The sequence below is a fragment of the Nannobrachium achirus genome (assembly GCF_963921795.1).
Source record: "Nannobrachium achirus genome assembly, chromosome: 10".
NCBI classification, from domain to species: Eukaryota; Metazoa; Chordata; class Actinopteri; order Myctophiformes; family Myctophidae; genus Nannobrachium; species Nannobrachium achirus.
Genome location: NC_137819.1, coordinates 56,931,414 through 57,003,502, shown reverse-complemented (window position 1 = coordinate 57,003,502; position 72,089 = coordinate 56,931,414). Strand labels below are relative to the sequence as shown.

General features: G+C 41.2%; 3 protein-coding genes across 3 annotated transcripts in view; 2 read left to right on the top strand and 1 right to left on the bottom strand.

The window, feature by feature from the left end:
- The window catches only part of LOC308292530 (neurocalcin-delta B), an 18,426-nt gene extending 6,440 nt beyond the window's left edge, over positions 1–11,986 (top strand). Inside the window, exons 2-4 of the mRNA XM_080734887.1 lie at positions 5,940–6,376; positions 9,577–9,682; positions 10,485–11,986. Coding sequence (XP_080591013.1) covers positions 5,999–6,376; positions 9,577–9,682; positions 10,485–10,576 — 576 coding nt within the window. The 5' untranslated portion in view covers positions 5,940–5,998 and the 3' untranslated portion in view covers positions 10,577–11,986. The remainder of the gene's footprint in view (positions 1–5,939; positions 6,377–9,576; positions 9,683–10,484) is intronic.
- Positions 11,987–20,117: 8,131 nt separating this feature from the next.
- grhl2b (grainyhead-like transcription factor 2b) lies at positions 20,118–52,099 on the bottom strand (the record flags this gene model as incomplete). Its single annotated transcript, XM_080734715.1, has 16 exons — positions 20,118–20,232; positions 21,357–21,421; positions 22,345–22,430; positions 24,452–24,543; positions 24,789–24,826; positions 27,413–27,552; positions 29,516–29,573; positions 30,459–30,617; positions 35,900–35,994; positions 41,902–42,013; positions 43,171–43,327; positions 44,143–44,201; positions 45,278–45,647; positions 47,149–47,216; positions 48,057–48,246; positions 52,080–52,099. 16 exons carry the CDS (start codon positions 52,097–52,099, stop codon positions 20,118–20,120), a joined length of 1,824 nt encoding a protein of 607 aa, XP_080590841.1.
- A 14,271-nt stretch (positions 52,100–66,370) lies between these two features.
- On the top strand, positions 66,371–70,511 carry znf706 (zinc finger protein 706). The gene is made up of 3 exons (XM_080735045.1): positions 66,371–66,436; positions 68,102–68,250; positions 69,215–70,511. The coding sequence occupies exons 2-3, from the start codon at positions 68,116–68,118 to the stop codon at positions 69,308–69,310; spliced, it is 231 nt and encodes a 76-aa protein (XP_080591171.1). The 5' UTR covers positions 66,371–66,436; positions 68,102–68,115; the 3' UTR covers positions 69,311–70,511.
- Positions 70,512–72,089: the final 1,578 nt, after the last annotated feature.

Below are 72,089 nucleotides of genomic sequence, written 5' to 3'. Positions count from 1 at the left end.
GCGATATTGACAAAATCTAATATCCTGATATTTTTTACCATACATCATCGATATAATCAATATAATATTGACATATAGCCCAGCCCTATTGTTATGTCACTTTTGCCTCCACATCCTGGTTGATCCAGAACTCATCCACAGTACTGTCAGGTTTTTAATATGGCTAACAAATATGAAAACTCTGTTATTACTGACATAATTTTGATAACTGTCATGGTGTGAGCATGAAAATACGAAGGAAAAGTGACATTGAGGCGCAGCCACGTAAAGAATAAGGAGAAAAATAGACTACATAAACAATCGAAATATCAATATTATATGTGTTCGGCAACAAATATGTAAGAAAATGTATTTGGAAGAGTCCAAAATGTTTATAATATATTTTCCCAGGGTGACTGTGTGCCTTGTGAGATGAACATGTGTATTGTGAGAGGGACAGCCTGTTCCTGTCTGGCTAATACGCCTGCAGGTTGAGGTCAAAGACTGTCTCTTTCACAGCCTCTGACCTTCTCAGACACGATCAGAAAGTTCAACCAGAGCCCTGTGCTTTGCTCTCTTAGGAGTTCTGGCCTGCGTTTGACCACGCGGCCGGCCCTCCTGCCGGCCGTACCTACCGTTGGTTATGCAACAGTGCCGTCATTGGCTTTCTAGTAGCGTCAGGTATAAGAGCCTTAAAGGTTAATTTGTGGTTGGCTGTGGTCTCAGAGCCTTCAGGTCACCAGAAATAGCTGAGTCCTTAGGCTGCATTGTCCTAGAGATGTTAAGGTGCTCTTTGATCTCTCGTCCCTCCCTCCCATCACTTGTTCTCTTAAAATAAAACCAGAGGTAGCCTACAAGATGTGTTATCGTTGTACACTGGGGGAGAGCCTGGGGTTGTGTCGGTCCACGTGTCCCTTTGGGACAAGATGAACCTCCTTATAGATGGATCTGGAGGGTATGAGAAGTGATAGATGGCAGAGAAGGGAGAATATTTACCCCAAATGAAAGCCTGTGTAAAGTAATATTTTGGTATTACTCTACTATTAAGTAGACCCTCCAGAAAAATGTGATTATGTAATTATCAGTCAAATGCTGCAGAATATGCGGGGGGTCACATATTTTCAAAAAGGCAGCATAATCACTTATTTCAGCCCGCATATTTCGGAGCTACCGGCATATTTCACAGCATAAAATCACATAAACCCCCGAGTATTTCACATTTTTACGCATATTCCGTGTAATTTATAACTTTTCGCATATTTTGCAACTCATTGCATAAAATCACATAAAACCCTGCATATTTCATCGCAAGATCTATGATTTTTGCCTGCATCATCAATGTTTTTAGTCCGTATAATGAAGGATTTTTGCCTGCGTTTTTCTGGATGGTGTAACTAACCTTTTAATTAAAAGTGATGATAATAGATTCGATTTTTTTGTTTTTTTAATTTAACATCTTTTCCCATCTGCTACCATAAACAGGAGTGACTTTGTTTCCAGTATGGTGTGTCACCATGGTAACACAGCCTCAACTGTAATGCAATTGGCCAGGCAGTAAACATCCACGGTGCAGACAACACTGCAGTGCCTTCAGAGTTTATGAATGAAATAAACTGATGCCGTCATCAGACAGAGTTTATGAATGGAAAAAAAGAAACGATCGATGCACTCATCAGACAACTTATGAATGAAATAAAAATGTATGCACTGCCACTCATCAGACAGTTAATGGGGGGGAAAAACTGTTTATGAATTAAATAAACTGATGCCGTCATCAGACAGAGTTTATGAATGAAAAATAAATTGATGCACGCATCAGAGAGAATCTATGAATGAAAAAGAAATTGACTCATCAGAGTTTGTGAATGAAATAAAATGCATGCAGGTCAGGATGACAGTTGGATCTTAAGAGTCTGCAATTATGGTAAAAGGTAGTGTGGTCTGAGTCCACCCTGAACACTTGAGTACCCTGATTGTCCCCAAACTGCTAAGCAACATTTATTTTGGGATCCATAGAAAATCACTTATCTTGGGGCGTATGTGCATGTACTGTATGTGTGTGCATGACAATATATTTGTCATAATCATTTCACACTCATCTCATCATATTGACAACCAAACTTGGATCTACCATCCCCTGCTTGTATCTAGTCTGTGGCTCATTGCTGGCCTCGACTACTGCATCCTTTTTCATGCAAAGGCAGAGCTCTATTTAGCTTGTGGTTCAGCCACCCCTGAGCTAATCTGAGTCCCCAGAAATTCTTCTTTTTTTCCCGCGCCACTAGGGGGAGAGGGGCGAGAACAACAACCCCTGTATATACTTTCTGTTTGTTTAGACTTACTGTTTTCCTTTTTTGAGCAGTGGTCACAACGCTCCTATACGTGGCCGTGTGTGTGGGTCTGTCTGTCTCCGTCCGTCCGTGTCTGTATGTAGTCTACAGTACCTTTTTTGACCACACATGTTAAGGGAGGGGCGCTGTTGTTCAGGCCAGACCAGACACACCAGACACACACACACACACACACACACACACACACACAAGGATGGATACCAGTGGCGGCCTGAGTGACATGCATTTTATTATTAATATTTTGTTTAATATTGTTTTAATATTTTTTATAATATATATATACAGGTATATATATATATATATTTGTTTTGCTGTTGCGCAGCCTCCACGACCACCGCTCAGTTCACACGGGTGTGATTTTTGTTCTTTCATTTTACTTTCTTTACATATCTACTGCATAGTACTGTGTTCTATTCGTCTGTCATTCAATGTTATATGAGATACTTAAATGGTTTCCTGTGGAAATAAGCTTAGTCTTTTCATGGATCTCCTTTTAGTAGACCTTGTACCAGTGAACTGTACCGTCATGAAACTGTACCTTTTCCTATGCAAACTTCTAATAAAGTCTTCAATCAATCAATCAATCAATCAATCAATCAATCAATCGATGTGCAGCTTCTGATGCACATTGTTCCAAGACTGACATGTGTGCAAGCAGGTGTAATCTGCAGCTTGCAGAAGCAGCCAGAAACCTGCAGGGAGATGATTAGAATCTGTTGTCACCACTTTGCAAGAACCCTTTGGTTACTTTGGTTAATTATTAAATTAGCACAGCAGTTTGGAATGTGTGTGGTTACTTTTGGGGGTCATCATGTGAGTTTGACTGAGAAATCAGAGAGACACGATGATGTAAATAGAACAAGGTAGGCTACTGTGTTGCAACTCAACAACTGCCTGCCAAACGTTTTACTGATTTACCGTTTACCGTTTTACTCCTGATTATTATCAGTCACACAGCAGAAGGAGCATAAATAACACTGCTCCATGTGCACAATGTGGATGATTTAAAACCCCACGTTGAATAGATCACAATCTACAAACTGTTACAGAACAGTGCTTGGGTTGGGTTGTTCTCCTGATGCAATCCCAAGTAATATTTCTAAAATGATGGATTTTCTTTTTTCTTCTTTCAAGCTTTCAATTCGTGAAACTTATATACGGTAGGCCTTATTATTAGGGTTTGAAATCTAAATATAATGTAAGTCATACTCGTCATAATCGTTTCCATGTTGAGAAATGTTAAGATAGTTTCGAACACTTTCAAAAAGTAGTGGAAATGGCAGATCTACAAGCTCACAACGTGTCGCATCGGCTATTTCCACTATCAATGTTCTTTTTAAAGTGTAAAGTTTGGATATGTCCTTAATCTCTTTGTATATTTGGGTTATGTGTCATATCTGCCATGTGCAACTTCAAAGCCTAAAAGCCAAACAGAAATGTAATTGTCAACGCCAAAAACACAATTAAATCGTTAATCGCAATTATTTGAGTGACAATTAATCCTCATGTAAAATGTCATAATCATGACAGCCCTACTCCAGAGTCCTGATGCAATCCAAAGTAATATTTCTAAAATGATGAATGATTTTCTTTTCTTTTTTCTTCTTTCAAGCTTTCAATTTGTATAGGCCTAATTATTAGGGTTTGAAATCTAAATATAACGTATAATAAGAAAAGTCAAAAGTCACCAACGTGGCTGCAAGTAGACAGGTGACAGATCACATCAGATGTTCCGTTCTGGAGTGATCTGTCTGTCATGTACGTTGCAGCATGAAGCCTGAGCCGACATTGCTGATGCTATCTGTCATTATCCCCTGCTAAAGCTTAGAACAGGCTCTGCTCCTCTCATCCCTCTATCTGTGTGCAAGCGGGGATGAGGAGCACATTGAGCCACAGAGTCACCCCCCCCCCCCCCCCCCCCCCCCCGGCCCGGCCCAGGTTTAGGGTTGGGGTCTGTGCCAGTAGCCGTCAGGCTACACAACCAAGCCTGACCGCCACACGAGAACTTAACCGTTCCGTTCTCTGGGATTAATGACTCCTGCTCGACTCTGGCACACTTGCACATGTCATGGACTACCGGGATGTACACCACAGAACGGTGACAGATGCCATCAGTACTGAGGGTAACTGTTGTAAGGTTTATTTATATACACTTAAATTTACTGTTGATAGACTCTACAGTACATACTCATTATGTCGATACTGTTAAACAGTGTTTCTCAAACGTTCTCATTTCAAGGTCTCCCCTTAACTCTGACAGTGTACAAATGGATCCAAATGAACACTTACGGTTCATTTTTATTTCATTTGTACATTGTCAGAGTTACACCCTAAAGGAACCCACAGAGTCCCTGGAATCCACTTTGAGAACCACTGCTGTACATAATATCTAGATACTGCTGAAGGCCTGTTGACAGTCATATTCATAGTTGACCTGTACACGTATAATATCCATTCATATATCCACTGGCAATAGATGCATATTTATGCATATATTCACTGTTCAGACTGATTGTAGATATCCTCCAGATACTTCTGAATGCAGCATATTCGTACCACTCTGTTCTTACCTGGTCCTGTACTGTGTGTCGTGCTTTGTTGATATTACTGCGAACACTTGAATTTCTCTATGGGAATCTTATCTTAAATGATCTGTCTTTGGCCTGATGAGCTGGGTAGCCGTTAGTAGCAAGCTGTGGAGAGGCGCTGAGAGACATTAAGGTTAGGGTTTATAAACTCCATTTATGCTTTTATTCTGCTTTTTCTCCCGAGCCATTAATTTCAGAGGAGTGATTATCTTTTACATTGCACAACATCGACATATGGGAGGATTAGGCCTAGTTCCACTTTCTGTCAGACCCATTATGATAGGTTGAGCCAGTGTGTGTATGAATAGTAGGAATGTTTACATATTTTTTTTTACTCTTGAGAATTAGTTTCAAGAAATTATCATTATGTATTTTCTTTATCTTTTTTCTTTGTTGCTGTTTACAGCAATCATGCCGAGAACGCATAATCAAAATAAAAACAAACTAGGTCAGCAAACAGTGCGATTCAACAAACGCAGTGGTTGTGGGACTGTGCGTTAAAGCTTACATGCAAGTTGGGTTTGTTACAGGAAGTGGAAGTGGCATCTGCAAAGACATACACACACATACAGTATACAGTCACAGCGGGGTGCACATGTGACCGAGCTGAATGCCTGGAGCAGTTCTTTTTTTTTTTTTAGACATTTGAGTTATCAGAAGTGTCTCTTCAAAAAGGGTGTGGTTGCGCAGCTGTAGCGCTTGGTGGTCTTGTGCAGCAAGCATGCGTGTGTGTGTCTGTGTGTGTGTGTGTGTGTGTGTGTGTGTGTGGTGTGACTCATCCGGATTCTGAAACGGTGCGTCAGTATCAAACCGTGTATTTAGCTTGCCTCTGTTTGCTCCTCTGTTTATTGCAGTGAGTGAGAGTGGCTTTAATGACACTGAATGTTTTTCTGTGCCTTACCATCTCTCCATCCTCCTCTCCTCCTCCCTCACCTTCTCTTACACTCGCAAGTTCATTTAAATGCTTCCTAATGACTCTCTCTCTCTCTCTCTCTCTCTCCCCCCTTCCACTCTGCCACAGTTTAAGGCTCCATCAACCTCTCGTCAACACGCACAGCAGCCGCAGCATCGTCGGTCACAATGGGCAAGCAGAACAGCAAGCTCCGTCCCGAGATCATGAACGACCTGGTGGAGAACACGGACTTCACGGAGCATGAGATCACCGAGTGGTACAAGGGCTTCCTGCGGGACTGTCCCAGCGGCGCGCTCTCCATGGAGGAGTTCAAGAAGATCTACGGGAACTTCTTCCCCTACGGCGACGCCTCCAAGTTCGCCGAGCACGTCTTCCGCACGTTCGACGCCAACGGCGACGGCACCATCGACTTCAGGGAGTTCATCATCGCGCTGAGCGTGACGTCCCGCGGGCGCCTGGACCAGAAGCTGAAGTGGGCCTTCAGCATGTACGACCTGGACGGGAACGGATACATCAGCAAGGCTGAGATGCTGGAGATTGTAACGGTATGTGTGTGTTTGTGTGTGTGTTGTAGGGGTTAATGTCCTTTGTTTTTGTTAGTTTGTTTTTCTTTTAGTTTTTTGTAAGTTTCTCTTACTTCAATTTCTTTTTCTTTCTTTTCTTGTTTTGATTATTTGTTTTCTGCCTGTGCACTTGTCTGTCTGTCCCTTTGATTGCCTCTGCCTGTCAGCCCTGTCTGTCTGTCTGTCTGTCAGCCCTGTCTGTCTGTCTGTCTGTCCCTTTGTTTGCCTTTGTCTGTGTCTGTCTGCCTATGTGTCCTCTTACCTTGCTGATCGGCCGATAATACCTCTAACGGCTTTGATCGGTATTGGCTTTGCTGATCTACAAGCTAGATCAGCTATTTTCACAATATTTATCTGTGGGACTGAATGTAACCTCAGCTTCAACTCCTACAAGTTGAATTGGATACTAAAGGACCTCAGCCTGCAATCTCCTAATGTTTATACTTAATATACAATGTCAATGTTTTGTAAGAAGAATCATTAAATATATAAAAGCTGCTACAGTAACACAATAAATAGAAGAATTTATGGATTTGACGCTGTGATCGGGAATATCGGTATTGGCAGATAGTAGATACTGATTCCAGTTGATCGGTGCTCGGCCCCAAAAATCGCAATCGGAGCATCTCTATACAACAATGCATGTCAGTGAGTGTGCTCCTGCTGAAAAAGAGTCGGGATGGCTTGTACGCCTGTGACCCGACCAATGCAACACTGCTGCTGAGGAATCTTTTGCACTGTTTTGCTCATCTACCCACGTCAGCTGCTACACAGATATATATACACTGTATAATATCCATGCCCATCTGTTCTGCCCCATTTGAGTTCCCACAGCGGAGAAAAACGTCCACTGTGTAATTTGAGTGGAAATGGCAGTTTTTCTCTCAGGTCGTCTGCACTGCACTTATCCATGGTGTATTTGTAGAACAACTCCTCCTCGCGTCCTGGGATCTTCCTTTGACTCAGCATGACTACGAGCAACTATGCAATTCTAGGGAGCGTTTTCCCTCGTGTACTTAACAGCTTCATTGTTGCTTTAAGATGGAGAGACACCTATTCAGCACAACGTTAAGCCCTGAACATTGTTAAAAAGGCATGCTGCTTCTCTCTCTAGCCATTTAATATTGGCATGTAAATTAATTAAGGGAGCCATAAGTTATGTTTTTGGTTAAAACAAAAAAGGTAATCGTTAAAATGTTAAATACCTCTGTAATTGAATTAATGTAATGTCTCATCTCATCTATCCAGCAACTTTAGTGAACACAAAATACATTTCAAGTGGGTTACAAATTTCATACAGTCTGGAGATCGTGACAAAGATCATTTATCAGCTTGTGTTCCAACATCTAGTTTATCCTGTATTAGGGATGCCCAGATCGGGATTGGGATATCGGGGCCGATTTCAAAAGATCGGAATCGGGAGAAAAATATCGGGAAACACCTTGTCTTTATATATTTAGAAAATATATAAGCTGATGAGCTTTATTTTTAATTTGTTTTGATACAATGCTGCACTAAGTGAAAAAAGAAGCTTGGATAGAATGGATACTGTTATTTAAATAAAAAAAACAACATTAAAGGACAACATAAAAGCATTTTTCTTTTCTTTTTCCTTAATGCATTGCCGAAAGATCGGATCGGGAAGGATCGGGATCGAATCGGGAGCAAAAATATTTGATCGGGATCGGGAGCAAAAAAACGCGATCGGGGCATCCCTATCCTGTATGAGTTATCTCCTGTTGGAGATGAAATTGGTATACTGACCTGAACATGTATTTACTGAAGAGCAGGAGAGACGAGGAGACTGAACCAAACACCAGTCTAGCCTACAGCAATGACTGCTTTGGGAATATAGAGCTATTTAACACATATCATAAGTGCAAAAACATCGTTTTGCCTTTCTACATAGAATAGAATCACTAGTATGTGTGAGAGAGAGAGAGAGAGATGTTTGTGCAACTGCAAACGCCTGTACATTTGACAAGTATTGAAGCAGGGAGTGGTTCAAAGCAGAAAGGTGCGTGGACCTTGGACTTCAAAGCCCTGTACCGTTTTTCCGGCTGTGTTCTCTACACCAGTGGTTCTCAACCTGTGTGTCGGGACCAGCCTAAGCCAGACCCAGGGGGGGTCGCCAAATTATTTTTTGGGGGTCCCCATATGTTTAGCTAAATGTTAACATTGTTTTTTCCACTCAAAAGTAAACATCAGCATACAGTATACGTGTATATTCAGGGTCTAATGTGACGATTCACTTTTTCCCGATTCGATTCGATTTCGATTCATAGGGTGACCATTCGATTATATCACGATTATTGCGTTTTCCTGCAATTTGCGATTCAAATCACGATTATTGCGATTTTTTCCCCAAAAATTACAGCTTTTTTATATTGAAACATTTTAAAACAATTCTAAACAATATAAAACATTAAAAGTTGAATCATATACTTCAAATCAGTGCAGCCAAATAGATAGATAGATACCTTTATTATCCCAAGGGGGTAATTTAGTAAAATAAAGTCAGTCAATCTTTCTGACATTTATTTCAGCCAAAGTGCCAGTGGTACAACATTACAACAACATGTTCCTGGTCAAGATGCCAGAAAACACAGAACACAACAGTCATAATTATTTTTATTTTTTAATATCGCTGTGCTACAGGCCTACAGCACTGTGCTAGCTTTAGCCATAACATGACATCCTCATGACCTAAAACTGTTCCTTTAGGACCTGTACTTACTGACTGATTTTTTTTTTAATAAATAAATAAAATCATGAAAATCGATTCTGAACTTTGAAAATCGATTAATTGAATCGCCGGCATTAACATCACGATAATATAGAAAATCGAGGCCTAGACCACACATTATTATTATCGCAATATGCTGTATACAAAACGTTATGTCAGTACTTTGTGTGCACTCACCCATGTGTTAATATTCTATATGATGAATTGAATACATAAATGAGTTTGTGTTATCCTTTTAGCCTAAATGTTTTACTGTACCTTAAAATCCGATGAAAGAACATTTTTACTTGAAATACATTTGAAACATTTTAAGACATTTTTCACAAAATCTTTTCAGATGGGTGGTCCGTGACCAAATACATGGGGGTAATTAATTGACATGAAAAAGATTATGCTTTAAGCAATCCACTAAATGGAAATGTGTGTGTTTTTTCAGGCCATCTACAAGATGGTGTCATCAGTAATGAAGATGCCTGAGGATGAATCCACACCTGAGAAACGCACAGAGAAGATCTTCAGGCAGATGGACACAAACCGAGATGGTAAGACTCGACTCACTAAAACCCTGGCTTTTTGTTGTTGTTTTTCAGTCATTAAGTGGTTAGAGATCATTATTTTTATGATTTTAAACTGCCAAGTCAGTTTAGCCAAAAAAAGAAAAAGTCTCAATGCAATATCTTCACATTATGAGACACAGGTTGAGGAGAAAGATGATGATGATATTAACAATATGATAACAATTTAAATAAACTATTTCTTTCAATATTGAACTCTGCTATACTGTACAGTTTTCCCAGGAGATGTCTAATTATCTTGATTTTACATTTTAGTCAATGACAGGGGTCATCCCCAGGTGGTCCCCAGAGTTACAACAGGGGGTCCTCCAAATCTTTGAGTGATTTTATATATTGAGTGATTATATATTTCTTTTTTCACCACTTGAACCCTAGCGTCCATATTCTGAGAACTTTAGCCAATAATAGCAGATCTACAAGTTCACAATGCCTGCGAGGCGTTGTGAGCTTGTAGATCGGCTATTTTTGGCAAAGAGCTTTAGTGTAGAGGGGGAAAAGAGCAGACTAAGTACAGAGTGAAAGGTCAAGTTTATTTAGTATTGACGGTTCAAGTGGTTAAATATCTGAAAACACAAATTGACATGAATCCAAAATACACTGATGATTGTGCTGTCAAACAATGAAACTTTATGGAATCTATGAACAGGTTGTGGGGGTCCCTACGTCATCTCTCTCTCAACTAAGGGGTCCTTGGCCTGAAAACATTGAAGACCTCTGGTCAATGATATAATAAATAATCTTTCTATCTCTCTCTTTCTTTCTATCTCAGGCAAACTGTCCCTAGAGGAGTTTGTGGAGGGAGCTAAGAACGATCCGTCCATCGTGCGGCTGCTCCAGTGTGACCCCAGCAGTGCACAGTAGACACCAAATGAACCTTTTCCCACTTGTGGTTTGATTTAATTCAACACATTTCCAAGAGTCTCTCTCACTTGACGCGACGGTGATTCCTGACATCACATCACTTTGGCCTTGAGCTGACGAGGACATTTTGTGCAGAGTGAGGCACATGTATGGGACCCCGCACGCACACGCACACGCACACACACACACACACACACACACACACACACACACACACACACACACACACACACACACACACACACACACACACACACACACACTAGTAAAGAAAGGTAATGTCCGTACACAGTGTAATGCTGTCCCGTGCTTTATGAAACATAGGATATTCAGTCTTTCACAGACGCCCTCATACATGCGCATGCCTCTCTCTCTCTCCCCCGCTCGGTGAAACGCTCAAGTTCCAACAAGACGTGTCCCACAACACCTGGGATCGATGAGGACTCTGATACCATCAAAGACTTTGTTTTTTAGTTTTGAACACAGAATCCATACTGTCATGTGTGTGGTTGTTGTGAATCGTAGTTTAGATGGTCCCAACGGAGACATGGGGTATCTAAAAACGACCTCAGCTTTTTGAGCCCAGTCCAAGTTCTCTGTTATTTTATTACCTTTTATCCGTGGCATTTGTTTTTATTTTGTTTATATTTTTTAAATCATTGCTCTTGAGTTGTATATGACGGTCTCTGCAGGTCATCAGAAAGTATTGACTGAGCTTCGTTGTTCTACTGTCTGTCTCCATGTGAACACTGGACTACAAATGTTCATGACTTACAGTATAGATATGTACAAGGGATGTCTGGGAAATGTAGTTTTTTTTACACCTAGACGATTTCGTTTTTCCTGTTTCAAAATGTATTTAAAACATAATGTGACAACAAATCAAAATGGACTCATATTTGAACCCCAAAAGGGGGAACATCCTGAACATGGATTACTAGCACCTGTTTATTGCAAATAACATTTAATGGCAAGTTGAATGTCCGTACATGGTAGACCCATTTCTCAGAGCAGCAACCATAGCTGTGGCATCAAGCGGCACCGCTTCGCACAGCGACGCCGCAGCTATATTTGGCAGTGCTCTGGAAAGAGGTCCATAAGAATATAAACTGGCACAAATGCAAACCTTCGGCAAACATACAGCACATAAAATTTACAAACATCGTATAAAGGAGGTATAATCCTCTTTCTTCAAGGAATGTATAATCAAGAAGATATACAGTATAGACTAATAGAAATAATATATTCAGTACATTACATTCTGACAACTCGAATGTAATGTACTAATGTTATTAGTGTTGGAATTTGCCACAATGAAAGATTCACTTTTATGGGTTTGACATTTAAATTATTCAATTGTGATACATTTTATTTTCTCGATGAAGAGTTGAAATTGTACAGTATATTCATTCATATTTATGCTAGAAATTGTATGGGTGGGGCAGGGGTGGGAGGGACCACATATTTTGCTATGCATAAAGCTTTTGACATTCATTCATTGCTACATAATGGTGTATATAATTTAGTAGCAACTTTATATTTGGCAGTAAGAAAATAGGTTTAGTTATTGCAGTTGCACCACAAGCTACAGTACAACCCAGATCATGTATATCATTCACTGACAACATATCTGCAGGAAATAGTAGAAATATTTATTAGAGCCAGACCGACATTGCCCATTATTTGACACTTTGTGACAACATCTGCAATTATACAGCTGATGTTTCGCATTCAACAGATTTTAGACATTTTCAAAATGTTTTTTTTTTTTTTTTTTTTTTTTTAGAGATTACAGGCTCACAACCTGACGCAAGGCACAGTGTGAGCTTGTATTTTGACAGTCTTTAATAAAGACTACGTCGTTCAAATTGATTTGACTAGATTTTGCACAGATGTTTTGTACACGCCAGTCAAAACATCAGGAGGCTTTGGTTGGGCTCTAATATTTATACTACATTGCATTGCTAAGTGCTTCTATTTGTCTGCCCGTAGCAACGGTGTATGCGTTGTCAATATCAACGGATCTTTAAGCTCTAGAGCAAATGTCACTTGAAAGTTTAAGCTGATGTCGTCAACATCATGTGCACTTTTCTTTCCCAGTGTGAGTGAGCGCTGATGTTACAGATTACGTTTGTGTTTGCATGATCGCTCGGTTGCTACCCTTAATGGGATGATGGCAGGATTACAGATAAGAAATCTAAAGCATTTAGAAAACCACTTGAGTGAAAAATCTTAGCAGAAGGAAACTGCTAGCACAGAGTTCTCTAGAAATCCCTACATAAGTGTTTATTTTTAATCAAAATTTCAAGAGACTATTTTGGTGGGCCTTGGCGTTTTGAGAAAATCATAGACATATAAAGGTAGACGCCTCCTCCGGCTCTGGGCGTTGGTAAAAGAGGACTGGCAAGTTGGAACTGTGGAAGTCACTCTGTCCCTTGCAGTGGGGAAAGATCTGATTGGCCTACCGAGCATCCGTCCTTCAGAATTGCTCTAGTACATTGGGTGTGCTTCACAATGCATGACCTCAACAAAATTCAAGAAAAGGAATATACTGTAACTGGGAAGGAAAAGTGTGAGTCTCCTCTGCCATTTCAACTCGACGATGATAGTACTTAAGTCCCATATTTCATTCAGTAGCATCTTGTGGTCAAGTGCCAAATATAGACAAATACAATTAAAAACACAGTATTTTATCCAATTATACTGTACAATTATCTGTCGAACAAAACTGTACCATTTTGTAGATTTTGTATTGTTACTTGCAATTTGTGTTCAGTGTAGGAATGTCCATTTTGTTATCAAATAAAAACTAAATGGAAAACTTGTATATATTTGTATGTGTTTTTGTAATGCAGCCATACAGTAGATATTGGCAGGTATGCTGATGAGAGATGGTCTACTCTAGCTGTCTAAAGATCAGCCTCTCAGTGCTGAGGTTCCAGGTTCAAATCTCAGTCCTTTTATGTTGCTGTATTACTTGGACCTTTTTCAAGGCTAAAATACAAAAGAATTACTCAAAAGCACCAGGAGCTATCTATGGCGAGAGATGGTGTAGTGGTCTAAAGGTTAGACTCTCAGTGCAGAGCTTCTGTGTTCAAATCTCACTCCTCCTATGTTGCTGTTTTACTTTTAACATTTCTTTCAAGGTTAAAATATAAAAGGTCTAAAGAACAGACCCTCAGTTCAGAGGTCTCATTTTCAAATCCGAGTTCTCGTACAGATCATTGTTGTTACTTTTCAAGGTTAAAATACAAAAAAAGTATTCAAAAGCACCATATAAAGCCTGCTGTGGGAGATGGTGTAGTGGTTTAAACGTCAGACTCCAAATGCAGAGGTCACATGTTCAAATCCATTCCTGTAGTGCTTTGCCCTTTTCAAGGCTAAAATAGAAGAGAACAACTCAAAAGCACCCGGAGATACCTGTTGAGGGCCCAAAGGTGCCTTGGCTCAATGGTATGGTCACTTGATCGGTTGTCCCTGTTACAGGCAGGTTTCAGACAGGTTCAAGTCCCATGCCCAAGGTACACGGAGGACCATTGTGGAGGGGTGTCCCTCCCCCTGTTTCCTGAGAGCTAAAGGTGGGGGGTTATATCTGAAAGAACTCTGTCCAACTAAAATTTTACTGAAAAAAAATCTTACCTACATGCCTTGAGTTCACTGGAAGAATTTGAGAAAATTGAGACAATTTTAGCTTTAAAAAGGCCCATGTACTCCAGAGATGGACTGCAGGTTTAGCGGGATTTGAACATGGAACCTCTTAACTGAGACTCTGAGCATTAGGCCATCTCTAACTGTAACATCTTCTGGTGCTTTTGAGTACTTATCTGTATTTTAACCTTGAAAAGATCCAAGTAATAGAGCAGCAATTAGTAGGGTGACTGGGTTTTGAACACAGAACCTCTGCACCTAAAGTCCGATCTTTAGACCACTACACCATCTCCAATCTTAAAAACATCTGGTGCTTTTGAGTAATTATTTTGTACTTTACCCATGAAAATGTCAAAGTAAAACAGCAATGTAGGAGGGCTGAGATTTGTACATGGAACATCAGCAATGAGAATCTGATCTTCAGACCACTACTCCATCTCTCACTAACTTTTGAGTGCTCTTGAGTAATTCTTTTGTATTTGAACCTTGAAAAGGTCCAAGTAAAAGAACAGTGACCTATGGGAAAACTGGGATTTGAACACGGCTACTCTGAACTGAGAAACCAATCATCAGTCCACTAGACCATATGCAGGGTTGGCAACGTTGGAATGTCAGAACCAATACGATTTCTATTTCTATTTTCTTTTAAGGGGGTAGGGGGGAGATTCCCTAAACGGGGTCTGAGGGTCCTCCCCCAATAACTTAATCTTAACATATATATATATTTTCCTGTGTTTTATTGAATTTTACACTAATGATTCACCATGCAACTCCTTGCAATAAAACTGTTCCAAGGTCAACTGCACCAATGCAAGTCTTTGCAACTGCCATAATGGTTGCATGATGTTGCAAATCATTGGTGTCAAGGCATAATATTGAGAGTTGCCATGCAGTCCTGGACAACTAATACATATTTAAACGTAGCCTACTGGCTTCTGGTTTCATCTCTAAAGTGAGTCCCATCAAACACCCGGAGAAAAGTGGGTCCCATCAAGGCGAAACCTGGCGAAACACCCGGAGGGAAAAAAAAACTCATGCAAATGAGGTCCAAGTCAGACCTCTAGAAGGCCAATCTGTCTGTAATCGAGAGATTCTAGGCTGACTTGGACCTCATTTGCATGATTTTTTTTTTCCTCTGGGTGTTTCGTCTTGATGGGACTCACTTTTTTCAGGTGTTTCGCCTTGATTTTAGAGAGAGAGCAAGATCTCACACCTTTCAACAAAAAGAACAATCAAAGACCCCCCCCCCCCATATCAAAAAGCCAAGGAACTACAGTATAATGGCCGTGGCTGCATATCAGTGGATCTTTGACACATTAGCCTACTTATCACACAAAAAGTGTGAAATGAGAAATGGTAAAAGAAAAAGAAAAAACTACTACTAAGGCTACTTACAAATATGAAAAAGGGTGAAAATCTCCTGTTTTGGGGTACATTCTGGAACAGGAGACATGGTCAAATAACAGGAGACGTCTTGCTAAAACAGGAGGGTTGGCAGGTGTGGTGAGAGATGGTGTAGTTGTATAAAGTACAGACTCTCAGTGCAGAGGTCCCATGTTCTAATCTCAGTCCTCCCACATTGTTGTAATACATTTTCAACATTAAAATACAAAATATCTGTATTGGCATATGGTTTGGCTGACTGGTGATTGGACTCTCAGTTCAGAGGATCCATGTTCTAATCCGATTCCTACTAGGAATAAAGTTAATACCTCTGATGAGAGATGGTCTACTCTAGTGGTCTAAAGATCAGCCTCTCAGTGCTGAGGTCTCATTTTCAAATGCGAGTTCTCGTACAGATCATTGTTGTTACTTTTCAAGGTTAAAATACAAAAGAAGTATTCAAAAGCACCAGGTGAAGTCTGCTGTGGGAGATGGTGTAGTGGTTTAAACATTAGTCTCTGGAGTCAGAGGTCATATGTTCAAATCCATTCCTGTAGTGCTTTGACCTTTTCAAGGCTAAAATAGAAGAGAACAACTCAAAAGCACCAGGAGATACCTGTTGAGGGCCCAAAGGTGCCGTGGCTCAATGGTATGGTCGCTTGATCGGTTGTCCCTGCTTCAGGCAGGTTTCAGACAGGTTCAAGTCCCATGCCCACGGTACACGGAGGACCATCGTGGAGGGGTGTCCCTCCCCCTGTTTCCTGAGAGCTAAAGGAGGGGGGGTTATATCTGAAAGAACTCTGTCCAACTAAAATTTTAGAGAAAAAATATCCACATGCCTCTATACCATTGAGGAAAAAATGACAATTTTATCCTTAAAAAGGTCAATGTAGTCCAGTGCTGGACTGTAGGTTGAGTTGGATTTGAACATGGAACCTCTTGACTGAGAGTCTGAGCTTCAGACCATTGGGCCATCTCTCACTGTAAATGTGTTTTGGTGCTTTTGAGTAGTGAAGTTGTATTTTAACCTTGAAAAGATCCATGTAATAGAGCAGCAATTAGTAGGGTGACTGGGTTTTGAACACAGAACCTCTGCACCTGAAGTCTGATCTTTAGACCACTACACCATCTCCAACTGAAACATGTCAGGTGCTTTTGAGTAATTATTTTGTACTTTACCCATGAAAATGTCAAAGTAAAACAGCAATGTAGGAGGGCTGAGATTTGTACATGGAACATCAGCAATGAGAGTCTGATCTTCAGACCACTACTCCATCTCTCACTAACTTTTGAGTGCTCTTGAGTAATTCTTTTGTATTTGAACCTTGAAAAGGTCCAAGTAAAAGAATAGTGACCTATGGGAGAACTGGGATTTGAACCTGGCTGCACTGAACTGAAAGACCAATCATCAGTCCACTAGACCACATGCAGGGTTGGCAACATTGGAATGTCAGAATCAATAAGATTTCTATTTCTATTTTTTAAGGGAGTGGGGAGGGGGGAGATTCCCTAAACGGGGTCTGAGGGTCCTCCCCCAAGAACTTAATATTAACATATATATATATTTTCCTGTGTTTTATTGAATTTTACACTAATGATTCGCCATGCAACTCCTTGCAACAAAACTGTTCTAAGGTCAACCGCACCAAAGCAACTCTTTGCAACTGCCATAATGGTTTCATGATGTTGCAAATCATTGGTGTCAGTGAATAACATTAAAGTTGTACCATGTAACTTTTTTGCCAGACCCATGAAATGGGTAGGCCTACATAAGCAAATGTCGGTCTGTCTGTCCGGGTTTTCTATATAAAGGGTATATATGATGATGACATGATGATGACATGCCTACAAAAGGCATGATGTCATAAATGATGATGACAGACAGGGGGTCTGGCACAACCAGGTTGACCTGGTCTAGTTTATAAAACAAATCTTAAAATTGTCCTAACTGTTAAATCGCTAAAGTTTTAGAACACCCACTCCGTTATTTTCAGCTTCTGAAGCCTTCTCTTTATATGTTTTCTATGATCCTGGCCGTGGACCGGATTTCGCGCCAAAATGACGTAATCTGCATCATCTGTATACGTTGTGTATACGTTGCCCAATCACATCGCCGATCATGCACACATGGTACACTACCGGCCAATCACAGCGCATCTTGAAGTGGGGTCGCCATATTTGTAGTCGCCCGTGTGTCTCTTTACTCAAAAAGTAATCTCGCCTACCAGGCAGGGTGAAGTAGTCCGTTTCTCCGGAATGCCTGAACGCACAGGAACCAGGGACCCCTCTAAAGATAGCTCTCGGCGTTGTGGAGGCAGACGCGGGGGTGTGAAGGTACGAAAAACGGGCGAAAGACGCGAACGCGACCGCGGTTTGCTATAGGGCTACTGACCACTAGTTGAGCATCTTACACAGTATAGCTTTAAGATTTGGCCTGTTGTCTGGGACAACTAATACATATTTAAACGTAGCCTACTGGCTTGTGGTTTCATCTCTAAAGTGAGTCCCATCAAGGCGAAACACCCGGAGAAAAGTGAGTCCCATCAAGGCGAAAACTGGCGAAACACCCGGAGAAAAAACCCTCATGCAAATGAGGTCCAAGTCAGACCTCTAGAAGGCCAATCTGTCTGTAATCGAGAGATTCTAGGCTGACTTGGACCTCATTTGCATGAGTTTTTTTTCCTCCGGGTGTTTCGCCTTGATGGGACTCACTTTTTTCAGGTGTTTCGCCTTGATTTTAGTGAGAGAGCTAGATCTCACACCTTTCAACAAAAAGAACAATCAAATAACCCCCCCCCCCCCCCCATATCAAATAGCCAAGGAACTACAGTATAATGGCCGTGGCTGCATATCAGTGGGTCTTTGACACATTAGCCTACTTATCACACAAAAATTGTGAAATGAGAAATGGTAAAAGAAAAGGAAAAAACTACTACTAAGGCTACTTACAAATATGAAAAAGGGTGAAAATCTCCTGTTTTGGGGTACATTCTGGAACAGGAGACATGGTCAAATAACAGGAGACCTAAAACAGGAGGGTTGGCAGCTTGTAGGCCTATGAAATTTGGTATTATAGACGTGGATTTCCACCAAAGATGAAGAGGTCTCTGTATTCACATCTTTATTCACTTTTCAACATAAACATGCACATAAACGTCCACATAAACAAGGACATTTAATGAACCGGCTGACAAGTGCCCTGCATCACCCTCCAGAAGTTGTGTACATTATCTCTGAATTATATTTCTTGACAGGCCTTAAAAGTATTGTACCCTAGAATGTGTGGCATTTGTTGATATATACCTCAATGTTCCAACATGGCAGAGAATTGGAAACTGGGCACATCAAATCACAAGGCCTTTCAAAAAGTGACCTACTTTTGAACATAGTGGAGATAATCCACTGTACAGTAATACCAAGTACTTGAGGTTCCTGGATAAGATGCTATAGAAATTCAATCCATTGTCATCAAAAGCAATAATAAATAAGACCACTAACAAATATGACATTATGAACAAAGACTGGCATGCAAAAAGCTGCTAAGTTATTGAAAATAAGGACCACTTAATATACTCAAACTAAGTCAAAATGTGACTATTATGTACATCACATAGCATTTAATAAAGCTAATTATGACTTATTTGGACAAATCTGTACAAAAAACAAGTACTTTATACAATACAAATATAAATGCCTGGTACTGTAGGTGAACATACAATGAATCTGTTCTCCATTGTTTTGCTATATAATATAGAACCGTTCCAACCCAATACTACACCAGCTGATTTCCATTTCACTACTTATTTATTACACCAACCATCAGAGCATAATAAGTTAAATTAGTCGAGCAGTGTTTAGTTGCAATGGAAATCTGCATGCTCTCCGTCTCTTTAAATGACACATGATCAACTATATTGAAAAAAGGCATAGAACAATAGGCACTGAGTATTTTTAGGATCAGTTTATGAGGGTTTGACTGTTGATCCAACTCTGCAATTGCCATTTCCCCTTCCTATGTCTTATCATTTCTCTCTGCTACAGTCAAACTTTCAGTAATAACATACTGTATAGTATACGATGCTGGACCGAGCATGCCGATATATTGTAACAGTTTTTTTAGAACATATCCATAGATCTGTTATCGTAGGAGCAACACGGGAACACCAGAACAAAGATCAGCCCAACGCGGCCAATCGTTTGCAGTCTCCTCGATATCAGCCAGCTGGTGTCTCTTGAATCCGAGTCAATGAGATTTCACGGTCCTTTGGCCTCTCCTGTGGAGCTTATTTCAATTTAGCATGTTCATTTAATTTGTAGAAGCAAAGATGATTGAAATACAACCAAATGTTTGCAGGGAAACCGGCCATTTCCGCACACAGTCCAAAAGTGAAACAGAACAAGCAGACCAGACATACAGTAGTTCCCTTTGGAACTATACTATATGTCCATACGAGCGGATCATAACGGGGTAGGTTGAAAAATGGCAAAACTGTCCTTCACAATGAGCCAGTCAGATCTCAGTGAGTGTGACCTTGTAGGCGTCTGCGTAGCTCTCGATGTTGAGGATAAACGTGTCTTCGTTGGAGTAATGCTCGATGATGTTGTCATCCATGTTCACCAGGATCCTGACACAACCACAGAGATGGTGAATAGAACCGGAGACATAATACGATTTTGAAAAACAAACCACTTAAACCACTATGCTTAGTTGAAGAGTGTCCCCCAGGGCTCTCTAGTAGGCCCCCATCCTGTTTTCAGTCTGCATCTATGCCGAAAATAGATCTACAACTCACAACACATCGCGTTGCGACACACTGTAAGCTTGTAGATTTGATATTTTCCCCAAATGTTCATCCCAGAACAGGAATTCTAGGGTCAAGTGAAGTCACACACCATCCACACCAAGAATGATGACTACGATAACTATAGAACTTTAACAATAATGATGAGAGCAATGCATCCACACAGATAACCTTCTCGAACATTCTATGAACAAATTCAGATGGATTTTGATTGGCTGTCATGAAATGGCTCTAAATTGATGCCAACAATATCTTTTGACACTGACAGTTGTGATATAGACCCTGCCTTCTTAAAGCTAGAAAGATGCAATTGGAAATTGCAAGTGTGGTTACTGTGACGTGAAGTAATTCACTAATAAATTAATGGGCATATATGGAGATCTCTGTGTCAGTCCTTGTCCCCTTTATGCCCATATATAGAACTATTAATCCCATATCTTGGAAATACCGTGTCAACATTCTCACTTGCCTCAATAAAAAAAGGTGAGAACTATTAATATACTATAATATATGATGTCCTGAACACATGGTATTGGTCTCCTTTTTGGAAACACTGGTATGATTGTCTCTTGTTATAGCTGATATTTTTATGTGTTGGAGTGTTCTTTTTTTAATGTATTTTAGTGTTTTTATGTGTTTGTTTTTTAATGGACCTCTGAAGTCTACACAAATAAAGTTGATTGATTGATAGGGTCACAATGGATTTTGGTGTAATCCTTTTAGCCTAAATGGCTGACTGTACCTCGTGCTGTTTACATTTCTGACTAATAAAGTATTCAGTCAATCAATCAAAACACATGCAAATTCTATTTAGTGAAAACAAATGGCTAAATGCTGAGCTTTTGGAGTGTAAAAATGGACACACTCAGGTGTTATTTTAACCCTCAGAATGTTTCCGTGCACCAAAAATAAATTCTGAGGGGAAAAGCAAACTATTCTTCACTTACCCTTTTTTACTCTTCTTGTACACTTTGGCCATTCTCTCTGTGGGGACGCCATATTTCTCCGATATCTGTGGAAAACAAGTGAAATCGTTTTTTGAGAATACAATCACGAGGGCTTTATTTGTCACAAACTAGGCGAACACTTTTAGCAAGCGTAACGTTGCTTAAAAATCCCCATAGTATATCATCCTTGTCGGTTGGAAACTTTGCATGAGGCGGTCATAGCTCAATGGTTATAGAGCCTGCCTGGGGAACCAGAGACCTTGGTTGGCCCAGGTTCGATTCCAGGCCAGGCCAACAATGTTGATGTGTGTGCCCCTGAGCAAGACTCGTCTTAACTCCTAATTGCTCACACGTGTGGGCAGCGAATTAGCTAGGTTGGACTGAAATGAAAATACAGAATTTCAATCCTGGGAGATGTAGGTAACTATTATTATTGCATGTCTAAAACCTTCCTTTTTTTGTTATTATTTTAAAAACAATTTAAAACTGTGAAAATAGCCGATCTACAAGCAGCTATTTTCATTACTTTTGTGTAACACTCTTGTATGATGAAGTAGGACTTTAATTTACCAAAAAACATATACATTGGAAACTTGGAGATACGAGGTTTTGGCACGACAGTGACGATACGGATACTGTAGTACACTGGTTGTACACTTGTGAACTTGAATTCACCCCCAGACATTGCCTGGTTAATAAATCAGACCGAACACAACAACACCCCCTGGCGGTAGTGGTGTTGTAGTACGGTCTGGCACCGATCCATTGAGATTCTATTTCCTCAAACAGCTTCAAGGGTTGGCCAATCAGGGTTGTATGCTTGGGGCACGTGGTTTATGTAAGCTTGGGGCACGTGGTTTGGGGCAAACCCCAGAAATGAAAACTCTTCCTGAAATCCCAGACTCTCTTCCCAAAACGAAGTGTGTGATAGAGGCTGGCAACGCCAGGCAACCCCAGACACACAGGAATACTTGTGCTGACTACTCACTGCGTCGATCAGGCCTCTGAGTGTGGGGGACTTGAGCATCAGGGCGTCAAACACCTCGTCTGTCTCTTTCCTCACATACAGCAGCACTGGAGAGAGAGAGAGAGAGAGAGAGAGAGAGAGAGAGAGAGAGAGAGAGAGAGAGAGAGAGAGAGAAAGAGAGAGAATATTCAGTGGAATGTTTATACAAGTATCAGGTCAAAACTGAAGAGACATATGTCATGTGGTATTAAAATCGGCGGTCGGTTTGAGGGAGCTGAATTATTCTGTTCATATTTCAGCATATGCTTGTGCTCTGGAACATGAAATACGTGAGCAGCAACAAGAATTACTCTTGAGAAGTGGATTATTAGGCCTATGCCTGGATAGAAAAAAACATTAATAATTTCTGTCTGGCCCACGGTCCTTTGATTTGCTTTCCCCAGTTTGGCATGAATGAATACTTCTTACAGCTTGCATGACAAATTTTTCTCTTTGTTTTCCAATTGAATGTTAAATGTACATGTCATTTAATAGTATTGTTTTTGTGGTTGACATATTTTCAACTCATTGCTTTACATTTTTAGAACGTTCCGAATATTCACTTCTAATTTAATGTTTCTGAAGGACCTACAGCATCTTAGCACAAGGTGGCGCTAACAGGCAGCGGGATAGTAATTGACACGCTATCTTCCACCCAATTTTTACAACTCCATAGATCACCGTTTCCCAATCTTTTATTTTTCGTTTTGATCTACAATGCACTGCCGGCAAACTCTGACCGGTCTCTACCTGCTATTCCTAAACATAACCCCAGTAAACAATGCCTGAACAATCTAACCTTATTCCTAACCCTAACCTCAGTAAAATGCTGCTAAAACCTAATCCTACTCCTAAACTTAACTATGCCTCACCGTAAAGTTATTTCTAACCATATCCTCAGTAAAACTAATACAAGTACACAAGAATCGCCCCACCGAGTGGTCGGTGTGCGGTCGGTGAAAAAAAAAGCGGGGGCGAGCGTGATTCGAGACGAGCATTCAGATTATGCTTTGGGTCCCAGGGAGACATAAAATGTCTCTTTTGAGTCTAAAATGTTTGGAAACCCCTGGTCTAAATAACAAATGATCTTGCGCCTTTAAATGAGGTGTGTTGTGGCACAGTCAAGTCACACATTGTTTGTGCTCTGCCCTAACACCAGTTTCAAGGTGGTCTTATCATCCAGCCCAGTGATGGCACAGATATCACAGATATCTCTTGGAGACCAGAACACACCCGTGACTAATCCAGAGGCTTAATTCAGAGAGCCCTCAGCAATGTGAGCCGGGTTTTACGACCAGGTAATGCGCTGTCTAACTAGCTAAATGGGTGTAGAGACTGCATTTTAGACATCATCTAAAATTTAGATGACGCACGGTTTATTTACAGCAGATTCGAAATAATCCCCTGTGTCTTCAACAGGGGGTCTGGAACCCCTAGGGGTCCTCAGAGTTACTACAGGGGGTCCTCCAAATCTTCCAATCCTTTTTATATTAACGACTTGAACCCTAGTGTCCACGCGCATACCCTCTATTGTGCTGTCAAACAATGAAACTATAAGGAATCTATGAAAAGGTTGTGGTCCCTGCTTCATCTCTCTCTCAACTAAGGGGTCCTTGGCCTGAAAACGTAGAAGACCCCTGCCCTATACTATACTTTGTTGACCGTAGTCCCCTAGGTGTCTAGGCCCGCTCCTTTTCACTCAATTCTTTTTATCTTTGCCAAATATAGCCGATCTCCAACACGATGCGTATTTTCACAGAATGTTAGCCCCCAGAACAGGAACCGTGGGGTTCAAATGAACAGAGAGAGAACTGGTTGCCGCAGATAACAATGTGGCTCTCTGCTGTTGCAGAACTTGACATTCACAGTCCAAACCTGGTGGGGATGTGACTTATTTGGCACTCATTTGCTGGAGAGTGAGTCGGGCTTGTGATGAGAAAAATATTTATATAAGTAATGCAAAGTGAAGCCGACTTAGGTGATCACTGAAGAAGCTGGATTCCATGGAGGTGTGTGTGTGTGCGTGTGTGCGTGTGTGTGCGTGTGTGCGTGCGTGCGTGTGTGTGTGTGTGTGTGTGTGTGAAGCTACCTCGCTTATGGGTCTCCGCTTTGATTTGTTTATGAGGGGAGGGGCACAGATCTTCATCTGCCGGCCGGAACATTCTTTTAACCAGCACACTCCTGAGAACACACACACACACACACACACACACACACACACACACACACACACACACACACACACACACACACACACCGAAATGCTTTATTTGCATTCCACTCTCGTGATGAGGATGATGTCCGTGTGTCTGTTTCCATTAATTTCCATACTTCATGCGTCACATTTGCATGAATTGATGTAAATGCTTTTTTTGGGTTGTTTATTGTTTTGTTCATTTGCTTATTTGCAAGTAAGGTACACTCACCCTTCTCGCTCGATCTCTTCTGTGTTGAAGGCAAACACCTGAAACATACAGAATAGTACGGTAAGCATTACTGTATTATGTCCGTACCAAAATTCTAAAAAAGAAAACATACTGTGGCTTAACCTTAAAACTTGACGGCTTAATGCTGAAATTTAAACTAGCAGGGCACTTCAAGAAACCATTTTAAATTAGCACTCCAACAATTAGTAGAAATGAAATGTAGATACAGAGACTGCAGATACAGTAGCTCAACAGTGGGTTGGGACCCATTTGTGGGTCGTGGACACATTTCAATGGTCACAATTAAATAAACTAGCCCTTACCCATTCAAAGATATGAGCTCCGAAATGATGTGCAGTGTGTGGGTTATGGGATGTGTGCACTGTGCACACAGTATATGAGGGATGGAAAGTAACTTTAACTGGTGCTTGCATGATAATATGTAGGAGCATCAATGTAAGAAATACCCGTTTCGTTTAATGGCTACAGAGATACTGTGTGTCCCCACCCACCCACCCACACACACACACACACACACACACACACACACACACACACACACACACACACACACACACACACACACACACACACACACACACACACACACACACACCTGGTTAAACATGTTGCCTCATGCTAGATGCAGAATAGATATGCCTCATGCTAGATGCAGAATAGATAGTAGATACACCATAAAAATGCTAATATACAGCATATGATTTGTGAAAGTGACAAACGGGCTTCACAGTTATGTCAGGTGTGTTCATATGCTAATGGTGATGCGATTTCAGATCAATTGCTCCAGCCACTGAGACAGACAGACAGACAGACACTCACTCAGACATTCGGAAAATTATATGTTTGATATCCCTTTATTTTTGGATTTCCACAATTTGTTTTTAATAAACAAAAGAATGTCATAAATAAAAATGTAAATATCAAATAAATTCCATAAATTAGGAAACAAATGTTTAAGACGTAGTGAGAATAGCCCAGAATAGCTGACCTCATTTGGGTCTCGAGCTAAAAGGTTTTGGGAACCACTGCACTATTAGGACAGTACCATTTCTCTGCAGGGAATCACGTTCCAATGGCACCATTGTTGGTCATTTAAAACCTTTTTTATTTTATTTTAATTACTGCAACAATGTCAGGAAGAGAGAGGCTTTCGTTTCCATTAGCTTGGAATCTCTACATGCCATGTGTAGGCACTAGCAGGTTCCTGAGCTGTACACTCATCTCTAAGACAGTGTTTCTCAACCTTTGGGTCCCCAAATTATTTTGGGGGGTCCCCAGATATTTAGCTTTATGTGCAACATTGTTTTCTTTTCAGCACAACAGCAGTGTTGATTTTGTCGACTAAAACTATGACGAAATTTTTTTGTCGACTGCGTTTTTTTTCACTGACGAAAACTAAATAAAAACAAAATAAAAACTAAGCTGTGATGACTAAAACTAAGACTAAATATATTGACAATTTCGTCAACAAAATAAAATCACACCCGTGTGAAGTGGAGCTGTGTGTGTGTGTGTGTGTGTGTGTGTGTGTGTGTGTGTGTGTGTGTGTGTGTGTGTGTGTGTGTGTAGATCATGTGTACCGATTTTTGTGACATTTGAAGAAAATATGTAGGAAAAGGAGCAAAAAGTGTGTTTTGGAGAAAATTCAAGATGGCGGAAAATCTATCCTGGCGCAAATGGGCGTGGCCTATATGAGGAGATGCGTCATGACCCAAGGAATCCAGGGAAAAGGGAATTTTAATTTTCCGACCTACGGTTCAAGAGTTACAGGCCGAAACGTAAAGTGGACTGTTATAGCGCCACCATGAGGCCGAGTGACGAATTTTTTTTTAATTTAATCCTTGATATCATTATAAATCTCCTCTCCAAGTTTTGTAACTGTAGCCCCTATGGTTTGCGAGAAAAAAAATAATTGAATGTGAGTTTTTGCCATTCCCATTATAAGTCAATGGGGAAAATTAATTCACTAATAAATTAATATCAATTAAACGATACAACTTTTCTCTTAGAAAAGTAATAGCACACGATTCCCGATGAAGCCGGTCAATTTGACATATGGCGCGAGTGTGTGGTGCAAAAACTGTGGGACTAGTGGCGTGCCGAAGTTTAGGAAGTTCAGGCTACATACACACAGACAGACAGACACACAGACACACAGACAGACCCACACAGCCACGTATAGGGAGCCTGTGTTTCACACAGCTCCAAAAACTAGACTAAAACGTTAGGGAGGGACAAGTGGAGAAGAGAGTCATTTTATGTTTGGTTGCTCTCAGGTGTTGCGTGCTGAAAATAGCCGATCTACAAGCTCACAACGCGTCGCGCTGTGAGCTGTGAAAATGAGTCGTTACGATGCCATTGAGGCCTGCCAAAATACATTTCAGTTGACTAAATCAACTGTAGATTTAGTCGACTAAAATCTTATGATATTTAGTTGACTAAAATTAGACTAAAACTTTTCAGGTGACTAAATAATGACTAAAACTAAATAACATTTTATTGAAAAGACTATGACTAAAACTAAATCAAAATTTGCTGTCAAAAACAACACTGCACAACAGGTTGTGTGCTCCTACCTGTCCCACCAGGTTGTGTGCTCCTACCTGTCCCGCCCTCTGCAGGTTGCCAAAATGAACGTCAGGGATGAACAGGACGGGCTGTGCCTCCAGGTCGCTCATGGTCTTAAAGTAGGTCGTGTCGGGCTTCTTAGGACCTGTTATCACAGCCACACTGCCGTCCTTCCCTAGAAGACACCGGCAAAGAAGAGAATTTACATTGAGAATACAGAATTTATATATAATAATATAATACATATATCGTCGTTGTCAGATGGAAACCTCAAGTTTCAAATTTGTATGTTCTTTCGCAAAGCAAAGCCCTGCTTCATCATACAAGGCCGTCGCACAAAAGTAGTGAAAACAGCAGATCTACAAGCACACAACGCCTCGCGGTGCGAGGCGTTGTGAGCTTGTAGATCGGCTGTTTTCACCAGTTCAAATCAACAGGTTTGGACATACAAGGTTTTCACCCGACAATGACGATATCAATTCCCATTTGTACCAGAAGTGTACAAACCACACAGTAAATTTAACTCTGACAGTGCATGAAAGTAACCAAATTCTATTTCAGAGTTATAAATAAATAAATGAACTATATACTGCGTAGAATACAATAACATGTGGAAAACATGACATTTCTAGTATGAACAGCAGACGACACTCAGCTGTACCTCCCCTCCAAAACCATCGCTGCTACCACCCGCTCCACCCTCACCACCTGCCTGACTGATATTAAAACCTGGATGCAAAAAAAGCTCCTCTCACTTATAGAGATTGAGATATGTTTTTTTTTCCAAGCTATGGTATGCTATGGTAAATAACAACAAAGATGACAGGAGAGTAAACTATTATGGTCCACTGATATAACTCGTCATGATCAAGCAAGTGGATGAATAAACCATTGCATTTTGTATTGTGTTATTATTATCGAGTGTAGAAGAAAAGACTCAAATTATGGGACTTAGGGGTGCAACAGTTAATCAAAATAAACCTTAAAATATAACTGATTTTATTAACTCTCTTACTGCCAGATTATTTATTTATTTATTGGGTCTGGCGCCATCAAAAAGCGGCTTACCTTTGCAACGTTATAGTAGATTTAGAGATTTTCTTTTTTTTTATATCTTTGTGCCTTATATTGCCTGGTAGGCTGCGCTTTCGCAGGCCAGCCAGCAGAGGGGGGCGTAATGCCATTAATGTGAATGTGGCCGCTTCCTCTTCCCATACAATGGGAAGACACAAATGCACACACAGCCCCAGGGCCTGAGATAATCAACACGGAAGCAAAATGGTCTCCGTTGATGTCAACGCGTAATGGATTTTTAAGAACATCACTGCTCGCGATGTGATTACAGTACACGGCGGCACGACCCCTCATCAGCTTACAGTCATCAGACGAGGTAAACGAACGAGCGCCGTATTGGCCGTCCTCACTCGTTAAAATTGGGGCGAACAGGAACGTTCAAAGCAGAATAAGAGTTAATATAATTGATTCTCAAAAACACATCAACTATTTAAAAAAAATCGAAACATTGTGATAAAACGTGTATATGGAGGCTATAGGGTGTGCCAAATGTAGTTCTAAGAGCGGCCATTTCTTGGGTCAACACAGCCTTACACAGGTGTTCTGATTGGAGTAAAGCATTTAGTTCTATGCAATCAAACAATTGAAACACCTGTGTTTTGACCCAAGAAATGGCCGCTAAGGACTACAATTGCGTCACCGCTGGCACACACTATAAAGACTTCTCTGATGCACCTGGCAATATGTAGGTGTGGAAGAGTCTCTGGTTTATTATTGCCATGGGTAATAGCTAGCTATGCTCGAACACTCACCTGTCCCTGTAATACTATTATGGATGTCTTGAACACAAATATATCGTCGTTGTCGGGTGAAGACCTTGTATGTCCAAAACCGTTCATTTAGCATTTTTCATTTTAAAAATGATTTAAACTAGTGAAAACAGCCGATCAACAAGCACTGTGTGCTTGTAGATCTGCTGTTTTCACTACTTATGTGGGACGGCCTTGTACGATGATTTATTTATTTTGGGAAAGAACGTACAAATTTGAAAGTTGGAGATATGAGGTTTCCACCCGACAAGGATGATATCTTGTTTATTTGTCACACATGCAGTTTGCTCCAACCTTTCGTCTTCTTGCGGAACTGTTTCCTCTCCTCGTCTCTGATCTTCCTCTCTGCTCCCTGAGAAGAACATAAAGTGAAATAAGTCTGTTTATAAATAAACTGTGAGAAAGAACCAGGAACAGTCGGATTAGGTCTGTTAAGACAGAACGCAAAGAAGCAAGGCGGGTGGAAACCTTGTTTGTCCAAAACCGTTAGTTTTGCATTTATCATTTTCATTCATCAATATAAAAAAGACAACCAAAAATGCTTCTCAATTATTTTACTAATCAAAAAAGTAATTGTAATAAAACATAATTGCTAAGAAAATAATCGATAGTTAACTTGCAGCCCTAAACGGACTTTACAGTGAGCTCATCAGTACATGTAAAGAAATAGAAAGCGTGTGTGTGTGTGTGTGTGTGTGTGTGCGTGCGTGCGTGCGTGCGTGCGTGCGTGTGAGTGTGTGTGTGTGTGTGTGTGTGTGTGTGCACAAGTGTGTGTGTGGTGGTACATTGCACAGGTTAAACCACTAGAGGGGGAAAGACTGCAAGGAAAGACCTCAGCTGTGGCTGTAGTAATAATGTTTCCACAGAGAGTCCTTTACCATCCTGAATGGATGACTGAATGTACCATGTTTTATAAACGTTAACACATTCACTTCTGACAGTGGTTTATTTTTGTTATCATTTTTTTTTCTTTTTTTTCCCAGCTATAATAACATTTACATAATGTAAATTAGCTGCCTACACTACAGACAACTCAGAGCTCACTGAAAATAAGCTCATGGGCTAACTCTAATTGAAATCCATGTGCATTGTCCCTGGAAAGTAATTAAGTAAGGAAATAAATAAATACATTGTTCTCAAAGAAATCTGAGGGGACTAATACAGTTTCAATTATGTCAACCTGCTGTACCTGATATAAAAATGTAAAAAGGATCTTAATTTACAGCATTGTGCTCACCTTGTCACAGAAGACCTTGATCTGTGAGTAGGCCCTGTGCAGCGGCTTGTTGCTGCGGTTGTTGTAGCTGTAGGTGTCGATCTGAATCATCAGAGGAAGACCCTTCACTCCCTTCTGAGACGAGAAGTCCGTGCTCAGACAGTTCACCGTAATGAAGATCTGAGAGAGGGGGAGGGAACAAGGCAAAGGGTTGGGAAGACGTTTACCATACACTTGTTTACTATAGCAACACATCGCAGTAGCCATTCAGCAATGATCAATCCTGACTGTTAGTATAGAGCTGCAATATGGAACTTATTTTAATGAATAAAAAATGTATTTTAACCAATCAGTTTGGTAGAGTATCGTCACTGTCGGGCAGAAACCTCGTATCCCCAAGTTTCAAATTTGTACATTTTTTCTCTAAGTACAGCACTGCTTCATCGTACAAGGCCATCACACAAAAGTAGTGAAAACAGCTGATCTACAAGCACACAACACCTCGCACCACGAGGCGTTGTGTGCTTGTAGATCGGCTGTTTTCACTAGTTTAAATCATTTAAAAAAATGATAAATACAAAACAAACGGTTTTGGACATACAAGGTTTCCACCCGACAACTACTGTATGTTAACGCTTCCAGTGCCAGCCCCTAGAGGGCACCAAAGAATGCCAGGGTTTGTCCCATAGGCGAGCGCATTAGCATCCGGGGACTCACGTTGCAGTGACGCGCGTGCTCACGTTCGTGCACGTCATGGAAAGGTCCCGGATGAAAATGGCTACAGAATAGCTATTAGCATTTTGTCATTTAAAAGATAATTTTTAGGCGATTTCGCCGTAAATAAACCTCGCGCCACATCCCTAAAAACACAATCCAGAGATATGGGCCTCCAAAGATGTGGTTTTTCATTGGATTCGGCGGCGATTCGCGGCGCCGTTCGCGGCTAACGGCCGGCATGGCGGCCCCCGGATTTGGAACACTGGATTTTAAATTTAGGCTCAGGCTTCAGAAGGCCTCGGATCATTTTATTCATTTCATTAAAAAAGCCGAACATGTTCGGGATAGGCACACTGGACGTCGTTCCGGAAGCGGCGCTGAACATTTGGTGAACATTGGGGGGCTCAAAAATGTATTTTAAACCATTTTTAATGGAATATATCGTCGGACCATGTAAAATGGCTAGCTGGCTAGCGTAGGACGAGCCAGGACCACCCACGACTCTACAAGCAGCTCAGGGTAAGTCAATTAATAAAAACAAAATTGTATTGGATTGAAATAAAGCCGAACATGTTCGGGATAGGCACAGAATGAGTTGATACAATATAAGCTCTGCAGTGGTGGGAGGTTGGCTCCATAGGACACCTACTGGTTGACAAGAAGTACTGCCGCAAGCTCCTAAGCACAATATCGATAGATTGATCTATTGATTGAAAGGTTTATCTATTGATTGAAAGGTTTACACATCGTCTCTCATGTGGGGGCCAGGAGACCCGGAATAGAATCGCAGGTAGGAAATAAAGTTGAAATATGTCCATTTGACATTGGAAACAGTGTTGCCTGCCTGTTGCTACCTGGTTACATCAGCAAGGTACCGCCAAGACACAGGACACATTGCAACACTGCAACAAGAATAGTAGTGACTCATGTGATTACTAATATTATGTTAACCACCTGAACCTCACACGTTCTCGTACATGGTTGAGCAGAGTCCCTCAGGGCTCTACGCTAGTGTTTGTTTTTCTCAGCGGGAAAATACCGATCTACAAGAGCTGGGGTTCAAGTTGTTATTATTATTAATTTATTATTTTTATTAAATTGAAACATTATCCGGACACTGTGACAGTTTCACACAATACACTGGAGAATCTTAAGGGTTGATTTAACTCTGAGAGTATACAAATGTCAGCATTGTCAGAAAGCTCAAGAGTTACTGTATCTTCAGTCAGTCCATATTTAATTTTCAATTGCCTACATTTCAGGTACAAATGGATAAATTAACGATTTCTGAACCGCCTTCCTTTGTTGTGGAATATGAATGTATTCTTATTACGCAATCCATGACATTGCAGTAGTTGGTTGGTTGATCATTAACGTCAGCCATTAAAAAACATTCACTGTAGCAGCCATGGGGAAAACCTCATCCACGGGTATCCTATTCACAATACATATTCACCACATACTAACGTACTACATACATACTACACTACACGCTATGTCATTTTTGGGAGAGTGTCGATATTGCGACATAGCATCAGTTCGATGGTCCATTCTTTCGACGCGGGTGAATGTTAACCTGGTGAAAAGCTAACCAGCCGTGGGTGACTGTTAGTGTTAACCTCTATGCCTAAACCTAACCCAAACCCTAACCCTAACCTCAGTAACCGTGACGCGGGTGAGTAGCTAACCTGCCGAGGCTGGTTGTCGAAAGAATGACAAATCGAAAAAGCGAGATTTTCCTGCCATTTTTAGCCTACTATTCACAGTAGTATATACTAAGCAGTTGAGTGAGAGAAACAGGTCAAAACAGTGATGGTTTAAGCGTTGGTTATAAGTTCAATTGGTACTCTGGTAAATTAATATCCAGGGTGAGGATATATCAGCGTGTTACCCTGTTAAACAAGGTTAGTGTGTTTTTCACTCACTATTTCTACCATAACCAGCTGACATTAATAATTACACGTTGTTGGGCTGTGGCTAGTCAGCAAACCGTGTAACTATCACACTACTTGCCTGGAGGAGAGGAGAATGTGTCTATCTGAGAACTGTAACGACATGGACATTTATAGTTGAGCGGGATATTTAAGCTCACAATACCGTTCAATATGCTAACCATGCCTTTCTGCACCCTAGTCATAACTGATTGAATGATTTCAGCACCACTCAAGTCATCATATGCCACTCAAGCGCTCGTTGGGAAACTCTCCTGACTCCTCCTCATTTCTACTGACTCCTCATGGCTCCTAGTACTGACTCTCAGTAGACGTTTGCACATAACGTCCGGGTATGATGATGTCACGGTCTCACGGACATACCCTCTATAGGTTCTCAAACTTTCCCCTGGTACATTGGATTTCAAAAACACACCTTCAAGTTGAGGTGTCTTTAGAGGTGTCCTTAACAAACAGCCTATGCATCTTCAGTCAAGTGGTGAACAACACACAAAACAAGCACTTTCTGTTCAATTGAAAGTTTTCCCCGGGGCCAATATGAGAGGTTTCAGTTTGTCAGTCACACACACACACACACACACACACACACACACACACACACACACACACACACACACACACACACACACACACACACACACACACACACACACACACCCACACCCACACACCCACGCACACGCACGCACGCTGCACGCACACACGCACGCACACACACACACACACACAAGGGGATCACCATTTGACCTCGTTGTGAAGATGGATCGCAAATAAACTAAACAGCACCAAAACACTGGAATAGCATTTTCCTTCACATATGCACTTTAAGGAAGCCTCCTTAAGTGCTTACGTATAGGAAAATGCTATCTACCTGTAGTTCTGCATGGTATCTTTCATGGTGTTAAGTGTGGGTGTGGAGGGCCATAGATTGAGGCCTCAACAAAGCCTTCTCCTCAGGGCCTCAAAGTCATTAAATCTGCCCCTGCCCACTCAGCAGCATAACAGACCCCTTCATGAAGAACATGTCAGTACAGTGCTCAGCACACAGACCAGAGAGCTTATCATTATAAGTGCACTTGCCCGGGAAACCCCATGCATTGTACTAACGTTGGGCCGTCCCTGTTTACATTCACAGTATTACCTGACAACAAAAAACAATAATTTCATTTTAAAATGTGCCAGCTGCACTTCTGTTCGTTGTCCCTTGCTACAAATTGGAAAACTAATTATAAACAAACAGGACCTTTAAAGTCCACGGCTGCTTCTGAGGAAACAACGTCAGCTTGGCTTTTCAGACATAATTGCAGGGGCAGCGTGTGTTGCACCACAAGAGAACGCACAACCTCGGAGATACGCCTGCAGCTATATCACCATCATCTCAAATAAATCCATAGAGAACAACAGGTGTATTCACGCTCAATGGGCCATCTAGAATAGGCTGGCTTTATGACCCACTACAGAGAGAGAGAGGGGGGGTAGAGTCAATATTAGCCTGGAGAACTATGCTTGGGTTTTCTCCAGCAGCTTCTTTGTCTCCAGGACACTAATACAAATGAAAGAGTCAAATAAGGAACACACACACACACACACACACACACACACACACACACACACACACACACACACACACACACACACACACACGCACACGCACACAGAAATGAGGGCAAAACAAACAACAGAGGGTGTGGATGGGGATTGGTTTGTGTTGGCCCCTGGGGGGCCTCTATAGAGACTAAACAACGACAGGGGCTTCGTTTAAGGAGTGGCCACAAACAAAGGAGTGTGCTTCACGGTGGACATGAAGCCACAAGCGGTTTCAAAAGAGCGACTGTCAGCTCTGTGTAAAATGGACATTCAACTGCTAAACGACATATAACAGACATTTACAAGTTGTGCGTCTTTATTTTGAGTTTTTTTCAGTTGACTCGTTCAGATTCTAATATGGAGCTCCCATGATAAGAGTAACACAAGAGAACTTGGTAAGCTGCTGGCTGGTGGTGCATTAGGCCAAGCTGAAGTATTGAGAAGATTGTGGTAAAATCAAATTGAACATTGTCTAGAATTATTGCTGTGAGTGTCAATCCAGGAGAGGTAGTGTGTTTGAGTCTGGAACAACAGGTGCATGTTAAACTGAAACAAGCATGTGCCTTCGTTTGGCCCCACTGGTGGGGGGCTCTAAGGATGGTTGTCATCAGTCAGTGTAAGAAGCAGCTAGGCCTCTAGGGGCCGCTAGAAGGGCATGTTTTTCCTCTTTTGCTGTTGGGGTATTTGCTACTGTAGATTTGCATACTGCATATGGATTTCGTCCTCTACATTTATTCATCCTAACTATTAGGAGCAGTGGCTGCCATAAATATACATTCATGTAGATATGGTACATTGTAGGTTGGGGAGCAGTTACAGGTTACTGTAAGTGTTTATTGATTTTATTATGATCCCGGGAGTAAGTGTTGAAGTGTCAACGGTACACTTGGACACATAGACTAGTTGATAAATATAAACACATAAACCAGTAACATTCCAATTCCCAGATAGCCTTTCTACCCGCTCGGTTTCAGCTGTCCATGAAAGAAAACACTATCGCCCGAACAGGGACTTGAACCCTGGACCCTCAGATTAAAAGTCTGATGCTCTACCGACTGAGCTATCCGGGCTCTTCCAACCGATCTATAACCCTTTCCAGTCGATAGTCCCAGCTCAGCACGCTGTGCCATGATGACATGACGTGGTTAAACACAGAGCTACAGTATGGTGTGTGGGAATATTAGAATATTTAAAATGTGTTGTTACCTTAGCCTCTTCATTGACATCCCATGTGAAGGAGATGGCGTTGTAGGCAATCTCCTCAATGTTGCTGATGGTGTTGAAGCTCTCTTTGTAATCAGCTGTAAATAACACGCACGCACGCACGCACGCACGCACGCACACACGCACACACGCACACACGCACACACGCACACACACACACACACACACCATACAATAAGCATACTTGTTTAAATATAGCATCAAAATCAATTGAATCACTTTAACCCTGAATACATAATATCCAATCTAGAAGCTCACAACGTGTCACATTGTGACGCAACGTGAGAAATATTCAGGAATTTACTTCATTGACCTACTGGCAGTATGCACAAGACATGTAGCACTGATCTGTGTTTGCAAGATGAACAGACACAGACAGACTAATAAACCTCTCCTAGATGTGCGCCTCCTAGACGGCCCGGCCCCTAAGAGTCACAGCGTAAAGAAACCCCCAGGAACAGATAAATGACAAGGCCCATACTCCCCATAGTCAAATGGCACAACTCTTTGCTGGAGCGGGTCGCTATTGTCCAGCCTGATAAGCAATCAAATGGCACACTTCAGTTTTATTAGATCAGACCTTATCTGCTTGGATAAACACACCCCTGAGCTTCAAAGGCAACAGGAGGAAACACGGGAGTCGATCTGACTGCGAGTGCAGCCATATTAAAAGGCAGATAGGTGAGCTCAGACACCGGCTATTGTTGACACTGATCGAACTACTCAGAGAATGGAACCAGGAACATCATTTTAATGTGATGGGATGTCAGGTGCAGGTTGAGAATGTTCTCACCTGAAAATAAATTAAATGTTAAGGGGGAAATATTTCATTAAATTGAATTCATTTTATAATATAAGAAAAAATGCTTTAAGATCAAATGAGACATTTCAACCTAAACGTCTGATGCTCTACCGACTGAGCTATGCAGGCCCCTATAGACACTCACAACTCCTTTCCGAGCTCGGAACAATGTAGTGTTGACTGATTGATTATTAAAATAAACATGCTTGGACATTATATTAGCTGCCACAGTTCATTTAATATTTAATTATGATATCCTGCAGCTCCACCTCGAGCCAGGATGATGGAAAAATAAGTAAATATTGACCAAAATAATCGAGCAGCGATACCACCAGGTCAAGCTTCTTGTAAGTTTAAACACACATTTGTCTAGAGACGTTCATCTAACAGAATGTTCACATTGTCGCCGTCGTATCTCTATATTTTCAACGTTCTTGTTCTACTTTGTCACTTTTGTGTCAACCTTTTACACAAAAAAAAGTAGCAAAAATAAAGAAACTTTTGAAAGAGTAGGTGAAAAGTGGTTAAGTGTATCTGTGGGTATTAACACTTAGCCTCGCATAGCCAGACAATATCACAATGCGTGGATATAACTCCCTTGTGTTAGCAATGGCAGATATGCCATAAGATAAGGCCTCTCCATACTGACTCTGACCACCGAACTTTTCGTCGGAGAGTTCTGACCTTCTGGCGTGCAGCTTTCCCAACTCTTTTCAGAAGATGCGAGTGACATCATTTTGTAGTTGAACTGGACCTTTCTGACAAAAAGTTAGGTGGTCAGAGACAGTATGGACAGGCCTTTAAGTTAAGGCATAAGAGCTGTTAGTTAGGAGAATCAAAATAGAGCCCTAGTCACAAGATCTTGTGACTAAATAATAATTGCCGGTATCCAAAGGTTCCTTTTTTCCTTTTCTGAAAGGTAACAGTTTTGGACATACAAGGTTTCCACCCGACAGCAACGATATGTAGATTTCATGAAGATGAGACACAGAGTTGTTTCCTTGTTTTGTGCAGGGTCAAAAGGTTGCATAGCAAATATATTCTCAGGCTGCAAATCTTTTTACAATTTTTAACAACCTTTAATCGGTGTATCTTAATCACGCACAGGTACATTTTGCCTCCCAAAACATTTGGCTGGCAGTGTTAAGAGCATTTTACCCTCAACATCCCCCATCAATCCAACCGCCATTCCCACCCAGGTAGTTCCTGGTTTTGTCAGACACAGCCACATGCATGTCTGTTAGTTCGTTTCCCCGTTAAATAAGGCCATTCAAATTATCCCATTCTGTGACATGGCCCCAGGCCATCACCCCCACCCTCTACTGCTATTCAAATCCCTTTCTGGGCAGTGTCAGGTTACAGACTGCATCCAGGTACTGGCTACTCTGGCACGGGGGAGAGATGGAATTTGGAGAGACACTCACACACACACACCATAGCCTTATGAAATGTCAGTAAAATGTAATTGAGGAAACCAATTTAGTCTCCAATGTGACATGCCGACCCCAATCAACTGGTTTCAGGTACAACATTTGTTACCAGGTGCGGCCTGTATCACACGCACGCAGGCACACACATGCGCACACACAAATCTTGGAAGCCGAACTGACCAAGATAACCCAAGATAACCCAAGATACAGCAACTGATTATATCCCTGGAATATTCCACTTAAATACACTGTATTGTGTATTTTCTCCTTCATGAAAAACTGAAGGAGTGGCTTGTTGCAGATGCAAGATACAAGATGGAGTTGCGTATCATTGTTGTTGGGCATAAAACTTATATCTCCATTTTTCTTTTTGTAAATTAATGCCCTCCATCACACAAGCGACTCACATTGTGATGCCCTTTGAAAATGTTTGAAAGTGAAGGAGAATGTGGTTAGGTTTTTCTGTTGGTTCAACATTTCTTTGGTACAATGGATCCATTGGAACAGTGGTTTTCAACCAGTGGTCCGGGGACCACCAGTGGTTCTTGAAGGAGTTCCAGGTGGTCCCCAGCTAAAAGATGGACAGTTGGCAACCAAATGGACCCTATAAATTAGATCTTTAACTCTTGAGAGCGTAAAATGAAACCAACTTTGTTTTCATTTTATGCTCCCAAGAGTTACATTTTTGTTAACTATCTGCATTACTTAATTTACAAGAAGTCTACACAATTAAATATAGAAGAAATGCTATATTGATCAACATTTGCCTGTTTATCTCTCCTATGGTACCACAAAAAAAACAAGCATGGAATTCAAAATCTTATCCAACACTAACAAAATATTATTTTTTTCAAGTTTTGGGTCTGAGAGGCTACGATGGTCCGTGGCTCAAATGCCAAATAAATAAAGGACCTCGATATGAAAAGGATTGAAAAACACTGGATTGGAAGACAGGACATACGAGGTTTCCACCTGACAGCAATAATATAAAAACGTACCGTATGGGTCAGAATGACATCTAACAGACCATGACCAACCAAGGAACAGTGTGGCGAGCATTCCTTTCTCTGTCCCGACAAGCCATGTGTGTGTATATATGTGTGTATAATGTGTGTCTGTGTGCGTCTCCCATCCACCACAAGTCTCCCACATACCACCAAGGAGCTGCCTGGTAAGCAGGCCCCAGCTTGTCAAGTACAGACTCCTTACACACTCACTCTGTGAGGCAGAGGAACATCTCCGTTCAAATTAAATTAAAACGACCGAAAACGCTTGAAAACAAAGCTTTGAAATATACTGTAAATGTGATGCCGAATATTTGAGTCTGTGGAATGGAATACCTACACCCGAGGGAGACGCTTCAGAAAGTAATCACACACTGTTGTTACGCGATAAAGAAACTGAGATTTGCAAAAGAGCTACGTATTGATTAAATTCAAAACAAGCACTTTACTTTGCAAAGAGCAGTACTTGTTCTTCTAGCAGTGGTTCTTCTAGTTCAGTAAAAGTTAAACTCTTTTAACTTTCGAGGTCAAAAGAGGGCGGTTTGTAGTTTACGGCGAAAAAAGGCATGAAAGAAATGCTAACCTGGAGGTTTTCTTGCACCAGTAGCACTAAAAGTGTAACACTTCAAAACATCAATTTAAAGATTTGGAGATATTTTGCACAATCTCCAAGGCAGTGTCAATGAGATTAAGGGATTTATGTTGTGTGTGCAAACAACCCCATGTTATTATCTGAATCAGGTGTGTGTGTGTGTGTGTGTGTGTGTGTGTGTGTGTGTGTGTGTGTGTGTGTGTGTGTGTGTGTGTGTGTGTGTGTGTGTGTGTGTGTGTGTGTGTGTGTGTGTGTGTGTGTGTGTGTGTGTGTGTGCGTGCGTGCGTGTGTGTGTGTGTGTGTAAAGGAAACCAATCTCCTGTCTGCCCTGAGGATGATGGGCGCTGCTGTTCGCTGACTCTAGATTAAGAATAATTTGGGTGAATGCATAGTTTAGTCATGCCATGTTTATAAGCTCAGCTCATTCACTGTTTAAATGGCAAACGTTGTCTTTGGGCTCTCCTGCTTCGCTTCAGTGATTACTCAATGCCATGGTCTACAGTACAGTACAGTACAGTACAGTACAGTACAGTACAGTACAGATATTGATGTACCTGTCATCAACTGTATGGAATATTGCTCCTTCCAAAAAGTCATGGCACAATATTATAATGGAATGTATTCCTTGTGAATACATAACATGTATGTTACACTCCAAGATAGACGCCTTCTATAAAATCTGGGACCCCTACTTAAGATTTATCGGGCCCACACTGTCTGCTGCTGTGCTTAAAGGGTTCCCATGTCGGCCTTGACTTCTATCTGTCGCTGTTTCACTTGTCTTGAAGTTTCTTGACTGGTGCTGAACTGTGCTCAGTGATTCTAGTTCCGATCTGGGTCGGGTGCCTGCCTTCTCCATTCTGAGGGGGTCGTGGGGGGGCTGGGGATTGTGTGCTTCGCTCATCATGTATTAATCTTATTGCCTGAGCTTGTTATGTTTATTCTTTTGTTTTTGTTGTTTCAGTTTGTTTGTCTATTTTTCCTTTTCTTGTATAGTGTTGTGTGTTGTATAGTGTGTTGTTGTCCAAATAATGTATGTTTGAAAAATTAATAAACATATTATTAAAAAAAAAAAACTGTATGGAATATCACAAGTCAAATTGTCTAGTTGATGTTCATCACTTTGGACTGCATGTTAACAGACAGTCAACTAGAAGTGCAAAGTATTTCCTAGTAAATGCTTTGTAGTTTTAATTCAAACAACCAAATTGTGTATCATCATTCGCAATATAAAAATCCCAGGACACAATTACAATTATAGAAGACTAGCCCTTACCCGTTCAAAGATATGAGCTCCAAAATGATGTGCAGTGTGTGGGTTATGGGATGTGCACTGTGCACACAGTATATGAGGGATGGAAAGTAACTTTAACTGGTGCTTGCATGATGTAGGAGCATCAATGTAAGAAACCCGTTTCGTTTAATGGCTACAGAGATACTGCCCCCCCCCCCCCCAGCCCGCCCGCCCAACCGCCTGCACACACACCCGCCTGCCTGCACACACACACACACACACACACACAGAGCTGGTTAAACATGTTGCCTCAAGCTAGATGCAGAATAGATGTGCCTCATGCTAGATGCAGAATAGATAGTAGATACACCATAAAAATGCTAATATACAGCATACGATTTGTGAAAGTGACAAACGGGCTTCACAGTTATGTCAGGTGTGTTCATATGCTAATGGTGATGCGATTTCAGATCAATTGCTCCAGCCACTGAGGAGAAACGCTGTTTCAGACAGACAGACACTCACTCACTCACTCAGACAGACATTCGCAAAATTATAGTATAGATATACAATAAATATTTATATATTGCCCAGCCCTGCTGTAGTGTAAGTACTCTAGGAAGCATTTCTACGGCATGGCTGAGTAAGACGCAAGAGTTCTACAAATGGGTCTGACTCTATCCAGTTGTCTATCTGTCTGTCTGTCCAGTGCTAATCTTGCGAACCACTGGACTGTTCAGTTCAGAGCCACTTTCCTTGTGCAATTCCCAGTAGGCCAAGGAACTAATTCCACATATAATTTTTTCACAAATGTTTTAAATAAAACACCATGTCAAAATATAAACCTTGAACCTTGAACATGGAATCTGAGATCCACATATTTATGTATTCTCAAGCAGAAAAGGTGCAGTGGTACTCTTACCGATGTCTAGAACCCTCTGCTTGGCTGTGTGCTGTCGCGAGTGCCAGTACTTCCAGTACTTCAGCTGCTCATCTCGGTTCTTATCTTCACTGAACACCACCATGATCACACTCTGGTCAAGAAAAGAGCAAATCAAGACACTTTAAATGTGACCTACAGCAGGGCCAATAAACCAAAGACTGCTAAGCGGGACTGGGAGAGCTTTTAACCTGGATCCTATTGTTTTGCTGTGAAGAGATTTATAGGTCGCCATAGGACAATGTGGCAAACCAAAAATAGCATTTAGATCAGCTATTTTTGGCACGCAACATCGTCATACAACAAAGTATAAAGCAACCATGAACGATTGCCAGGCATAACGTGTAGCGATGCGTGTCACTGCCAGGTATGTAAAATGTGTCAAGCTTTAAACTGAACTATTAAGTTAAGTTCAGTACTCATAACACCTCTGACACTGGAACTTTTAACCCTGCAGGAATAGAGATCAAAACCTACAAGACCCTACTTTAGTTAGGCCACAGATAATATATCATATGAATTATAATAATAATAATTAAGTAAGTGTGTTTTACATCAAATTGAAGTTAAAATCAGATTCAACATAAAATAGAGCAGTCCTTCCACACTAGGGATGGGACGATAATCGCTGTTATCGTTTATCATGATAAAAAACACTCACGATAATCATATCGTGGAGATTTCATTTATCGTGAAATCATCCTCCGTCATGCCCTGGGATCAATTCACCCTTTATTTGCCGAGCTGCATATCCGGTACCACTTAAACCCTCTATAATTGGTAAAACTGACCTGTAAATCTTTTTTTTCTCCCACTTTCTACCAAATCTCTCTGCCAAAAAAATAGCTGATCTACAAGCTCACAACACTTCGTGAGCTCGTAGATCTGCTATTTATCGGTAAATGTTCCGCCCCAGGATAGTTGACTTTAGGGATATTTCGATCACGGTCTTCTTCTTTGGTGTATCATCGTCCTTGATGATTGGTTGGCGATATTTTATTTCACAAGATTTCTTGTTACTTGGGGGTCCCATGGGAGGCCATGGGGCTGGCTGTCATCTTCTTCCCCTTGCTGACGTCAGCCTAGGCAGGGTTTGAACCACTCAACCTTCCGCATGAAGGGCATATGCACTAACCACAACACCAAATTCACGCCCTGATTATCGTGGTAATATCGTAAATCGCAATTTCTTTGGTCACAATAATCGTGACATGACATTTTCATATCGTCCCGTCCCTATTCCACACTCACCCGGACTTTGCTGATGGGGTGACGCAGGCGTTTGTTGGCGCTCAGCTCGTTGAGTGTCACGGCATAGAACTGGCCTTTGTTCAGGTAGGTCATTGGTCCCTCACCCTGCTTCTGACGCAGCGAGCGAGTGGCGTCAAGTGTATACTGGAAACTGTCACTGTTCTCACACACACACGCACACGCACACGCACACACACACACACACACACACACACACACACACACACACACGCACACACGCACACACGCACACACGCACATATACGCAAAGATATGCTGAAGTTAAAGCAGCTCTGACATTCTCCTTGGGTTTGTGTTTGTTGTCTCTCTCGGTGTGTACACGCTTTTAAATCCTTCATGTGTGTGAACACACACAAACACACACTTGTGCAGCACACACTTGTACATGAACACACACACACACACACACACACACACACACACACACACACACACACACACACACATACTTGTGTATGTGTATCCCTTTAATATAACAGGACAGGCGTAATTAATGAAAGTGTAAATCGTTGCTGTCATATCAGGCAGAAATCTCACATCTCAATTCTAACTTTTGCGTTTTGTACTTGATCATACTACAGTGTCTCATAAAAGCATCAAAAGTAGAAGATCCACAAGCTTGAAACGCAGCGCAAAGCAATGCATTTTGAGTTTGCAGATCTGTTATTTTTTAATTTAAATCCTGAAAGAAACCGTTTTGGATCTATGAGGTTCCCATCCCACAGAAGTTCAGAATGGAATTTGATTTCATAATGCAGTTGCAATGCATTTATTTTCTCTCTAGACACAGTTTAGCACTAAAACTAAATTATGTATAATTAATTTGGCTTTGTTATAGTCTTTGGGTGCAACGCTTAATTTAGGAAAATAACTGATCTCCATGCTAGCGTTGTTAGCTTGGAGGCTGGCTATTTTCAGACGGACAACCTATAAATCAGAGGTTTCACTTACAGTCCTTCCTGGTGGAATAAGAAGCCATCCGTGGCCATAGAGGAAGGTGTGTGATACTTCCGCTGTGAACACACACACACACACACACACACACACACACACACACACACACACACACACACACACACACACACACACACACACACACACACACCACACACACCACACACACACACACACACACACACACACACACACACACACACACACACAAACACACACACAGAGAAAGAGGAAATTATTGACAGGCAAGAAATTAATTTAGTCAAAGAGGAACCGAGTCAACAATGCCAAACAGCAGTATTTCAGGAATGACAATTTCATCACAATATATAATTATCAGGAAGAAACATACTGAGGTGAATGGATTACCTGTCAGGACTAATTTGTAGATTGCTAGGGACCAAACCTAAACCCTAGATTTGATTTAGTTATTTTACCGTGTGGCTCTGTAGGAGGTGAGCCAAGGACAAATGGGTCTGTCTGTTTTCTGTTTATATCTTTTAACAAGTCACGCTATTATTAGACCCTGTCTTGTTTGTTTTTACTGTCCACAAACTATTAGTGTTAAGGATGATTAACATCAATTCTGACAATTCTTAGGATACAGTTGAAAAAGGGGTCAAGTGCTCCTTTTGAATTTGTTTACATTTTGTAAGTAATTTCTTGTAAAAAGAAATAGTGTTCTATGCGTTTGTTTTTGGGGACTGGTAGAAATAGCAACATCTTAAATGTGCCATTGTTAACAATTTAAGGATTATCTTGTGTCGTTGGCAATTGGGTGCTAAAGGGAGGATGTATTTTTGTAGGAAGAGGTTACTTCTGCCATGGGTTCCCCTACTAGTACTGGACTTTTCATTGATTTTCTATCAATGAAGATATTAACAGGCTTCTCTCAGCATTTGTTGAGAGAAAATCTTGAAATAACACAGGGAAATGAGGTACAAAAGCACTTAATGGCTTCCAAATTCCCAGGCAAAGCACTCTATACCGACTCTTTGGAAAATAGCCAATCTATGTGTGAGCTTGTAGATCAGCTATTGCCAAGGTGGGACACCGGGGTTAGAGGTGTTCGACTACGATCACTGAAGCAAACACTTCAGGCTTACACCACAGTGACCTGTGGCCTTCTCACCCCGTCGTTCTCCTCCTCATAGGGGCTGTCAGGAGGACTCTGCTGGTCCTCCTCTGCGTATCCAGTGTGACTGACGGTGGTCACCTCGTACGGCCCCGGCTCGTAGACCACCCGCGCCGGCTCCTCCGCTTCCACCCTGTAGTGAAGTCCGCCCCCCATGAACACGGGCGCGTACACCTCCGCTTTCACCACGGCCACGGCAGCAGGCCCCCCGTCTCCCCCCGACCCGCCGCTCCCCGCTGAGCTGAACGTCTCACGCTTGGCCTCCGCGTGCTCCGTGTTGAGTGACAGGTTGACGGGGACGGACTTGAGGACCTGGACACGATTGTCCACCGTCTCCACGTCATTCTGGTTCGTTGCCAACGGAGATCTAGGCAAAGACAAACGTTCCAAGGCTAAATATGACATACTGTATGTGACAAGAAAGCAGCAGTTTCTGGTGTTTTTAATGTTTAATGTGGCTCTGAATTAACCACTTAAGTTCGGACTTAAGAGGTGACTTAATAAGTCCTATAATTAGTCGTACAACGAATGGTCATGCCCAAAATATGGACGCCTGGTTAACGTGTATACTGTCTTTTAAGCACACGGTGAACAAACAAGTAGAAGCCGTTATTAAAACATCAAATGAATTCAGATATGCATTAATTAACACCATAAAAGAGAATATGATCATTCTTTTTATTTTTTCCTAAGAGGCTTCCACTTTTGAGATATCAGGTTTTCATCCGAACAAAGTTATCCCGTGTGACATAGATTATTACCAGTCTCTTTTGTAACTCAGTATGTCTCAGGTGGCATAACACTGTGCCAATAGTTCCAAAGAATCCAATACAGTTGATATTATCTTCATATGCTCAAAAACAGTACTTGAATTGGAACAGTACTTGATTATACGCCACACCAACACAATACACTCATTTTTCTGTCTTGCATACTGGAACATTTTATTATGACCCCAACATCTTAAAACCTTAGGGCAGTTCTTTGCAATGTCGGTTGTGGACTACAGTCAGGGACGTGCTGGCCACTCCCGAACGGCCGGTTCATTCCAGGCCGGCCATTAGGAAAAAATAAAGAATAAAATGTCGGCCTTGGTTCCATTTTGGGGGCTGTGCGGCCAACAAAGTAAATCGTCACTGTCGGGCGGAAACCTCGTATCTCCAAGTTTCAAATGTATATGTTTTTTCGCAAAGCAAAGCCCTGCTTCATCATACAAGGCCGTTGCACGAAAGTAGTGAAAACAGCAGATCTACAAGCACACAACGCCTCGCGGTGCGAGGCGTTGTGTGCTTGTAGATCGGCTGTTTTCACTAGTTTAAATCATTTTTAAAATGATAAATACAAAACAAACGGTTTTGGACATACAAGGTTTCCACCCGACAACAACGAATTATAACGAAAAAAAAAAAGATTAGGGCCTCTCCAACTCTTTTTCCCGGGCTGAATCAGGGGCCCAGCACATCCCTGACTACAGTACTGCAATACAAACAGTAGAGTGTCTCATGTTTACTGCTGTCCTACTACAAAGACTTTCCCCATTGGGATCGATAAGGTTTGGTCTGTCTGTCTGTCTCGCTGTCTGCCTGCCGGTCAGATGGACGGATGGACCGCCAGACAGATGGACAGACTGTCGGATGGACGGATGTGTTACCCATAATGCACTTGCACATTCTCCCAGCATCACAGATCCTAATTCCCGCTCTTAATCTGATATTAATCTGATGGTGCTAAACAGATGATAATGCGTTCTCATATATCGATGTCATGCACTCTGTTTCATACACGAACACATTAGTTAGAATCTAATATATATATTGAATCCCATCTGTTACTGTTGATATTGCATGTCAGCCTTTGAACATGCCCACCTTTTTTCCGGCTCCTCTGTAATTTCAACCACTTTGGCAACCGGCAACAATCTCTTTTCTTTAGGAACCTGAAATGAAGTAATGCAGAAATGTTACGTTAGAAACATGAAATGACATCAACCGAAAGTGAAAAGGGCATGACACCCTGCATCTATAACAATAGAATACATCATACCAAAATGTAACACAATCTAAGTGTCATTTCCTGTGACCTGTGGGAATAGCCGTCTACCATGGTAACAGTGATGACACAGAGTAACTTATTCTACTTTATTCCACTGTTAGTGTTGACCTAACACCACAACATTTTTAACCACATGATTCGGTTACCTCCATATACAAATTGTATGGATGATGATCACCAAATAATTTACATAATGAGGTTTTAAAAAAATAATCATCAGTTATGCCTATATAATAACTAACTGCGTAAAAGCAAATAATATAACAGCTAGAACAATCAGGCAAGTCGAGAAAATCACGTTAACTGTAATGCAGCCTTTAAAACAGGTAAAAACTACTCTTATGCCATGTCATTACGATATCCAAAACACCAGACAAGTCTTATATAACAATATTGATATTAAATATTGATATACTGTAGATATAAATGATATGCGATGCGTTGTTATTTTTCTATGTTTGAAAATGTATGAAACACTTTCTAACAGATGAATTCATGACCGTTAAATGACGGTTGTGCAGAAATAATTGTGGTTATCAATTGTGATCAGGCGATTATGTAATAGGTGTGACATGCCTAGGGATCAGACAGCAAAGTGCCATGTTCGTGGGAAAGTGCCTGCGAGCTCAGTCAGTATTTCACGCATGCCAAAAGGCATCGATCGACAAAGCCGATGTCACAGATTGACAACATGAATACGTGAATTGACAGGGGAGTTCCTGACCTTGTAGTACTCATAGAGCAGGCCCAGGGCGTTGGCACTGTCCTCGTCACCGTTGATGCTCATCATGGCCTTGGTGGCAGCGGTCAGTGGGTTCTCCAGATACGACCTCCACGCCTCATCCTCGCTGGTGTACGCGCGCCGCACCGCAGGGTAGGAGTTTTCATTTGGAACCACCACCACTAGACGTTTACTGAAACACACACACACACACACACACACACACACACACACACACACACACACACACACAGATACACACATGAGCATATATAGGTACAGACATATCGTCGTTGTCGGGTGGAAACCTTGTATGTCCACAACCGTTCATGTTGTATTTAGCATTTAAAAAAATTAACTAAACTAGTGAAAACAGCAGATCTACAAGCACACAACGCCTCGCACCGTCAGGCGTTGTGTGCTTGTAGATCTGCTGTTTTCACTACTTTTGTACGACGGCCTTGTATGATGAAGCAGGGCTTTACTTTACGAAAAAGGTGAAAACACACAAATTTGAAACTTGGAGATACAAGGTTTCAGCCCGACAGTGACGATATGCATGTGTGCATATGAAACTAACACATAATACATTCATGATAAACACAAACCCAACAAGAGAAATTCATCTGCCATGGCCAAGGCAAATGGTTGTGTGCGTGTGTGTGTGTGTGTGTGTGTGTGTGTGTGTGTGTGTGTGTGTGTGTGTGTGTGTGTGTGTGTGTGTGTGTGTGTGTGTGTGTGTGTGTGCGCGCGCGTGCGCGCGCACGTGCCAATGTGCATGTGTGTTTCTTTGCTGGGAGTTGACACAGTCAGACCTTTTCTTTGGGGCTGTGTGTTCAAACTAAGTGTTGTTGTGACAACAGCCTGTGTTAAACTGGCCTATGATCTGTGCTTAAGTGAGCCTAGAGTGAGCAGAGAGCCGTCTCGCACGCGTGTGCACACACACACACACACACACACACACACACACACACACACACACACACACACACACACACACACACTTCTGATGGGGGAGACAAAGTCCTAATCAAGACTCATCCATCAAGCAAGTTAATTTTCTTGAAATTAGAACAACGTTCATATACAAACAAATCATTTTTGGTCTTTCAAATCAACTGTTACAGTGTAAAAGATGAATATGCCCCGCTCAGCTTCACCTGTTGCCTAAATCAACCGTAAACCGATGTACAGTACTACAGTTTTATGACTACTAGGGCTGCCTGTCACGATTATGACATTTTAATTGACGATTAGTTTGATTAACGAATTGTGTTTCTGTCGTTGGATCATTGATTGATTGCTTGAATACTTTATTAATCGTTTGCAAAAACTACAGAGGTAGGATAACACAAAAAGCCCAGAGCGCTTGCTTCCATTGTGGTCCTGTATGAATAATTATGAATAAAAAGTACAGTTCTGTTTGGCTTTTAGGCTTCGTAACCAAAAGGTGCAAATATGACGAATATATTACATAATTGAATAACTTCATACTTTATATGAATAGTGGAAATAAATAGCTGATCTATAAGCTCAATGTGACGCATTCTGAGCTTGTGGATCTGCTATATTTCCACTATTTTAGAAAAGGTTTTCAAATATATGAAAATTTTTCAACATGGAAATGATTATGATGATTATGCAACAGAAATGTGCGATTATCTCAAATAATTGCTCTTTAATGTTATGTATACTTATAGGAGAATACAAATTAATTAACACATTATTATAGCAATATAACTGGTTTATACCTATATTATTTATATATGTTTTATCTTCCATTATAGCCAGAGAGAAAAGACAGTAGAAAGAGCTCGTATCATTAAACGGTGACCAGCAATTATCAAGGATTTAAGGTATTAAGTGTTGTCTTTTCCTGCTTTTATAGCTGCATGACTAGTGATGTAATTTTCTGAACTTACATGCCTATTCATCTGTTCTATTATTTACCTGTATCTGCTTTCATTGATATTTAACTACACAGGAATTATTGATTAAAAAATCATGTGTAAATATTGTGTGAATGTGTATTCTTTTTTTCTTTTTTTCACATCATCACCCAGCCCTATGTCCTCCTTATCCAGAGATGAGAGAAGATTTCATGTTTTGTGTTGATGTAATGCCATAGTTTCACAAAGATGAAGGTCTGAAGGGGACATACAATGTAAAGTGTTTGGTAAACACACAATGAAATCAGAATAATTTGTATAACAATTAATTGTCAACTAAAATGTCATAATGTTGTGGACAGCCCTATCACTACCCTACGCCATTAGAATATCACAGGTGAACTGTTCAATATAGGGAGGCCTAAAGGCATAGGGCATTGGCATCCCAATTGAACTAGTTTCTATTCACTATATCATCATTGTCAGTCAGGTGGAAACCTTGTATGTCCAAAACCGTTCGTTTGGCATTTATTATTTTAAAAATGACTTAAACTAGTGAAAACAGCCGATCTACAAGCACACAACGCCTCAGATCAGCTGTTTTCACTACTTCTGTGCGACGGCCTTGTATGATGAAGCAGGGCTTCGTCACACAAATCTGAAACTTGGAGATACAAGGTTTCTGCCCGACAGTGACGATATCACAAGCCCTCTCCTGCACACATCCACCTCCTCCCTCCCCTCTCAGCCCCACCACAGTTGTACATTTGTCCACTCCCAAAAGTCTGTCTTCAAATCCAAGATGGGTCAACATGAAGATTTGGACCAATAACTGGGTAAGCCATGACAAACACTATGCATCAGGGACAGGGAAGTGGAACATGGAGATGACAGACATGCACGGACACTATACACAGATCAAGTCAGACAGAACTATGCCTGTTTGTTTGAACAAACAATTAGTCATTGGGATTTAACTAGGCTAAATTTGCCATTGTTTGCCATGGATGTGCACCTGTTGTTCTTCTCTGCATGGTCACTGAGTCAACATCATAGCCTACATGTGTCACAAAATAGGGTGTAAATTGTAATATGATCAATCTCACTGCATTGTGGTGTGATGTGCTAAATCATATTATCATCATCATTATATATCATCAATATTATTATCATTATTGTAGGCCTATGTACGAGAGATCAGGAGGTTATTTTGGATAATAAAGGTTTTTTTTGACAATTGAGAGTAATAACAGTTGTCATCAAAAAGTTATTTTCTGCCTCAGTCCAGCAGTAACATATAATAGCCTACTGAAGATGCTGTGTAAACCAAGGCAGACAATGTGCTTGTTCTGAGAAATATTCCTATAAGACACTGAAAATGAACATGCCTTAGCTTATAGTCTTTTCTAGGATCTCCTTTTAGTAGACCTTGTACCAGTGAACTGTACCGTCATGAAACTGTATAGCTACCTTTTCCTATGCAAACTTCTAATAAAGTCTTCAATCAATCAATCAATGCCAATGGGTAACGTCAGGCCTTCTTGTGAAAACCGGATAGTCCTACATGTATTATAACGTAAGCCTGGTTTCAATAAAGCAAATTGTGTCGTTCAAAGCGTTTAAACAGAATATAGGCCAATATAAAGCTATTCAAACAATGCATTACAACAAGTCAAGCCTATATGTGTAGGTCATGTACGGAGGGGTGGGGGGGGGGGGGGGGTGAAATGACGTGAAAGTGTGAATAAAAGCCTAATTTACGTTATAAAAACGAATAATATCAATAAAGGCATCCATTCTGTATAGGCTACTTTATAAACCACACAATTCCATCAGTCAAAAATGGCGAAATCTTCTCAAGACGGAATCCACAGCGCCAACTCTATTAAACTAGTCTCAATGCAATCATTGAACATGTCAAAAGTCTCCAAACGAGCGTGAATGAATCGATCATAATAACGGTGCTATTTTATCTTAGCTTACAGCCAAGATTCCGAGATCAAAACAGGCAAACTTTACAGTTATTTTAGGGGGGGGGGTTGGGGAAGAAGGGGGGAAAAAAATCTGCACTTGAAAAGTATTCCATGCAAAGTTCAAATCATCAAAGATCCTCTCCTCCGCTGGCTTGATCACTTACTTGTCTGTCTCCTGTGACATATTTCTGCTTCCTCCACGGTTCTTCCTTGTGAAACTGGACTTTCAAGTCGGAGCAGGTAACAGTGAGTGAGATGCCAAAGTTGGTCTACAGGTAAGTCTGCTTTTCCTGCCTCGCTGCTTTTTCTTTTTTTCATCCCCCCCCCCCCCCCCTTCTCTCTCTCTCTCTCTCTCTCTCTCTCTCTCTCTCTCTCTCTCTCTCTCTCTCTCTCTCTCTCTCTCTCTCTCCACCTCGCAGGTACAGACACACACTTCCAGTGGTGAAAAAAAAAACACTCAAATTCTTTACTCAAGTAAAAAAGTATCAATTCCACAATGTAGAAATAGATCTACAAAATGTTCTTGATTAAAAGTAGGCCTACAATGTAGCATACTTAAAAGTAGCCTCTACCAAAATGCATCCTGAGCTTGTAGATCGATTTTCAAATGGCCGTAATGTAGGCCTATATATAAGGCTGAAGTGGTTAATGTTTGTTTTGGGATAATAAACACAGTTACTAGTTACAAATTACTAATAACTAAAGTTAAAAAAAATGTGATGTAAAAGTAGGCTACAATAAAAAGTACAGTAAAGGTTGGTAATGGACATTGGAAATAATACTCAAGTAAAGTACAAATACTTCAACATTGTGCTTAAGTACAGTAGTCTACTTAAGTAAATGTACTTAGTTACTACTTTACACTACTGCCAACCTCGCAGGTAGGCCTACAGCACACACACTTCTCTCCCTCCCTTCTCTCTCGAGTCACGACTGAACGGTCAATTGAATTAATCACCTCCTTCAGGTTTCATAAGTAAATTATTAGAAGGGCAAACACGGGCCTGTCGTCACAGCGCATATATTTGCCGTGGCTTTGTTAAATGGCAACGGGTCAAACTTTGGATTGAAATTCTTTCACTGTAAAGAATTTAGTTTGAAGGCAGAGTCACTCTGGACGTTGATTGGCCCGCTTGCCGTGGACGTGCGTCGGTGATAGGCTGCTGCGGTCAGTGGACCCACCCTTTTTAGGCAAACCTCTGCACAAGCCAAGGTACACAATAAGACACCTCATTGGAGTACGATATGAGAGCATGGGTGATATTGACAAAAATAGACTAAACCAGTTGTTCTCAAACTTTTTCCATGTCAAGGACCCCCAAATTGACACCTTTTAGCCCACGGACCCCCATTTGAAAAGATATGCCATCAGGGACCCCCCATAAGAGAAGATTTTAGCTGTGATTCCCAAACCATTTTAATTTCAGGGACCCTCAGTTTGACATGCATTAGGCTATGAACCCCCATTTAATGGCATTTCTATCTCTGAGACCCACATTGTTATTGTAAAATCAATGTTAATTTAACTCAGATATTTGGTTCCATTTGTACACTCTCTGAGTTACATACCCATAAAGGGTCCATTTGGTTCCTATAACATTCATTTAACTGGGGACCCCCTGAAACTCCTTCAAGGACCCCTTGGGTGTCCCTGGCCGGACCCCACTATGAGAACCAATGCACTAAACTGTAATTGTAATTATTCTATTCTTTTTAGACATTCAAAAGATCCAGAGGGAGACCTGTAGGTAATCAGAGGTAAGTGTAATGGTAAATGATGCAGTCAGGAGAATGCCATGGCTTTTCTTGCAGCATGACTGCACAGCTTCACAGATGTCCTTACCCTGACCAAGCACTGATAGGCATCAGGCCTCGGGCACTCAGACACACGCGCACGCACACGCACGCACACGCACGCACGCACAGACACACATACTGGGGTTATAGGCTTCAACGAGGGATGGTTTATTCACATTAATGACCTCTGCTGTAATAGACTATGTTTTGTTTTATGTTTTTTTAACAGACTGCCCTTGTCTGTCTCTATGTGTGTGTGTGTGTGTGTGTGTGTGTGTGTGTGTGTGTGTGTGTGTGTGTGTGTGTGTGTGTGTGTGTGTGTGTGTGTGTGTGTGTGTGTGTGTGTGTGTGTGTGTGTGTGTGTGCCTCTCTGTTTCAGATTGTAGACAGAGGTCAGGGAGGAGTCCTGTCATTAGTGACACAATACCATTGTCTCCATTGAAGCCATTGTACTGGGAGATCTGACTGCCAGTGTTTGGGAAGGGTGCGTACCTTTTGCGCGAAGCCCGAAAGCGCGAAGTGGGGAAATGTCTCCTACCGCACCGTTAGCGCGAACGAGAGGGGAGGCGTGAGGACATTTTAAGCCGTAAGAAACTACACAACCACACAATATATTTGACTAAATGAAAAAGGGTGCCCCCTGTCGAAACTATTGTACTACCACACAATATATCTTCCTGGACCCTTATTGTGAAGGGCTGAAGGCAGAGAAATGATCTACAAGCTCACGTTGTCTCGTGGATGCGACGTGTTGTGAGCTTGCAGATCAGCTATTTTGCGAGACAAGCTGAGTGCAGACAGCACTGCATATTCGTGCTCAGTGCGTGCACAGTGGAGCATGTGAATGAAAAGAGAGACATTGTACTACCATACAATATCGAGCACTGCATATTATCAACGTTCACAAGGAGCTGTACTACCATACAATATCGGTGCGGTAGGAGACATTTCCCCACTTCGCGCTAACGGTGCGGTAGGAGACATTTCCCCACTTCGCGCTTTCGGGCTTCGCGCTTTCGGGACTTTCCCGTGGGGGGTGGAATACCCCACTTAAGTAAACTGTGTGTGTGTGTGTGTGTGTGTGTGTGTGTGTGTGTGTGCGTGCGTGCGTGCGTGCGTGCGTGCGTGCGTGCGTGCGTCATGCTGAGGCAGTTTAGTTTTTATTTCCGTTTTCTTTTGGCAGATGACCTACCAAGAAATGGCCAACAAAAGCAAATGCAATCGGCAACTCAATACAATCTACAAATACACATCATTTATTTTAAATCATCAGTGGTGTAGATTTATTCAGGATACAATGAAACACAAGTTACAATGCCATTTTCTTCATAACACAGAATGTAAAACACAAATTAACAAAACATAGGCCATATAATAATTATAAGAGGGGTTGAGAATGCATTGGGATGTAATTTGGTAGTTTGATATTTTGTGACTACGTTTGCATGACAAGATGCGGGCTTTTGCTTATGAATGCCTGGGGGCCCTCTTGTATGGAAATATAACAATATGCTTCAAAATTCAGTTGAACCACCACCAGTCTCTATATAGCATTGTTCTCTCTCTCTCTCTCTCTCTCTCTCTCACACACACACACACACACACACACACACACACACACACACACACACACACACACACACACACACACACACACACACACACACACACACACAGCATTTGAATTTGAAGTGTATGTATGTCGCTAATGATTGCTATCCTCCCTTGCCTAATTTGCTTTGGTGCACCTGGGCCTTTTCTGAGCTGTATGTGTGTGTAAATGGAGCTCCTAGATAAATACAGGTGGGGTCCTTTTCTCTACAGAATGTCACTACACCACAGAGAAGAGAGAAAGAGGGGGGAAGGGAGGCAGACAGAGAGAGAATATTAATAGAAAAGTGAAGTTGTGGAAATAATGGTGAGAATGCAGCATTGTTCAATCCTTCTCTTATAAAAGTATCTTTTATCCAAGCCTGTAGTGAAGCTCGACACGGTAAAATGCCACATGTTAATGTAACTATTTGCAACTGAGAGCATCTACAACTACCGTACTACAAATGTAACCAAATGGACCTGTAAGGGGGTCCAGATTTGGTTATATTTGTGTATTCGGTTACGTTTGTGTACATTTGTCTGAGAGTAGTTCAATGAACATTTTACTGTGTACATGACTCGTACCTGTTGGAATGTCAGCCATGTGGAGCGGTGACAGCTGAAACACACAGGCAGGCATGGGCAAGACTGCTAATTCAGGGCCCTGGGAGTGTGTGTGGAAACACAGAATTCCTTTACCTGTGTGTGTGTGTGTGTGTGTGTGTGTGTGTGTGTGTGTGTGTGTGTGTGTGTGTGTGTGTGTGTGTGTGTGTGTGTGTGTGTCCCACTCCGTGAGAGAGGTGAACGGTGGATCCCACATTCCGGGCGTTTTTCCCCCCTGGAAGAAGCTGCTTGTCTGGACTTGACCTGAGATAGGGTGTCAGTGGTGGTGTGTCTACTTGTTTGGCAGCTAACCAGAGCAGACCACTATAGCAGGCACAGACCCATGAATCTGAGTGCTAAATGCTAGGGAGAGAGAGAGAGAGAGAGAGAGAGAGAGAGAGAGAGAGAGAGAGGAGTGGAGGGAGGCGAGGGGAAGAAAGCACAAGAAAAGGGGAGAGAAACAAGCATGGAAGGTGAGGATAGCAGTGTAGTGGCAAAGGGTGAGGGAGATCAGAGAAAGTGTGAATGGGTGAGTGTGTGTGTGTGTGTGTGTGTGTGTGTGTGTGTGTGTGTGTGTGTGTGTGTGTGTGTGTGTGTGTGTGTGTGTGTGTGTGTGTGTGTGTGTGTGTGTGTGTGTGTGTGTGTGTGTGCGTGCGTGTGCGTGCGTGTGCGTGTGTGAGAGAGAGAGAGATGAGAGGTTGGGGGGAGGATATGGAAGAAGTGCACTGGGTACTTTATTTTAATTATTTATTTAATGTAATGGTGTTTTATAAGGGCCATATATTATTGCGACCGAAGGTCGCAGTATACCATGAGAAATGTTGCAGCTTGTCTCTGTGTCAGTCAGTCAGTCAGTCAGTCAGTCAGTACACATTTTTACAGTTCCCATCACAGGTGACAATACCTGTAAAAGTCAATATATGGGTATCCCTTTTATGCCCATATATGAAGATCCCTGATGTCATCGATATATATCACTGGCCAGATGGCAAAGGCATGACCCATATCTGTCTGGCTGGTTCTTCAGAATGTTCAGATAGGTATCTCCATGTGTGGGCATGAAATGCCCACACATGGAGACATATTGAGACACATGGAGAAATATTGTATGCATGGATACATAGGATAAAATAAAATAAAAAGTCCATATATGGTCATTCCCAGAAACAAAATCCCTTTTATGCCCATATATGGAGATTTCTGATGTCATCAATCCCAGGCCCTTTGACATAACATTGTTGACTATCATGCAGGGGACTGGGTAACTGGTACGATATACATTACTGGCCAGATGGCCAAGAATTGGTGTCTTACTAGATATTATTAAGGACACAGACAGCAAAGCTAAAGGAGACAGGCCTTTTGGTTCCCATCAAATTCAATGTTGGCTTTAATATCGTTGTGATCAGATCAGTTATAGAGCTGTTTATGGTCGAGAACCAGCAATAGTTATTAATTCCACCAGTATGTAGGTTCGGTCGTCCAACCAAAGTTATGGAGCACTTGAAATAGTTGCCCCAAACTCTAGGAAGCTTTTTATTCCCTTTGGAATAAAAAATTAAAAAAAGACCTCTAAATATCTGTTTAGAATGTTCTGTTTAGGCATTTGACTAGATCTGTATACTGTCTCTAATTACCGGTATGTGTGTTGTTCTGTCACTTTGTTTATATCTTATCTGTTGATTGTGATTTGTTAAAGAGTTACAGACTCTGCTCTATATAATTGCTATAATTGCACTTTCTACATGAGTCTCCCCCTTTCAGTCTCCACTCTTTCTTGTCACGCTGTATCATACAAAGAATATTTTTTAGTTTCATGTACATTTCTGTGGCATTTCTGCTTCATTTTGATAGGACAGTGAACAGAGCAAAGGCAGGAGAGAGGGGTGATGAGTCGATGAACATGCAGTAAAAGAGCCTCAGGTTGGATTGGCACCGCTGCCAGCTGTGGGAAGGACTAATAGCCTATCGTTGTTTATGTGGTATGCGCTCTTACTCTGAGATGGTGAGCCATCCCATGATCCAGAATGCTGTTGTTCTTTAATTAATCAAGCATTTCACTGACTTTACATCAACATTGTTTCTGTTAGCCAACCTGGTGTTCCTATTTTGGAAGTACTTTATATCTAGCCTGGCTTGGCCAGACTATATACTAATGCAGCTAACTAACTGCAGTATATCCCCCACCTTGTTTTAACATGGGTGGATTGTGTGGCTGTGCTAGGCTACTTTATATCTGCTTAAGTGGATCAAAAGGTCAGAGCTGACGCACTCATCAAAAGTGAAACCACAATATTTATGTTTCCATATTGATTATGTTGTTGTACATTAAATTAAAGTGCAATAATGAAAAGTAAGTATTGATAGAATAATAATAATAACAACAGAATGCAACAGAGAAAACAAAAACAAATTTGATTTAATTTAAGAATATATTCAATATGTTTCATTTCATTATACAGTATCTGTCATATTGGAGAACTTGATATACAGTATTAGCCAGCCCTTGCAGCACTACAGTACTGTGTCCTGTGAGAGGCTGTCAACACCCTCACAATCAGCCTCTGTCTCTGACCGGCTAATGGTGACCTAAAGCCCATTTGACCCCAACCTTCAATTCACCTTGAGATGCATTGTGTATGTGTGTGTGTCCACGTGCATGTGCATGAGGCAGTGCGTTCAAGCACGCCCCGCGTGACATAATGAGGTGAAATCTACCAGCGTGTGTGCGTGCATGCGTGCGTGCGTGCGTGTTTGTTATGACTGTCACGGATCATGTGTGCCTCAACTGGTCTTGCAACATTGTGGCATGTCATGGTGGTATAGTATGGAGGATAACACAGTGGACTGTGTGGCCAAACCTGTTGGTTCGGAAAATTGGAATATAGTAAATTGTGCGTGTGTGTTTGGGGGGTGGAGGGAGGGTTTATAAGTAGGCCAATGGTGAGATGAGAGGAAGTGACCAAGAGGGAACATGTAATGTAACTTCCTCTTCCCTCAACAGTCTTTAGGCTAGAGAAAAGAGGTGAGGTCAACTCCGCCTCTCCATCTTTTCTCTCATCTCAACGTTTGCGGTCCCACAGCCAACAACGCCTGCCAGATGGGTTGTATAGCATCCAATTCCAGGACTGGAATCCACCTCTCCTCGCAAGAGGAGAAACCATGACTTACTAACCTAATGAAATGCATCTCTAACCACATTCACGCTGTGGTGTCACTATTTTAGGTATATTTTCAAAAAACCTTTTAAACATTTACATTTTCTTTTTAAACAGTGAAAATAGCAGATCTAGTACATGCTCATTGCTCACAACACATAACATTGCGGCGTTGAGCTTGTGAATCGGCTAATTTTGCAATTTGACGTAGGACAAAGTATAAGGCTTGATTGGGTAATTAAAGGATTTTCAAAATTCAAGCAAATCATCTTCAACTTTCATAAGTTAGTTAAAAACTAACATGAGAAAATGTGATTAAACAGTAACCTTGACTTGTGTACACTGGAGATTGTAATACGTTGACGCAAAGCTGCACACAACAATTTAAGGAGAAAGAAAACAAGGATCCTTGATAAACACATGGGTGGGTTCTGCTGAAAGTGAGTCCGAAAGCCCTCGTGGGGAGGAGAGAGAAAAGGATAAATGGGAAAAATCACAGGCTGTCTGTGGCAAACCCTTGTTTTTTCACGCACACACAATGGACAGCCGGATAATATTCTCCACCACTATTGAAAAGTTGACACCTGGAAGATTTGCTTTCACGTAGGCCCTGAGGGTGGACAACCCCACCCCGGCCTAGCCCAGCCAGCAAGTCACTGCACAACAACCTCCAGGGCAGGGGAACTTGAGCAATGTGTGGCCTTTGTCATAAAGGACATTTTTTGTCTCTTCCAGTTTTTATCCTGCTTTCTGAAAGCATAACCACATACTTGTCTCTTGAGAGAAATTTCCCCCTTTTAACAAAAGACTAGAAGGATTGTCTTGCTTTTCTTTTGATATGAAAGGCAGGGAGGAGGTAAGATAATGCTGGCCGCTGGCTGGAAGCTTTTCTCACAATGATAGGATTTCCCTCATGAAAGTCAGAACACCTCTGAGACATATTTAAGAGGAATACCAATTCTACCATAACAATAATTAAATATACACCGGTTTTGTTGTGCTAGTTACGAAACGGGACTGGGGCGATTTTTCATGAAGTTACATCACAAGTTTACACCAGGAGCCTGTGAAATTATTTTGTGCACGCCTCATGTTGTTGTAGTTATTTCTTTCACATTTTTGGACACTGCTCCTACAGAATTTGCTCTAAAATCACGCAAATCGGTACACAGTATCTCTACACTCATGTCATCAACATGGATCTGTCCCATATAGCGCCAGCATCAGGCCGATTTTTTCAAACACATTTTTGGACACTGCTCCTACAAATTTTGCCCTAGAATCCCGCAAATCGGTACACAGTATGTCTACACTCATTTCATCAACATGGATCTGTACCATATAGCGCCACGATCAGGCCGATTTCTTCAAACACATTTTTGGACACTACTCCTACACATTTTGCTCTAAAATCATGCTGTGACCTGACGGTCGCTTATCTCCCGATTAGGGAGTATTACTGGTAGTTATTTCTTGTGAAGTGGATGTGATGATGAGTTGACCCAAAGAAATGAGCAGACACATTTAGCACTGGAAAACTATCAAATGAAAGCTCATAAATGGGAACTCTCTCCTGATTGGCTGAAAAATGGCCACCCACCTGAATATGTAGTTTGTTTATTAAAGAACTGGAGGTGGGGAGACCTCTGATAGTAACAGAGTTGATGATAACGTCACAAGTTCCTGTTTGTAAACCTTTGCAATGATTCAGAGCAGACCACAACACAAATCGCAGAAGAAGACTCGGGGTCGGGGACGCAAGATACAGTTCAAAAGGTCAGGCAGTCATACACCGTTAATCATTCCAAATCAACCTGGGGAGGCAGAAATCCCTAAATCAGAGAACACATCAATATTGCAACATGAAAAGTACAATATTGTAAGGTTTAAATTTTCTGAAATGTGTTTCTTTATTTTGTAGGTGAAAATTGTCTGTGTGTTGTATCCGTAGTATGTTGTTGTGTATGATGTGGAAAATGATTGTGTAAAGATGCTTGAAAGTGATGAACACAGGAGGATGAACTAGACCAGGGGTCTTCAACAGGGGTACGAGACACCTAGTGGGTACCCAGAGTTACTACAGGGAGTCCTCCAAATCTTTGAGTGATGGAAACTTTTTTTCTCCTTTTTTAGATTAACCACTTGAACCCTAGCGTCCATATTCTGAGAACTTTAGCCAAAAATAGCAGATCTACAAGCTCACAACGCCTCGTTGTGAGCTTGTAGATTGGCTATTTTTGCCAAAGGCAAAGCGCTTTGGTGTAGAGGGGAAAAAGAGCAGACTAAGTACAGAGTGAAAGGTCAAGTTTATTTAGTTCAAGTAGCTAAATATCTGAAAACACAAATTGGGGGTCCCTGCTTCATCTCTCTCTCAACTAAGGGGTCCTTGGCCTGAAAACGTTGAAGACCCCTGAACTAGACACAAGGGAATCTGGCAGGGCAACAGGGAAAAGGGGAGTATAGGCCTACTGTATGAATGAGGTTGGCTCATGGCAAAAGCATGAGCAGAATAAGAAGCAGGTGTGGATGAGCAAAGGAGTGAAAGATACAGAGGGCAGGAACAAGATATGCGAGTACTACAAAATAAAACATTAGGCTACCACAAAATAAAACACGAAAACAGTCAATGATTAACGGGATGTTACACGATATGTTATGAGCTCTTATCAACGTTGTAGTAAGGATGGCGATTAGCTGTTTACTTTGTGGCTTTTTAGCACACCAATTGCTGATAAAGCAATTGCTTGATACACAGGTTTTACCTGCAGCTATCTCTATCGATGACTGTGGCTTACGTAAACTCAGCAATTAAGCCAATGTTTCTAAACCTTTTTAACAATCCCACCCCACCTCCTCACAAAATACGTTTTTTTCTTTCTTGCACACCAAAAACAGCTTGTGAGTTTGTCAATCTGCTATTTTTGGTGTGCAACCCTGCAAGAAATGAATAGGATTAAGTCAATATATTTACTTTCTAAAATGTGATGGATGGAAATATTATATATATACACATATATATTTGTTATACATTTAACAAAGGTACAATATACGTCTATACTGTACAATATTTCCCCCATGAACCACCTGTAATTATGTCATGGTCGGTAGACCACTGGCTGAGAAACGAGAAACAGATGTAAACTGATCGACAAGTGAATGCAGAATATAGCTTTTCATTCCTTCCAGGTTCACAAGGCTGGTTTGTTGGCTTGTGTGTGCATCACTACAGTAGATAACAGGTCCGGCAGCGGAGCATTGAGTTCATTTCCATACAAGATGAATGTAGTCAAATGTGGACAACTCCACTGTTTACACCCAACAGCATTCGTCACTGTTTTAGATAGTGCTGATAAGACAATATGCTATTTTCATAATGAAGAACATGACCATCCATGAGCCTCCAGTATCAACCAAGGACGTGCAGAGAATGTTAGAGAGGCAGGTTCTGAAATTCGTAAAAGGGCCTTTTGGTGAAAATATTGAAAATTGCAGACCTCCAAGCTCACAACACGTCGCGCTGTGAGCTGCTACCACACTGAACTAAGCATAATCAAGTCAATACAGGAGATGTGTTCAGGAGACTTTGGACAATTCTCTTGAATGCTACCTTCAGGTATGGCATTGAAAGAGGGGCATTTGCCTTTCTTTCAGCACAGTAAAAACTGCATTCATGGTCTGGAGAGGGCACTTTTTACAGACAGGTAAAAAGGCAGGGGCTCAAGCCCCCTTTGGTGTCTATGTGTGCACGTTGTGTGCCTGGTATCAAGCTGTCTTCCTGGCTTCACTTGTGTAGTGTTAAAGCCAGCTTGTTTCTATGGAGTGTCTGTAAGTGTCAGTGACAGGGGCCTCCCAATCTCTCCAAGCTCTTCAGTCTTCAGTAAACAGAAAATATATTTTCAGGTCGAAAGACCAATTTTATCCAACCTGAAGAGAGAACCCCAAAAAGATAATAAAGTAGCTTCAATTTTATAGTGTTCCAGTTTAAACAAATTTTTGTTTGTTTCATTGCTTACAATAGGCCTATATATCCTGCATGACTCATCTCTCCTGATTAGATCAAATTGGTATCCCGTTCCCTACATGAAAGTTTATTTTGTTTATTAACGAGCTGGAGAGACAAGGAGACCTGTGTTACTGAGCAAACACTCTCTATAGCAATATATTATATATACATTTATATATGTATATATTCATATTTAACACTTATAACAACAACAACAAAAACAAAAACACTTACACTGTCTTTAATGTTATATAAGTTCCACTGAGGTTGTGTAGACCTATTTCTGTTCTATAGTGCTATCTTTTTCATGGATTGGATGAGGTAGGGCATGTTCATCTTTGGAGGACAAACTGTCAAGAAGACAAACTGCCCTCCAGTGTCCAGTGATTATTGACTATTGGTGCACTGAGCTGAGCTCCTTACTGCAAGCTGGACAATATGCTTCATGTGGACATGGCAACACCTTATCCAGCTTGCAGTCGTGACCATAGTATTATTCTAAACACTTAAACCTACACTTAAACGCTATTGATTTCGTAAACTGGACCTGAGTTCTGTACTTTTTTTCCATCAAATCTCTTCACCAAAAATAGCCAGTCTACAAGCTCAATCATAGCTCGTCACAGCTCGCAAGGTGACCCGTTGTTGTGAGCTTATAGATCTGCTATTTCTGACTAATGTTCCCCCCCAGAATATGAATGCAGGGGTTCATGTAGTTTTAAGTCTCACTGATAAGACTGGGATCAATTTGCTTTGCTAGTTTGTATAATGGACATGGAAACAATCTGTGTGCTTGCATGTGTGTGTGTGTGTGTGTGTGTGTGTGTGTGTGTGTGTGTGTGTGTGTGTGTGTGTGTGTGTGTGTGTGTGTGTGTGTGTCTGTCCTATGAGAGGAAATTATCAGTTTTGGAGTGGGCGGGCTCTAAACCGGATGGCAGTGGTTAAAAATGGAATGAAAAATAGGTTTTTCACAGGTGACATGGGGTTACTCCAATTCTCTTTTGAAATGCCCCCTAGTGTTGTTTTCAGACATCTTTTTGTCTAACTAATTTCTATGGACTGATGCAGGTTTTGCTGAAAATAACAGCATATACTGTATACATATACAGGTATGTGCACACACAAACACAAATATTTAAACTGTAAAATGGTTCAACAACAAAAAGTCTACAAATTGTAATTGTCTCAGTATCAAAACAACAACAACAACAACAATAATAATAATTATTATTATTATTATGAATATTATTATGAATATAGAGGGTATGCGCATTCATAAAGTGAATGGCATATCGAGTGGCAAATCGAGTGGCAAACTGAGTGGAAAACTGAATTTAATGTTGTTTAACGTTGTTTAATGCTTTCAGGTAATACTTTTCTGTGGATGTATGGGCTTTCAAGGCTTTTTTGCCACTCAGCAGGCGTTCCCGCATAACTTCCTGGTATGATGATGATGTCACGCGCATACCCTCTATTATTATTGTTACCCCTATTATAATTATTATACAGCCGGAGAAATTATTTGGGTCAACACCCATACCCGAATCCAAGTCATAATCGTTATTACATTCCTTTTTTCATCCTTTTTTGATGATAAATGTAGTTATTCTTAAGCATTGTTTTACAAAAAATACACAGAGGTCTGTAACTGTGTGGTGTTACGTTTTCTTTTATTTTTCTGTCATCACTGCAGGACATGTCACATGTATGTATGCATTAACAGCACACCGCCGCTTGGAGGCGATATTGTTCGTGTCATGTGTGCACTTTGGAGGTAATGCTGCATTTGGGAAATCCTTCCAGTCGTAAACTGGTGTATTTATCATTAACACATGGCCTGCCAGTGGCTGTAGTTCAGTTATAATGGCACATTATTAATTTAGTCATTATTTTGTGGGCATAAATTCAAATGTTAAGGCATGATTCGTAAATATTAAAATTAAGCAATGGCGCTGTAGTTGAATATGGGGTTTGTTGTCAAACTGTTACTATACATCATTAATAGCCTACTAGAAAGCAAGTCTGTGACGTGAGTCAGACTTGCAAATGAATTCCGTCTTTAATACCATTATAATTTTCCCCATTCAAGTCAACAAGGGGAATTATTTCACTAAAATGAATGGCCATAATGGATATCTCTGTCCTGTCTCAGTCCTTATCAATTGTTGTCCCTTTTTATGCCCATATATGGAGATCCCTAGCTGATGTCATCAATATTAGGCCCATATATTGGAATGCCCATATAGGCCTATGGACATACTGGTTGAATCGGAACTTTCCATTGAGGTATAATATAAGGCATTTTCCCATTTGGCTTCCATGTCAGTCTCATGTGGTCAATGATGTCATGTCAGTGGTCTCCATTTGGGAAATTGGGGAAAAGTCACATTTTTTCATTTTCCCATTCAAGACAATGGAGAAAATGTATTAACTAATACATTATTATAAACTAAAGCTATACTGTGTAAGTTGCTCAACTAGTGGTCAGAGCTGTATAGCAAACCGCGGTCGCGTCCGCGTCTTTCGGCCGCTTGTCCGCCGCGGACCGGGCCTCTCGCCACCGCGTCCGCCTGCAGCTCACCGAGATCTATCTTTAGAGGGGTCCCTGGTTCCTGTGCGTTCAGGCATTCCGGAGAAACTGACTCCTTCACCCGAGTATGTTGTTGTTATGTTGAGGCAAGCTACTTCCTGAGAAGTCAGCAAGATGCGCCTGTGATTGGCCGGTAGTGTACCATGTGTTTATGATCGGCGATATGATTGGTCAACGTATACACATGATGCAGATGACGTCATTTTGCCGCGAAATTCTCCCCCCCTCACGGCTCATAGAAAACATATAAAGAGAAGGCTTTAGAAGCTGAAATTAACGGAGTGGGGGTTCTAAAACTTTAGCGATTTAACAGACAAATTTAAGATTTGTTTTATAAAAAAAGTTACATGGTATAATGTGTATGACAGTGTATGTCTTAGAAAAATGCAAGCACACGATACATGATGAATTTGACATATTGCCCAAGTGCATGCCACCAAAACACTCAGTGGGAAGAGTAGCGCGGCAAAATAAAGTTTATCCAAAAGAATAATTTCGGAGTCGGACAAGTACTGTATAGTCTGGTTGCCCTAACTGCCTAACAGGGCAACCACACGAATAATACATGAATTCATCAATAGGAGTTGCAGTGGCAACGGCACTCACCCGGTGGTGAGTTGAAATGAGGTTACAACCACAACGCAGTTCCAAATTCCCCAGGTTCTGTTGAGCTCCTGAACGCACCTCTCTGTTCCCTTGTGTGACTGGGATTTCCGGCCGCTGCCACACTTTGTGTGAGATCTTCAAGCGAACAACACGCTCTGGTAGTTTTACAAGGTATGTATGTTCCTACTATTCTTTAGTATTTTACGACGCTATTTTATTATTATCCCTCGCCCTCCCTAGCTGTAGGTAGGTAAGAGGTGTATATTTGACAGGCAGCTGAAGCCAGCCCAAGAAGAGGGTCTCTGCCATATGGTTAGCAAGGGTGAGCTAACGAGCTAAAGCTAAATAACATGGAGCCCTGTTGTTTAACAGCTGGCCAGTGACCATGATAGCGAGAATCCTGAGTGTTAAATTATCGTCAATGTTTGATGGTCTTTTCTCAGAGGGTGTTTACACGCCCCCCAGACCGCGTTAACCCGAACTGGTTGAGTTTGAAAGCAAAACAAAACGTTCAATTAATGTCTTGACTTCACTAGCCCCCTCGTTAGCATCACACATTTTAGCCCGCTGGCTAGCTCTGATCCATATATCGTCAGAAGGAGTCCTTCTAACGCTATGGACCAGAGCTAGCCCGCTGGCTAACGGCGCCACCATCTATTTATACCGAATCCATACCGCAAAAGCGTGTCCTTATATAAACCACGTGTCCTTATTTCCACATGGGGGGATAGTCATGCGAAAATTGCAGATCTACGAGCAGATTGCTGTGGGCTTGTATATTGGCTATTTTCGGCGAGCGACACCGTTCTACGACGATGAGCTGCCATTCTGGACTGTTTGACCACCACTATAATCACAATATTACTATTACATGTCATGAATGAAAACGTTAAATCCTTACCTTTGACAGATATGGACACATGTCGTTAAACAGTCTGTATATGCATTTCCTTCAAAACGTGAAATCAGTCTTATGGACAGGCCACCAGCTGCAGTCGAGACATGTATTTTTTAATTTATGGTGGGGCAGGGAAGTTCCACATGGAATGGAACGGTTTCCATTTGGCAATCATAACTCTTTCATAATGTTATGTGAATATAATACAAATGCATGTTCAAACGCATCTGGATTGAGCCTTTAATTACATGAAAATCTCTCTAAATGATGGTACTGCCTTGAATAGCCTTGCCTGAAGTCAAAAGCGGTTCATTACAAGCAAGATTGGAAGTTTATTGTATTTACTTTACCTTGTCTACAAACTGTACACTGCTTTATCAGGTGTTGCCAGTCTTATCATGCTCTGTAAACGGCCTCCTCTTTAGAAACTTGTTCTACCTGCAGGTGTACAGTCGGCTACTTGCATGGGCCCGCCGGCCCAGTGTCAGTATCATAACAGTATAACAAAATAAAATGGTCTGTTCCACATTAATACTGCTAGAACCTGACAGTGGAATTGTAAACATGACTATAGAAGAATTCACAATATACTGTAGTCTCATGTTAACTAAAAGTCGTATTTACCAATGCTTGCTTTCTCGATAGTCGTGACTATATCAGGGTTAATAAAGAGAAACAATTGCCTCTTGCTGGTGATTTGATGGATCTCTCTCAAGTCACTCACAACTTCACATTGCCAAATTCTCTAAACATAATATAAAACGGTTTCACCTCGGGCAAAACTGTGAAACGTCTCATACAAAATGAGTTGGAGTCTCAAAACAGAATGAGTCTCAAACGAAGAAACACTATATCAAGTGAAAGCCCTGGTAATAGGCTTTAATTGGATTGCTTGCCATTAACTGTTTATTGATTAACTTTAATATGATTGTCTGCAGTTGTATCAGCCAGCATGGCACGTGGGCACCAGAAGATTCAGTCGCAACAGAAGAATGCCAAGAAGGCAGCGGAGGCCAAGAAGGCCAAGGGGCATGACCAGAAGACAGCAGCCAAGGCGGCATTAGTGTTTACCTGTCTGGTCTGTAGGGTAAGTACCAAGCATCAGACAACCCAGAGCTCATGTTCTAACTCAGAATAGACTTTTGTCCTGATGAAGATCTTTTGATCGAAACGTTGACGCAATAAACTTTATGGAGCGTAACCAGTGTGCAGACTCTACTTGTACTTTCTAACTCAGAATAAGCCTCAACAAAGGGATTCTCATGGTGGAGTGCAAAGTCAATTAAAAGTTGAGAACTAAAATGTACAATTTATTGTGTCACAAAGCTAGCCTTCTTCCGTGAAAGTTAGAGAAACCGGTTCATTTTGAATATTTTCATGTTCATGATATGCTCTTGCAGGTTTGCAGGTTCCTTGCAGTCAAAGTTATTTCCTACTCTAACTGGTCCACACAGTTTTCCCACCTACACTCTGTACAAAGCTTAAGAAATATAAATATTATTTTTAACTGAAAGAGTCCCTTCCAGTTTGTCCCCTACTATGTGACCTTGATTATATAACATGAATTGGATTAGAATGCCTTCCTGCAAATGAGTACAATTAATTAATTAATACAATTGTTATCATTACCTGTATATTTTGAGAATAATGTATATAATCTGGCAAACATGCCTTCAGAGAATGGAGAGAATATACATGAGTTTTTCAGCCTGTTAACCAGGGCTGATCGCTGTCAGTGGTGACAGAGCTGTTGGTCCAACAGCAGGTGTGTTAAAAAAATCTATTCACACCCAACACACATCCTCTATTGACAATTACACATGAACCAAGACATCATTTCTGAATGTCTTAATTAGAGAACATCATATTAATGATGGTCGTTTTGGAACCATTTTTATTTTATGCAGTACGTAGGTTTGATTTCCTCCTTTCCTTGAAGGCTGAGGCAGTGTTATTTTCCTTATGCTAATTTTTTTTATTCAGAACTAAACAAGCTGTAATATTGATATACTGTTTGATGATTGTATTGTTTCATGTTGTATGTATTGCAGTCCCAGATGCCTGACCCCAAAACCTTCAAGCAACACTTTGAGAGCAAACACCCCAAGTCTCCTCTACCCCCAGAGCTGGAGGGAGTGGAGGCATAAAATGTCTGCAATCACACTGGAGTACCATCCTGGATGCCGAACCGAGCCCTGCAAGGCTCTGCATGAACTCTGTACTGGTCTTAAGTCTGACGGTATTGGATGGATGCAAGCAGCAGCACCATATTTAGTCTAATTTAGCTGTTAACCACTCTCAACCTGGCATGCCTAGTTAGGGCATGTCATTATTATAGGCATCATTTTCCAAACATAGCAGATCTACAAGCTCACAATGCACTGTTGTTGTGAGCTTGTGGATCTGCTATTTTTGCCACGCGACACAGCCGTATGTGATCAAGTATGCAACAGGGCTTAAGTGGTTTAAAAGAGGCCCGGCTGCCTTTTCACCACACTGCTTCCACCCATCCAGTCTATTATTCTTGTGAGTATGTAGGGGTTGTGCCAAGACACAGAGGTCCTTTTTGTTTTCAGGGCGACCGGAGAGCCATACAGTTCTTGAACAATGCAAGGTTTCTCCCTTCATTCACAATGTTTCATGAACAACACTTCCCGCGGCTCCAAGGTTACCAGTCACTCTGTTGGGGTGGGAGGTGGGAGGGAGGGGGGGGCAACTTTATCAAAATGTACAGAATGATTTGTGCCGTGTAATGTTGTGAGGGTTTGACCCTCTGAATGCACCACTGCAGCTAACATGCCGTTCCCTCACAATGTCTGCTAATCTTTGGCAAGATAAGCTAACCACACTGTGTCTACAAATCAAGCATTTGTCTGGGTTGATGGAAAAAACACATGGGGAAATAAAAATAACAAGCTGAGATCTTGGTTACATTTTTTGTTTGTTTGTTCCCATTGTCATTTAATGTTTGTCCCTGTGAAAGTAATAGAATTCATGTTGAAATGGGATCTAATCAGCTTTCTAATATGCTTTTTGCTTGGAATGTTTAGTGAACCACAGAGAGAACTAAACTATTTGTTTTGTGATAGCAGTTGTTGAAGGTAGATATTATTGTATTCAGTCCTGGTCTTTGTTATACTGTGATCATTAATCCTGCTAATCACTGGTTTATGTTGGGTCTTCAAACAATGTCAAAGCTTTTGCCACTCTAAGCTGCATAATGTCTTTAGTATGGTTACATCACTTACTGGAACATGTCCATGACACTTGTTATGCTTGGAAAATGCAGCGTCTGTTCCACGATTATGTAATATAAAATTTTATTAAAATTTTACTTTGTTTACTTAACCTGTTCTCTTTTTTCATATCAGTTGTGATACTGGAAGTAATAACATACTTATTCTAGTGTGTCATGGAGTACTGAATGTTGTAAGGGAAGGCATAGCTTATTATGAAGAAGTAGGACATTGAAGCAAGTAGAAAATACTAGGCAAAAGGTATCTGAAAGTCTATTAAAGATTTGTTTTATACTTTTTATTGTTCTCAATTTTTTACATTTCATGTAAACCTACATACACATCAAGTGAAAAACACAATCACATTTCTTCATACATTATGCTATTAACTAAAACTGTTAAGATTGATTTGAAGTGTAAGACCAAACGTAGACTTATTTTTCTGTAAAGTTGTAAATGATTTCATTATGACTACTCTTGCAGTAGTGGCTGGGTTGGGTCAGTGGGAATTGACACCACAGATCCATAATGTTCATTTCATTATATAGGCTGCCCGGGCAGGATCAAACGGTGTTCCAGCCCGCAGGGCATGCATGCATCATGATTCTGACACATGCACCAGACTCTCAGTCATGCATGAAATTAAAGATGAATCACGTTAAACCATTTCACTATTTGAGTAGTGTTCATTCTTTTGTATTAAAGACGTCTTTAAAAAATGGGCTGCAGGATAATGTTTGGATTATAAAACATAAATGTATAGGCCACTTTGCCAGAGCCGAGCATTCATTAGCTCTGGTCTAAAGTGTTAGAAGGAGATTTAACGCAATGGACGAGCTAAGCATATGAGACACGCAATTTCAGAAACACACACTTGCAAATAGAAAGGTCTAGATCTGCTAACGAGTCTGTGTATCTTCTGCACTTGACTTCATAAATAGCCAATTTAATTATCACGTTTAGCAGTACCACATTACGACCAGTAGATGTCACGCATACACAACAAAACCAGGGTAGCCTACCGCATTGCGAGGAACAGAATGTGTGAATTGTGAAGTAAAGGTTCTCCCGGCCGTTTATTTTGATATCCATGTTCAAAGTAATAAAAGCATCATTATCATAATATTCTATCTGTAAAAACACACACACACACACACACACACACACACACACACACACACACACACACACACACACACACACACACACACACACACACACACACAGTAAGTTTACCTAAATTTGTCAATTTATTTTTTGTCTGAGTGTCCACCAATCATTATTCAGAATATCCTTTCCTTTATTGTCATCAAATTCCCAATTTGATATAAGCAGCTACTATTATTTATCCAAATTGTGCAGCTTGATGATTTTTGTGTAGTGTAGCCCAATGATTTTTAATAGGCTATTATTATTTTTAGGTGATGATAGGCCTAAGCTGCCAAATACTTTTGTGTTGGCATGTGTCTGTGTAAACCTTGCCTGGGTGAATTAATGACATAGGCCTAGTGTGGTCATGTATATGTTACAGATCCCAAAAAGCTCATGTCCATGCATAGGGAGCATAGCAAAATGTGATATTGAACGAAAGAGATTGTCTGGTAGGTGAAAACAGCAGACAAGCCTGTCTACTGTCTACTCTAAACTGAACAGGGCAGGGCCTACCTATTAGGCTTAGGCCTACTTTTCC

Bases quoted from the DNA above. Each gene is read 5' to 3' on its own strand.
- znf706 (XM_080735045.1), top strand. From the start codon at position 68,116: ATGGCACGTGGGCACCAGAAGATTCAGTCGCAACAGAAGAATGCCAAG. The intron at 68,251-69,214 runs GTAAGTACCAAG...TATGTATTGCAG, and splicing joins TTACCTGTCTGGTCTGTAGG to TCCCAGATGCCTGACCCCAA.